The sequence below is a fragment of the Larimichthys crocea genome, chromosome I, assembly GCF_000972845.2.
Source record: "Larimichthys crocea isolate SSNF chromosome I, L_crocea_2.0, whole genome shotgun sequence".
Classification (NCBI taxonomy): Eukaryota; Metazoa; Chordata; class Actinopteri; family Sciaenidae; genus Larimichthys; species Larimichthys crocea.
This window is the reverse complement of record NC_040011.1, coordinates 41,321,106-41,390,990: the sequence shown is the minus strand read 5'-3', so window position 1 is coordinate 41,390,990 and position 69,885 is coordinate 41,321,106. Positions and strand designations below refer to the sequence as shown.

Below are 69,885 nucleotides of genomic sequence, written 5' to 3'. Positions count from 1 at the left end.
GACTGGAGCAATGGTCCATTGTTTGCTTCTGAATGAGGTCTCTCTGTCTTAATCTGGCCTTAGACTGCAGATCTGCTCAAAGTCTCTTACACACAGCAAAGTGCACACACTCCGTGAACACTGAGCGAACACTGTTGACTAAATACCCTGAATCATCGTGTTACACTGCACGGAGCACAAACTGTCGTCAGACAGCAGATGCAGGAGTTTGGGTGTATGAATTAATGATTCATTTGGTGAATACTTTAATCTACTTTAGACTCCAGGAGTTTGCAGTCAGTACATAAACTTTACCACACAGGACCGCAGTGGGACTTAGGGCCCAGTTACACCAACGTTTGAACTGGCAAAAACTCAATGAAATCAAACCTTAACGGTCAATGTAAATCTGTCTTTGCTTTCGCATTTAGTTCGACTTTGACTTGCAAATTTGCATCGCTGACCAAACTGTCTTGACTGTGCTTGGTAGGAATGGAGAACCAGAGATCCCAAAATAGAGGATGCTTTTATAGCTTATTTGTTGTGCTGCACCATCCACTTTCCCCCCCGTGCGGGAGTATAACCCACGCCACAAAAGAGCAATTGTTTGCAGACAGTTGTGAGACAGGAGTCGATGGTAAAGCACTTGAACTTTCGCGTTATGAACCGAGCTAACAAGCCTGCAAACTCAGAATTGTGCATCTACTTTTTAAAATATTTATTGAAGAGCGAGCACAGTAAAGAGACGGTAGAAAGAAGCTCAGAGAGCCATTATGATTATGACTGTCTAGTGCTGGCATGTTCCAGGCTTGCTCGTGTGTTTAGCCTCTAACAGTCACAGTGCATTTTGGTGAGGACCAGCAGCGGGGTCATCTGTTTCTGTATGCATACAACAAACTCCATCTCGACAGGGGATATTGCATGTTGGACGTCATACGAGATGTTAGTACAAGTTGTTTATTCATTCTTTCATAGAGCCATGCACAGCGAGAGACTAATGGCCCATACTTAGGAATGTACAAGGTTTCTATACCTGCAGCAGCAGCATGCATAGAGAGTGTGTGTGAGTAATCCTAGTAGGCCTGTCTGGTAGTGTGAGTGATGTGACCATGTGCATCCAGCAGCAGAGACAGAGACAACAGAAGAAGGATTCTGGGATTTTGGGTATACTGGGGAGTGTAGAAAAATATGCAAGAGCCACCCTTTATCATTTGTGTCATGTCAAGATGTGACGAAATATTGCAATCGCACAATCCCTCGAATGCCTCTTTTAAAGAATCTGCCCCTCTGAGCGGTAGAATAAAAGATAAAACAGCGTAGCCTGCTGGTGCTCAGTGAGAATTGGCCTTTTCTGACCTCTAGTGGCTCAAAGTTGGAGGAAACATTTAATGAAAGCAGCAGAAAAGGCACAACTGTCCATTAACTGTAATGTGTTTCTTTGTGTTCGACATGTTTACCGCTCATCGACCTGTGACGTGTGTGTGTGTTAAGGTGAAACCGCACAACAGTAGCACAGGAAGCTTCGCACAGGCCACGTAGCTACCTGGCACACCCTGGGAACCTGGCAGTTCTCAGCTTCCCTGGGCTCTTCTTCACCCAATAGTGTGAAACCAAAAGGGTGTATAAAACTGCTGCCTTTTTGCTGAACTCTGGTTTTGCATATTAGAGGGGTGAGAGCACGTGAAAAATTTTTCTTTTAACTGAAACCACGAACATGTTGCAAATGACATCCACCTCACTTACCACAGAAGATTGCGAGAATAGGACTAAAGTTTCACAATTAAAAAGTCGACACGCAAATCTACCTATTATTAAATAATGGTTTGATATACAACTGCATTAAAACAGGAAGTGTTGCATCTGATAGGGGAAGTGGATAAACTCTTGCAATTTGTTCACAGCTCCAAACGCTGCAGGTTACAAACTGAGACATTCACAGTACGGTATAGTAGTGGAGATGTGCGCACACAAACTGCATGAAAAGACTTTCTCCTGTGTCCACTGACCAGATCACCTACTTCAAACATCTTCAACATTTCAGAGGTAAGAGGACTCTTCCTCTACATCTGTCTTTTTTTTTAGATAAATGTCTTTACCTGTCAATGTTGTCATTTTGTTTTCTTAATCACTCTCTCTCTCTCTCTCTCTCTGTCCAATACTGTGTGTGTTTTAGGCTTTGGCGCTGTTTGCTTGTGATGTCACAAATGCAAGACACGTACATACACGAGGGCAGAGCTTCCTCCTCCTCCCCCTCATCACCTAAAACACGGACAGACGGTCGCGTCTGAGAACAGCCCACACCAGAAAAGCACCATCACCTCGTGCAGCATTCAAATAGAAACCACATCATTGGCGGGTGAATGCTGACTTCACACTGCACACACACACACACACAGGCTGTTCACTCTGCTGCTGCTGAAGTGCAACATCGCTGTTGACCCTGTTTGTTACTGTATAGTTGGAGGAGGGCGGCATGCCTGTGCGTCAGCCTGCTGTTTACAGAGAAGTGTGAAGCTGCTCGAGCATGTGGTTGCTGCTGGTCACCCCTGGCACTGACCTCTCACCTCCGTCCTGATCACATAAAGAGATACACAAGGTAATGACACAATTTATCCTAAGAGATATAACGTCTGTGAGGCTGTCTCTTTGCTTTTGTGGTCTAGTGTCTAGCGGCTTTGTTGCGAAATCCTCTTTGACTGAGGATTTCATGTCGCATTAGAATGTATCAACATTTATTGTGAGTTTCATCTTAGACGCTTTATTAAAGTCAAATTAGGTGTAACGCCAAGGAATGTTTTGGATTTTTATGTCTCTGTTGTTGTCATGCAGGTTAAAATTGTGTCACTGTAGCACAGTCTGTCTGTTTTTAAAAATGTCATCAGTGGTTCTAAAACCAAAACAGAAGTCAGATCTTAGGAAATTGTTCAGATGTCCTACAGACGTAATCACCGTTCTGAGAAAGCCACCAATTAACTCATATGTTTGCACCAAAGTTAACTTGCGCATGACTTCCCTTAAACTCAAGTCTCAGGGCGTTCAGTGTTGCTGACTGATAACCCCAACAGCCAACAGCAGTGAGAAGTGGTCAAAGAAATTACAGTAAACTGTCGCTTCTCTTTCTTCCCTCTGAGGCTTGGCAGAGGAAAGGGTGTAGTCTCATCTTAAAGGAAAAAGAAAGAGTTATCCTTGAGTTGAGCTGCGCTGTCTGTCTTTCTTACACATTTCCTGATACAATCTTTGGAAACACAGAGTCATCTCTGATTTATTAGCCTTTTTTTTGCCAGTATGTTCATAAACCTTCATTTAGTTTGGCATCCATCAAATACACATATACAAATATTTTTAAAATCTTTGCATTAGCTAAATTGTACATAGAATAAGTAAATAAGTAAAATAATTCTGTTATTGCTGCAGATTATTGCGCATTTCCTGCTGAAGTATTTCATATTTCATTTCATTTATTGTTATATATTTCATGCAATACATGCACCAGTTTCTAATAAGGCAGTGAGCTATTAGTAAAAACTTTTTGGGGGGTTAACGAGTTGTGAAACATCTCACTGGTTGCTGTTTATCCTCCATCAGAGTTTTTTTAGTTCAACAGGAAGAGCCCTCATTAACTGTCATAACACTTAACCCATGAAAAAAAGATAAAGATAGAAGCTGCATCTGGGCCAAACATTAATATTTACACCTGCAGACTGAACGGATTGCTGCAAAAGAGTGATCCTTTAATGACTTATTAACATTAATTACTGTATTTTATAGCTAATTTCAAGAGAACACACATGTCTGATTGCTTACATGATATAATTTCTGCAGCCTTTCTATATATGTTGAGTAGGATTGTAATTGTATCTCCAACTAAAGACTTGATGGACTACTGCAAAAGAGGAAACACCGAAACAACCCATCGTGTCTGCAGCTGTAAATGTTCAGAAGTTGTTAAAAATAGAGTGAGCTCGAGATGCCCTGTCGACTTTTTCCAGAAGTTAAGTGATGCAGTTTTCCTTTGGAGAAATAACAGGAGGATAAACAGCCAAAGATGAGATTTAAAGTTTATTTTTGAATGGTGGCAGTTGGCAAAACAACTGCAACGTCTGAATGAATAAGTGACTAAACGTCAACACTAGGCAAGGGCAAGGCAAGTTTATTTGTATAGCACAATTCGTAAACAAGGCAATTCATAGTGCTTTACAGAGGCAAGGAAACACATTTGACATTAAGACAAGCAATAGCAATAGAAATAAAAAACAAAAAAAAGAAGAAAATCTAATTAAAAACATCAGAATGTCATTTAAAATCATTAAAATAGCAAATTTGAAAACAATTGAAAACAATAAACGAACACTAACAGGCACTGATAATGATGAGATAAACAGAAATCTTAGTGTGAAGATAGCCGGGCTGATTTAATCTGAAGATTGTGTCGACGATTAAAAGCTCAGGAAAAACTACTAATAGACTTTGAGGTGAGATTGTTTTGCCAACAACCAGTCAAAAACATTTTTCATAACTTGGCAACCAAAGTGTTGTTCTTATGAATAACATATCAGATCTACGAAGCATCAATCAATCATTTATTCATGTTAGAATGCAGCTTCAACCTATAAGCTCTTATAAAGACTGCCTCATTGCAGTAAAAGCCAATAAAAACAATACTTTTATGTCGAAACCTTTCTCCTCCTTCAGCTGTTATGGGTGTCTGAGTCAATTCAAATGAGTCTGAATATGTCTGGAACGGGAGGGGAGGACTCCTCCTCACGATGTGGCTTCAATATGAGCGAGTGGGAAAAGAGCATGGAGAAGATGTACACCTACTTCTACCTGCTGCTCTTCATCCCGGGGCTGCTGCTCAACACCACGGCTCTCTGGGTCCTCTGCAGACATATCAGGTGCACACACAAACACACACACACACATACGTGAAGTCTCAAACACATTGTGGATGCGGCTAACTCTCTTGTCTGAATGTTGCTCCTGCAGTAAGAAGACCAAGGCGGTGATCTTCATGATAAACCTGGCGTTCGCAGACCTGGCACACATCCTCTCTCTGCCGCTCAGGATTTATTATTACTTCACGCACACTTGGCCCTTTGGAAAAAGCGTCTGCTTGCTCTGCTTCTACCTCAAATATCTCAACATGTACGCCGCCATAGTGTTTCTGGTAAGCGCGCAGTAAACTGGGATATTGTGAAGATACTACAATAAAAACATGACCTTAGCAATTTCTTTTATTTAAAATGAAAACAGGAAGTTATTCCAGTCTGCAACCGTGACACCCTTCCCTGTTCTAGGAACAAACGTACTTCCTGTGGCTCTAAATCTGGTCACTATTTTTCTGTTTCCAGGTGTGCATCAGTGTGCAAAGGTGTGTCTTCCTGCTTGACCCGTTCGCTGCTCGCCGGTGGAGGCGGCGCTTCGACTTGTTGATCAGCCTCATAGTGTGGCTGGTGGTCGGCCTGGGCTGCTCGCCTTTCATTCTGATGCGGAGCAGCAGTCCGACCAACACGTCGAATCCTCTGGATGCTGCTTCTGCCCACTCACCTTTGAGTTCAAGCACCAGGCAGACAAGCATGTCCGGTCTAAATTCTACCAACGGTAGCTGCTTTAAGGACTTGCCCATGCGTCGTCTGCCTGTCTATCTGGCGGTCACCATGATGGCTCTCGCTGAGCTCTTCGGTTTCCTGATTCCTCTGGCCTGCATCAGTTACAGCTCCGTCCGCATCGCCCAGTCCCTCAAGCAAAGACAGATCCAGGATCAGCAAACCTCACTCAACTCTTCAGCACGCAGCCGACTCCAGTCAGTCGCCTCCAGCAGCCAGACAGATAAATGTCATGAGAGGCAGACAAACAGTGAGAAGCGGCGCGCTCTACAGATGGTACTGAGTTGCTTCAGCCTCTTCTTGTTCTGCTTTGCGCCCTACCACCTCAACTTTCTGCTCTATCTGATGGTGTCACAGGGCATCGTGTCTAACTGTGTGACCGAGCAGGTGGTGCGTCGTTTCCACCCGGTGTCTCTGTGCATGGCGAGCCTGAGCTGCTGCCTCAACCCTCTGCTGTATTACTTTCTAACAGCCGAGTTCAGGTCGCACCTCACCAGGCGCAGCTCCTCCTTCACCGCCTCGCTCCTCTCCTCCCCGATCAGCTCCCCAACCCAGCGTCCCGCACAGTCCAGAATGGTCAGCTTGGAGAGTAACTGCTCAGACAGGGAATAGCATTATTCAGATGTGTGTTTAGAGAATGGCAGCTAACCGTGACAAACAGATGAGTCACCATGATGCTTTCTGATTGAATCAGACAGCAGATGCATGAGTTTGCAGAGTTTGGGTGAATTAATGATTCATTTGGTGAATACTTTGATCTACTTTAGACTCCAGGAGTTTGCAGTCAGTACATAAACTTTACCACACAGGACCGCAGTGGGACTTAGGGCCCAGTTACACCAACGTTTGAACTGGCAAAAACTCAATGAAATCAAATTCCCCTAACACTAACGGTCAATGTAAATCTGTCTTTGCTTTCGCATTTAGTTCGACTTTGACTTGCAAATTTGCATCTTGACTGTGCTTGGTAGGAATGGAGAACCGGAGAGCCCAAAATAGAGGATGCTTTTATAGCTTATTTGTTGTGCTGCACCATCCACTTTTCCCCCCCATGCGGGAGTATAACCCACGCCACAAAAGAGCAATTGTTTGCAGACAGTTGTGAGACAGGAGTCGATGGTAAAGCACTTGAACTTTCCCAATATGAACCGAGCTAACAAGCCTGCAAACTCAGAGTTGTTGTTGTTGCATGTGGGACGTCATACAAGATATTAGTACAAATTGTTTCATTTTTTCATAGAGCCATGCACGGTGAGAGACTAATGGCCCATACTTAGGAATATACAAGGTTTCTATACCTGCAGCAGCAGCATGCATAGAGATGGACTCAGCGTCCCGCACAGTCCAGAATGGTCAGCATGGAGAGTAACTGCTCAGACAGGGAACAGCATTATTCAGATGTGTGTTTAGGAAATGACAGCTAACCATGACAAACAGATGAGTCACCATGATGCTTTCTGATTGAATCAGACTGATGTTGGACAGTGAGATGATTGCACACGTTACAGCTGTCTGAATGAAAACTGACCCAAAGACTCTCCCAGGAGAGGACATCGCTTTGAAACAATTAAATCTTCAATCAGCGGTTGAAATGATGTCTCTGTTTGAAAAATGAGTGAGCACACGATATTTATATAACCCAGCTTGTAGTTTAACTCCAGTGAACATGCTACAATTTTTAAATAAGCTACATCATAAATGTGAAAGCTGTAAATGTGAATGCGTTTGAATGTAACCTGTAAATAAAGCATGTGTGCGCTTTCTGATATCTCTGTGTCTCTGCTTGTTTTCTAAAATTGGTTTAAAGAGGTTTCCTCTCTGCACAACAAAATATGAAAACAGGTGCCAGCTCATTCCTGTTGTACTTCCTCTCACAATGCAAAGTGGTGAAGGCAGTTGCCGCAGCGCTAAAAAAAAGGTAACTGCCAGACTCTGAGCTCGGCTTGCAAACTGACAGCCGTTGTCCCCACGCCCACCTCCTCTTGCATCTGCTAAACCCAAATCTGGGTCTATGAGCCAACTCTGTGGCTACTCCCACCCGCAGGCAGATGCGATGCAGCCCACCATAGGAAAAAACTGTCTTATTCACCCACCTAAATGCACCCACTTCTTATCTCTTTCTCTAATGAAACGGTCATGTTGTGAAATATGCAAAAGAGAGAAACTAAAAGCAGCCCAAAACCATGTCTGTTCCTCGTTTTAGTATTGATTATCTGTCCTTATGTATTAAAATGTTTTCACAATGTTCACAAAAAGGACACGCATGGCAGACAAACGTCGTCCACAAAGAGAAAACTAACCATAATAGCAGAAGTTGTGGTGTCAAACATTCTTGTAAACCACTCCCCCTCAGTCACAGGAAGCAATATGTGTGCTAAAACCCCACAGTGCAGCAGAGACACAAAGAGAGAAAGACAGATAGAGAGACCACAGTGAGATATTACTACCAAAAACAATCGCATTTAATAAGAGAAGAAAGAAGCACGAGGGGCTGGAAACAAAACAAGAGTTTGAGAAAGAGAGAGAGCGGGATAGAGAGTGTGACAAGTATTACAGGGAGGGGAGGGCATGTGTTGGCTGATGCTTCACCTTTCTCCCTTTTGATTCGACGCAGCTTCAAGTTTCAAGACAGAGGTGAGATGCTGTTAATGTTATAGATTATTTGAAAACAGTTTGGTGTGTAGAGTCCGTTAACAGCTGGATGCCTTCAGTGTGAAGTCATGCCTCATGGGGGATCTCGCATGTTTCTCCAATGTGAGGAATGTGTGTTATGTTGAGGGTGTGAATGTGTGCCTGTAGGCCAGAGTGTCAGTGTGTGTGCCCTCATCTGTCCGTGGAAGTGTATCATTCATATCTGAGATTAAGGGGTTCGTGTGTGTTGTGAAGCAGCACACGTGGAGGGACCTGGGACCAACATTTTAAGGTGCTGATACACGAGGCCAGATGTGCTGTCTGAGTGGAAAGGCTGTAACGCTCCAACAACCCACAGAGAGATGAATCACGGTGGATGAAATAATGCGTGCCCGTCGGCGAGATCGGACTAAAACTGCTTAATCCTGAGGTAGGAGTGCAGAAATTTAACTTTAAATCTTCATATACCCCAAAGGCTGACACAGTTTTCCTTAATGTACTCAATTACCAACACAGTAAGATGATGTGTAGCTCCAGGACACAAAATATGGACTTCCTTGTACACAGATCTGTTGCTATAGGCCACAAGAAGGAAGTGAATAGTAATTGGTCATAATGAAAAAGTCCTTTGACATCATATCTGACAAGAGGCATACTGTACGTGCAAAAGTGAGAGCAATGAGAGACAAATCACACCAAAACAGTCGCTCGTAGGTCAAAGGTCAGGGTTACTAAAAGGAACACTGGAGTCTGCGAGTCCACTGGGAGATGTGGGAGATGTGGGATAAAAGGCAGCTGGAGATCAGAAGCCAGAAGAGTTCACATCTCTAAAAGCTGTCTTCATTAAACCAAAACTCTTCTACTCACTAATGCCCTCCATGGGAAACAGTGGTGGAAAGTACTGTACAGCACTGTGCATCCATGAGTGATTGTACTTGAGTATTTGCATTTTATGCTTTTTTTAAGCTCCACTTTTTACTTCAGTGCATGTAATGTGACGGCTGCAGCTACGGGTTTCTTTTCAGATTTGACATTAAAAACATAAAACACACCACATTGTTGAAGATTAACCCAGTGGCCTCCTTATATATACATTTGTGTAGAAGAATGTATTCTTTTCTGTCCTATTAATCATTTTATGACCCCTCAGACTTATCTTGTGACCCTATGGAGGGGCTCTGACCCCTCGTTTGTGAACCACTGGGTTAAGTATGAGGTAGATAGGTCACCAGCTACAACTTTTGCTGTGATATTCTAAATACTTCTTGTACTCTTATTTGTAATTGAGTGTTTCTACACTGTGTTACTTAAGCGAAGGATCTGCAGACTAAGTGCACCACAGCTGAGAAGCCCATAAATCATACTGTTTGAAAAGACATCCTCCAAAGGTTAAGACAGATGTTAAACAGATGTGCATCATCACTTGTTACTTTGTCACATTGTTTCCTTGCTACTTGTCAAGCTTCACTCACTAATTATGCTGAAACACTTTCACATGTCCTGCAGGGTGTGAAAGTCTTAGATAAGATACTAGAAATGTCTCGGACAGAACAATGGCAGGAAGCCTCGTTTTCTAATCTTCACATTTCAAAGGTCTGATCTGTACAGACATTTCATGTATTAAAGATCAACATCAGGTTCCCATGTTCTGTTCAGTCAAGTTTAAAGCATCTTCACAGCTCATTGTGCATTCTTGTTAAAGCACACACTAATGAAACCCAACCAGTAACCAATATTACTGTACATTTCCACTTGAGTTAAAACTTATTATCTGACGTCCATGAGGGTTTAAAATGGCCTAAAAGTTTCTAGAATATTCTGAGGAAGCACTTTCATTTTGTGCTGATGCATGATGTATTTTAAAATGGTGTACCCACAAGAGAGACACTTGTTTCTCTTTGTGTTAAGGGCAGGTTAGTCACGGTCTGACCTGTTAACCAGGCGGCTGGTCTGACTTCTGCAGTAAACATGCTAGTTTCACTTACGCTTCGCTCACTCTGTTTCACATCAGCCCTTTGTTGGCTACTTCGCAGGTGGAGATGCACTGTGTGGGAAATGTCTGCATCCTCAGTGGGTTTGCAGCTTTACTGTAAACGGGGCTGCAAAAGCTGTGATCGTGCACACATCGTACATTATTTTTTATTACATGGCTGAGTACATGCTGTGAGTGTCACTGGGGATTTGTGTCTAGACAAAAGGTTCTTTCACAACTGTGTGTGCAACATGCAAAACATGATGCCATCAAAAGCCGATTTATTGTAACACGAATATCATCCTGTTTTACAGATACCTGTGTTCACTCTATCTCAGCATGCACTGGGCAAAAGATTAAGAAGAAGCATGAACTCCTCCTCGTCATAACGGACAGCATGGATGCTCAAACACCTCCATCAACAGACTACGAGCAGCTTTCCTGATACAAGCTTCCTGAATTCAGCTGCTGGTCTGAACAGTAAAAACAGCCCTTGGCTTAAGATGAGCTTTGCCAACTGTACGGACAGTGAATCTTTACGCACGTACCAGCACGATATGTATTCAGTTGTGTACAGCGTGATCTTAGTGCCAGGCCTGCTGGGTAATGTGCTCGCACTCTGGGTGTTCAGGGTGTACGTGAGAGAAACGAAGAAGGCAGTGGTGTTCATGATGAACCTGGCTGTGGCCGACCTGCTGCAGGTAAAAAATCCCTCCGTCTCTTTGATACTTCATATTTGATTATTTTATCAGGTTTATATTCATGTACTTCCTCGTGCATGAACATTATGTAGATTCATGTTTTTTTAATCTGTTTCACCTTGTCTGATCTAATTTGACTAACTTTTTTATCAGTTCTCACTTGTGTGGATGGTAGTCGATCTTTAAACAGAGACGCTTCACTTAAAGCCCAAGTTCAATGTTCAAACTAATCTCGTTGTATCAGCTATGAAGAGGAGGAGGAACGTTTTTATGAATAAGTGAATGCTAAATTTAAAAATATGATACATCCAGAAATAATGAGATTAGATTAATTAGTTATAATTAGAAATAAGCAGGCCTATATGTCATACTCATATTACAGCTTTGGACTCTAAATTGGCTGTAGGTGAGAATGTGAGTGGTTTTCGACCTGTGACGAACTGGTGACTTGCCCAGGGTGTACCGCGCCCGTCACCTTGAGTCAGCTGGGATAGGCTCCAGCTGACTCAAGGCAGTGACAGATAGATAGATGATGAGCAAATTATTTAAAATCTCCCATATAAGGACGATGAAGTGTGCTAGAAACCAGCTATTGAACAGTTATGAAAGAAATGATGTCAAACTTGTTTTGTGTGACCAACAGGTCAAACTTCTCTTTACACGCCGGCCTCTGTCGCATGATTAGAATGAGACAAACACCCTGAATCAGTTTTTCTGATTGACTGACTGTCTTGTCTTATTTATTTAAAGTTCTTCTTTACAACCATCCTGACACTCTCTGTGCTCTCCTCAGGTGCTCTCTCTGCCTCTGCGGATCTACTATTACCTGTTTAACACCTGGCCCTTTGGTCAGTCCCTCTGCATGATCTGCTTCTACCTTAAATACGTCAACATGTACGCCTCCATCTACTTCCTCGTGTGCGTCAGCATGCGTCGCTGTGAGCTCATCATGCGCCCGCTGAGGTGCAACTCATCCAGGCGGAAAAGAGACATGTATATCTGTGCCTTTGGCTGGCTGTTAGTCTTCCTGGGCTGTTTGCCCTTCCCTCTGCTGAGGAACCCCAACAGTGACTCAAACTCTAATTCCAGTAACGGGGACACCCAAAAGGATTACTGTTTCTCAGAGCTGCCCATGAAGCCTGTCGGTATTTCAGGAGCCTGGGCTCTCCTGATCTTAGCTGAGCTGTTTGGCTTCATCATCCCCTTCATCCTGGTGTTATCCTGCACATGTCTGACCGCTGGCAGCCTTCGGCAACGGACAGAGGGGGCGATTCCTGACCGAGGGGAGAAGCGCAGGGCGTTAAGGATGGTGCTGAGCTGTGCTGTGGTCTTCCTCTTGTGCTTTGCACCTTACCATATCACTATGCCACTGGACTTCCTGGTTAAAGCCAACGCCGTGAAAAGCTGCACCCTAAGGAAACTGATTCTGCGATCTCACCCAGTCACGCTCTGCCTTGCCAGCCTAAACTGCAGCCTAGATCCAGTCATGTACTATTTCACAACTGATGAATTTCGGAGGCGATTCAGCAAGCCGGAGATACCAGAGGGCATGGCTTTCAGCAGGCGTCTGTCCTGTATAAGTGGAGGAGAGGACTTAGAGAACTAAACTCCGTGGAATAACAACTAAACCTTGAGACGAAGTGTAAAAAGTGTATGCATTCCTGAAAACTGAGGAAATACAATTAACATGCAAGAAGTGTGTGAAAACCTAGGAGCAAGTTTTTCTATTTATATTTCAATAAAAGGTGCGCCTGTTCTTTCTAAATTTGTACGACTCCGGTGAAGAGTGAGCTGTTCCTGTTATGAAGGATGACTTTGCCATCTGTGCCAACATCTCCAATATTCATCAGGGAATAGAGAATACAGGAAAAACTCGTGAACCAGCATCCTGATCCAATTTCATAAGTGAGCAGCTTGCAGAGGAGGATGATGACGGGGGTTAGTGTCGGCTTTACAAAGCGTTCAGTGGTGCTTTAATAATAACGAGCAAACAAGCCAAAAATATTCAGTAGGTAAAGAAATGCAACTTTATTTAGCAACAAAGTGAAGTTCATTTCAGTAGCTGCACACGACATTGGTTTTTATCTAATCTTCTAGTATTGTTAAAAAGCCGAGACAGAAGAAACACAGTTTTACAAGCACACTTCCTGTCTGATTGTCTTTCTGTGCAGCCATCGAGTGGAAAACCACTTAAAAATGACTCAAAGTTTGTTTTTTTGCCTTCAGTCTTTTCTCTGAGTGTTTAATGCAGATTCACTGCAAAACATGTAGCCACTTATAGTGAGCTATTCATTATAGCTATCATCTCAGGTCACGGGACTACAAATTCACAAATAAGGATTGAAAATCTCACAGAAAGTGTTTTTAAATTTTTTTGAAATTTCTCTTTCTAGCTTATTCACTCCTTTCACCTTCCGGGTTTATCGTCACACACAAAAAGAAGTCTCTACACAAACACAAACACTGCTCACATAGGGTGCTGGACTGTTCACCATCAGGTATGACACCATCGATTACATAAAGGTCATCGCACGGCGGGACAGCAGAGGGCTCTGGGAGCAGCAGGGCACTCTGGGAAATATCTACAAAAGTGGCGACTGAGAGCTCTCGTCTCGAGCATCTCTGGTCCATATCCTTAAAAAGACGCTGACGACCGTGTTACATGTGTACTGTAACTGTAACACATCTGCAGGGGGACTTGTGCTATATCACACTATAACATATAGTAGATCTTGTCAAAGGCTGCTCTAGTGGGAACAGTAAGCTGACACACACAGGCAGGTCCGATATGAATGACTTCTCAGTAACACGAGGATATTCAGTAGAAGGATTAACAACTCTCGTCTGGAGGCGGTTGAATGTTGTAATACAGTTATAACTAGAATTCTGCAGCAACAGAACAAACAGAAAAATACAACAAATGAAACTTAGTATATTCTTAGTAAGCAGGCCGACGCTGGTTATCAGTACAAGAATAACTACTGAATATTTGCGCAAGAGAGCTAAGACTTCTACAGGTTCAGGGAAATACAGCAGAGGAGTGGGGTGGCTTGAGCTATATAATGCCGTAACTTAAATTCACTTATCACTGGTTAAAGCAGGGGGAGGCAAAAAAAGAGTTAAGAGTTTTATACAAAAGTAACTTTCTGCTAAAAGTTGTTCCTTCCCACTCGCCTACTCCCTCCCACTCTCTCTCTCTGTCACTTTCTTCCATTCTCACACTTTCATGACCACGCTCTCCCATCAAGCCTTGCAGATCCTGGTCTCCGTCACGAACTTGTTCTCAAAGTGGTGGATGGTGAAACAATCGTCGGCAGAGCGCTTCTGGATGCCTCCACCTGACGGACACAAGAGACAAAATATGATAAAATGTTGAAGGGACTGCAGGTTTGACGCGTTTTCTACGAGGCAGAAACGACATCAGTGTTCTCCATGAATTATCAGTATTTGTTATTTTATTATTATTATTAGTTTTATCATTTAAAAAAGGGAGAACCAAGCTGAGGGACTGGCGTTGGTAGCCAAAGCTGCATATTTCCAGCGTGACTTGGACTGCCTGCTGCTGCCTGTGGGTTTTGACAACCATCATCACCACAACTGGGCCCCTGAATGACAGCTAATGTTGGCTAGTTAGACATCCCTCCTTTGTATATTTTTATTTATTTATTTATTTTAAAGATATTTTTGGGTTGTTTTCAAGCTTTATTTGACAGAGACAGCTGAATAGTGACTTTGTCCATGGGGCGGATGCTCTACCAACACGTCCCTCCTTTAAATTACGTGTGTAGGACCTGCTGAGGACTGATGGTGTTGAAATAACGACAGCATTAGTGCCTACTGTGGCAAGCTAAGCTTATTAGCTTCCAGTTTCACAGTGAAACACAAACATAATAGCTGAATGGGTTCTATTTAAGAGTTAATGTCAAAAAAGGGACAGACAAATGATCTTACATAACACATCCTATATTGGCTGACATTTTAAAGAGCTACAGCTTGAGAAGACTTGAAGGTGGGACAGCTATTCGATCCCCTCCAGTCTGCATGTCAAAGTGTCCTTGGGCAAGATACTGAACCCCAGATTGCTCCCGAAAGCTGCGCCATCGGTGTGTGAATGTGTATGAATGGTTAGCTCCTCAAACTGATGAGCAGTTGGCACCTTACATGGCCATAGCCAATGCCATCAGTGTGTAACCTCCCCATGTAAAACTAGGTACAAACAGTCTGTGTATAGCTGCTTTTAAACCAGCTAAATTTAGAGTGTTATTAATAGATTTTATGTAAATGAAACCCAGCAATGTCTGATGATATGAGTCAACGCCCAAAGAGGTTTGAAGTTTAGACACTTCTGTCATTTTAAATGTGCATCGACTTGCATAAAATTAAAATGTATGCTAATAAAATGTGAGTGAAGCTCAACAAACATGACAAAATGTCAGTTTCAGCCGTGCTGTGTGAATCCAGACCTGGCAGGCTGGAGCGACGCTGCATTCTGTAAGTTTCCTTTCCATCGCACAGCCGACGGATGTAGAAGCCCAGAGGCTTAATGTCATCGATACGCTCCGTCACCACCAGGTCCTCGTGCACCAAGTAGCTGCGATATGAGCCAGACTGAGACGAAAACAAAAGATTATGAATCATTATCAGACCATATTTAGTTTTTGTAACCAGCTCAGTAAACACGACTGCAGCATGGTGTGAAAACAGATAGGATGTCTGTCAAATTAATGAGTCATAATCAGACTTCTGCATTTTGTACATTTTCACAACTGGTAATGAAACTCGCTCATTGCACCACCACCCACCAAACGCCAAATGCTGTGCAACCTGTCACGGGCGAGAACTCGAGAGTGAAGGCAACTTAAAGTCTCAGTGCCTACGTACAGTTTTGGGTCGGACTGTTCTGAAACTAAAAAATAAAACAAATCTGAACCAGCACAACATTGTTAGAATTAAAAATCAAGTGGCTGTGAGGTGAAATGACAAAAACTGCAGTTCCTCAAACGTCCATTCAAGCTGGCTACAGAACGAGTCAGTCTCCATAAGTCCCCATGTTCAGATCTTCACAGCAGAAATAAACATGTTTACAGCCTGGTACAAAAAACAGTTTTAGTCTCTATAGCTAATTTCCCCATTCATGACAACTGTACTGAGGGTGAATTTATATACAACTCACCTGTTCAAATTATATTAAGGCTTAAAGTTATGCTTAATCAACAGTGTGGCCGCTTCAATTGACAGGTAAGTGCCATTACTGGTTGCTTATTTGAGCAACCAGGCTTCATTTAGCCGCCTCAGGTCCACCTACACTCCAGCCGAGCCGGTGCTAGCATCATTTCTCTAAGGGTAATCCCTGAATTTTGGATTACTCAGTCTGATTCATAGAGTTAATAATATCGCAGACTGTCTACGATGGGGGAAGGTGATGCACGCTGGAATTTTTTACTTTACAAGTAACAGAAATGTCAGATTTTCAGAGGATTGAAGCACTCTGTTTTTATTATAAATCCCTGGATTTCCCCAGATTATATTCACGGCTTATACGTGATCTTGAGCAAGAGTGGCATGTCAGTGTAGTGTTTCCTCTATCATCCAACAAAGTCTCTTCTACTGGCAGCTGTATCCTGACATCACAAGGACACAAAAATAACTGCTCACTGCTCACCATCAGCTGCGAGAAGAGGTCGATGAGGTCCTGAGGGGGGAGCACCACCGAGGTATTAAGAGGAATCACGAAGCAGGTTCTCAGAGTCAGGTCCAGATATGCGGTCAGCTTCTGCTCACACACAAACACACAAAAAGTCATCAGGAAAGAATTTAAACCACATTACTGGGAGCGCGAATATGCCGGGCATTCAATGTGTCGGTGTTACCCTGTTGAAGTCATGGAGGATGTAAGCGGGGTCTCCAGGTCTGAAGCGAGGAGGTGGGACGCTGATGACAGCCATGCTGTCAGAGATCTCCATCTCCTCCTCCACCCGTGGCAGGTAGTATGGCTGGCTCTCACCTCCAGCTCCGCCCGACACATCACTGAACTGCATCGCGCCGTGATACAGCCTCTGCAGGAACGTGCACACAAACACAAAAATAATGTTTGGTGTCCAAGTTTAGTTGTTCAGCTGAAGATATTTTGCATTTTTAGATTATCTGGAGTTTGATTAACAAAAGCAATATGGTCATTTGAGATGAAAATGTTTTAATTGACCTCCATGATGTCTCCACTTTATCTATTTGTATTTCAGATCTTAGAGAATCAGAGTGAACCGGCTGCATTAGAAGTATTGATGTGAAGGGTCACGTTGCAACATGTTTTTGTTTTTTAGGCAAAAGTGACGCACTACAGCCACTAATGGCGCAACTCTGTGTTACATGTACGGAAACTGTGGTTTGCATGCGGTTTCTAGTTTGCACAACAGTCGCAACAGGCCAGTGCGTTGATCAAAGAAGTGTAGATGAAGTTTAAACCACTGTAAGCACACACCTGGTCATTTAGTGCCTTTTTTTTTCTGTCTTTATTATCTTCTACATTGCAGAAGACATCAGAACCATGAAAATACACACAGTGAATTATATGGGGAACAAAACAAGCGCAAAAAAAGGAGAGTTTATTTTATATCTGAGGTTCTAGATGCATTTTTGCTTTGATGACAGTGTTATTTCATAAATATTGCTATTTTTACAATGCAAAAAATAATAAATGAGAACGTGTGACCAACATTTGACTTGCACTGCACCTGCACAAAGATAGAAGACAGTAATACCTAAGAAAAAAGACAATCCAACAGAGTACCGGGTGTGTTGTCTAGTTACATTTTCATACATGCTCACATGATACGAAACAACCGCCTAATTTCACTTGCACATCCTGCTGAAACTGAGCAACAGCACCACCCTGCCGTAGTTATCTTTCTCACAACGTGCTAGACGTGCACCTAATAATAACTTCGCCTGTGTGCTACCAATTTAACCCACAAACTGAAAAGAAAATGAAAAGTGGATTGATATAATTATATAGATATGCTTTTTCGGCCCGGCTACGTGCTCATTCATGATGTTGCTTCACCACTTGGGGCGTGTCGAGTGTTACCTAACAGTGTGAGCTTGAGCGGGAAAACAATGAAAAAAAAAGTGCTATAACACATTCTCTGGACTCACGGGACTAATGTGATATTTAAGAAGAAATGTTGTTTAAAAGGGAACTTGTTGCAAGATAAATAAACCAGAATCCCATATTTGCTTCTTTAATGTCGCAGTTTGTAAGCAGGATGCTGAATTTCACTTGAACTAAGGTGTTTATGTGTGGTATTAATAGCTTAATAAGACATTTTAGGCTTTGCTTCGTTTGCATAAGAAAAGAATCCCTGTGGGCACAGAGATGTTGCACTGAACGGGAGCCCATCCCACTGACAACACAGCAAAAATTATAAAAAGGGTGAAGTCTGCACTTTTTCCAGAGACGGAAGTCAGCGAGAGTCAGCGTTCTAGTTTCCCCATTGAGGCATCAGTGTTTAATAATGTGGCCTTAATAATTCTTCCTCAATTTAAATAACACACTCATCTCCTCTTCAAATGGGTGAACAGAGTGACTTGAGAATTACAGGATAACATCTGATACAGATCGAGCTACGATGAACACATGTTAATGCATATCCTGTATACGAATGTCCTCTGAAACCTGCAAACTGCTTCTGCTGCGACTGCACTACATTCACTTATTTATATCTTTACTTGTCTATTCATCTCATCTGTGTATTACAGCAACTTGTTTGTATGTGGTTTCATAGTTTATATCGCCTCATGTGTAGTGTGAATGTTGCTTCATTCACTGATCCTGTTCTGCACAGGAGACTAAGAGAAATACAGTCTTTCTGGTAAATTTCCAGAAATGTTACATGGGAAGTTAAGCTGGTAGATTTTGGAAATATTCCAAATCTTAAAATTGCCATAGAAATGATGGAAATTTATGGGAATTAACTGAAAATTGGGGCAATATAGTGAAAAGCTAGATCATGTTAAGATATCAGCAAGCTATCTGTGATTTGGTTATGTGATTGAGGAACGACATATATTTAACTTGCATGAGGTCTGCTTGTTTTAGTCAAGATTATGCTAAAATATATTTCCCTTAAACTATATTTCAAGTTCCCTGTTATGGGCTGAAGTTCAATTTTGTAAATTCCTGGATTATTCCTATAAATTCCTATGGAAAGTTTGCAACTATGAAAATTCAAATTTTCAAAGTTGGAAACTTCCGATTTGAATTTTGCAACCCTAGTCTCTCTTATCTCAAAGAGAGTGGGATGGATGACTCATGGAAGCAACTAGTTTGCTTTCATATCTTAATAATAATAATGGTAACAGTATTTTTGACATTTTGACGTTATTAGACTGTGGAAACAGAGAGACTGTAGTCACTGCAGTGACTTTATATGACATGTTATTGTCCATCCTGGTGTATTGGAGTGGCATTAAAAGGTCCAGTGTGTAAGCATTAAGTGTATAAGTCTTAAAATGAGCCTTTTATAACTACAATGTCCACAAAGTCCGTCATTTTGAACCACCGCTTTTATACAGACAGACTTAACACTGATCTAGATATGACCTTTCTGCTTTTTTGTGTGAATTTGGCACGACATGCTTGGAAGGACAGGGTGAGACGTGTGATCATTTGGTTGCAATCTGCAACCTCACTGCTGGGTGCCATCAAATCCTACACACTGGACCTTTGAAGGTCAAATGTGTTGGATTTAGGGGGAGCTCTATTTACAGGACAGAATATTCAGAACTCAGTTTTCATTAGTGCAAGATCTTTATGTTTTTCTCATCTCAGAATCAGCCTTTGACGCAGCAGGTCCACCATCATGAACCAGCAAGTTTCTACAGCAGCCAAGAATGGACAAACTAAACACTGGCTCTAGATATTTCGTAGCCACCGTTGTTTTTCCTTCATGCCTACAAGGTGAGGATGAGGTGACAGGGTTTAAATCACAGCGCTTGATGACACCAAATCCTTACACACTGCACCTTTAACACATGCACATGATTAAATATTGTGTAATAAAGCAAGTTTAAACCACAACACAGGTCGCTTGTTTAAATTTAGTATATTACACCATAACACACCCAATGTGTCACATGGTAATGGTGGCTAAATACCACTTGTAGGGAGACATACATATTTAAGTGTCATGAGATAAATTTTGTCATGATATGGCGCTATATAAATAAAACTGAATTGAATTGAATTTACCTTCGGGGTGAAATATCGATAGAGACATGCTCCCCCCACGATGAGCCCACTGAGGATGAAGGCGATGCCCAGCAGGGTGAGCAGACAGCGACCTGTGGAGCCCTCGTTACCCGCTGGAGCAGAGGCCAGCTCAGGATCCTAAATAAAAACAAACACACACATGGACACAAATGCTGTCAACAAGTTAATCGTAACATTGCATTAATTCTGCCTCAGCTTTGCCTCATTGTAATCCCGGTGGATGTTTGGCCTCTGCAGAACAGCTGTCCAAAGAAGATGGGCGGTCCCATCCTGTGCCGCATCAGGTGCAACATGGCTCTCGATGCATTAAGATTTCAATGTAAGCCTCTTTTGCACAACACAAAACAATACATAACAGGTGAGATAAAGCACAGGTCAGAGCTGACCGCTTGAGGCCGGTGCAGGCCTTGCAACCACACTAAAAATCAGACACCGGGCTCAGAAACCGCACTGAAGCCGCGTTTTGCTCACCGTCACTGCGGATGGCACCTCTTTGCCCAGCGCCTTCTGGGCCAGAGCCGAGTTAAAAGCGATCTTCACCATGCTTGAAGAGAGGAGACACGTCCGCTTAGGGTTTTTTTCTTCTTTGTGCAAACAGAAGACTTGTCGATGCTGGACTGCAGACTCGGCTTTCAGCAGCAGCTCTCAGCGCTGTGACGCACTTTGCAACCTCGGCTTTATCTAGCGCTTCCGGTGGCTGCAGGGGGATTAAGATGACATCCTGAGCGGAAGCTGGAGAAAGAAAAAAGTCCTTCAAACTTCAAGGTGACATAACAAATAAAAACAGCTGATCATTTAAAGGACTCTTACAGCTGGTTTGACCGCGACCACTAAAACCATTTATTGCCCCCGTGTGTGTGTGTGGCTCCTCTCCTGAGGGTTAATTTGTGCAGCTCTGCCACCATCTAGCGGCCACATGCTGGAACTGCAGCTTCCTCTAATTAAAACGCTAAAAAAACAAAACAGCTTCCATTCATTTTTAAACTTAATTTACTTTTAACTATTTACACTTTCACTTAAACCTGTCTCCTATATTCTGACACAAATATAACTCAATTTTGTAATAGAATAAAAGTCATATTTTGAGTTGTATAAAGTAGGCCATTCATGTCTGTGAATATTCCACTGTTCCTCCTACAGGCCCCGGGTACTACCTGCCAGTGTGTCTGCCCCACTCACAGTGCACAGCCTTCACTGCACTGTGTGGAAACACACGCCTGTGCCAAGGCTATACTGTATGTCTGACACATATCCTCAATCCTCTGGTCTGTGGTGGTCCTCTGCTTCCTCTGCTTTCACTCTCCTGACTCAGTTAAGGTCGAACGTATGAGTAAATAAACACTTACTGCCGCACCAGCGCTCTAATTCCACGCAACTCTGTGGCATCTCTCCAGCCCTCTGCACTGTAACTGTATCACACGCATCTCCCCGAGTCCCCACAAACACACACATAAGCACACACACGCACTCTGCGAGGCTATGATATTTCCTCTGTTAAACAGACAGATTGGACCGGTAATCACCACTGAAAGGTACATAAACAGAGCAGCTGATTTCTGTACCCAACTCCCCCTGCGTGTACCCCCCTAAACTGACTCTCCCTGAAAACCCTAAGTGGTCCTGAAGGCTTGTTTATGGGCTCGTCTTACGCTGTGTTTGATCTGAGAGCTTGCCCACACATGTATGCATGGACACACACACACACACGCACATATATACATGCAGCAAAAGAGAGAGAGGGAGAGCCAGCATTAGCAGTAATAGCTGGCATGATAAACAAAAGACTTAGATTTAATCCTGAGGGCTTCTCAGCATCACACACAACAGAGGAAGAGTTTTGAGGGGGGAAAAAAAAGCAAAGGAGGGAGCGCCACGCTCTCATTACAGAGGGATGATTGAGGGGTGAAGCGTGGGGGTGAAATGGAGTGATTCAGGGGGAGAGTAAAGTGATGACTGGGAAAAGAGTTTGCAGGGAGAGGCAGAGCAATCTGCAGTGTCTGATGCTTGAGTGAGTTTTCCGAGGAGCTGATTAACAGCAGATTAAACTCGCCGTCCACCCAGTTTACATCTCAAACTTTCTAACACGCCTGCTAGGTAGAATTTCTCTGCCTCCAAGAGCAAAACATACACAAATGCACACCCATGTTTGGTGCACAGGCACACGGAGGCAGCAGGCGTCATAATGGTGGATGGCAGGCGTGGATGATGGGAGTTTGAATGCCAATGTTTCCCTGTGGTCTGCAGCAATCGTCCAATAAAAGCAATAAAATTACACACACACACACACACACACACATGCCCATGTATACACAAACACACACACAGACTTTGCCTGCAATGTCAGCAAACTGTGAAAGTCTGCAGGGGCATAAGCTGGCTTCATGAAGTGTGAGAAAAAGAAGCTCTCATGCATGACATCACCCGCACGCCAAGCCAACAAATATGAACACACACACAGACACACACTTCATAGATTTGTCATCAATTTCAATACCAGACATGCGAAGCCGCAAGTGACAAATGACTTTGTCCCTTTGACTGTTCTCGAGCTGTACATGCAGTACACACACACACACACACACACACACACACACAAAGACCAAAAACTGCTATGGTAACAGCTGGCCGCAGAGTTGCATTGAACCAAAAAGTTAGACACTGCTCAGTGCTTCATAACGTCACTGACATGTCTTCATGTGGACCCACCATAATCACCATGTGTCTCGAGTGGGAGAACATTTAGTGGTCACAAAAAAAGAGAGAGAGAGAGTATATAGGAGAGAAACAGTGGAGCGGATCTCATGGGTAGACATGTGTTGGAGGGCAGTGATGCTTCTTCAAAGACCCCCACCCCTCAAAAAAGAAAATCTGCATGCATCACACTCTCATGATCCTTTGCCCCACCACACACACACTTTTGGCAATCGCATGTGGCTTTCAGACAAGGGTGACAAATGAGTCTTTCCTGTGAGTATCAGCTTCTAAAGCTACCTTCGCTCTCCCATAGCACTGCCTGTCTGCCTGTCTTCATCCTCTCAGCTTGGCTCACCTCAGGGAAATGTAATAATTTCATGCTGAAGGAGCTCTGGTGGGGTGGTTTGAGGGGGGAGTAACGTCACAGTGAAGATCAGGATTGGGTTGCACCGGCTATTCATAAGTTTGTGTTTAAAGTCTTAGCTACATAAGTTCTTAGTAACCACTGGCTAGTTTTTACGCTCTAGCATAGCTTACAAAAATTATAGTTTAGAGATATTTTAGGTAACAGTCAGTAGAAATACAGTCAGACTACATGTGTGCACTCTGCTGAGTCTAAACTTTCAATTAACTCACCTGTTTGAATTATATTAACATAATTAAGAGCGTGGCTGCTTTGATTAACAGGTAAGTGTCGTTACAGGTGGCTTGTTTTCACCTCAGGTCCACCGATGATCTACGGCCAGAGCCACCATAGCAATTTAGAAACTTGTCACGTCACGTATACGGCGTCCGTGCTTTATATTGTCAGTGTATGCACCAGTAAAAACAGAAGAAATGTCGTAGCAAATCGGTCAGTGATGTAAACGTAACAATGTAACAATGTTACTAGTATCTCATGGTGAAGCAAAGCTTAAAAAGAATCCAGTTTAAAGATAGATAAAACTTACTTAACAGTACAACAGTACAGTCAGGCAGCAATGTGCGTTATGTTTGTTTGATATGTGTTATTCTTGGTATTCCAGTTTATTTAATTATTAAACTACATTTTATCAAATGTTGGTTCAACCATATTTCATATTAGCTTACCTCATCCTCTCTGCACTGTTAAAGGTAACGTTAGCTTGTGGATTCAGTTATCTGCATAAAATAACTAGGAACAACTGATCTACCTGAAAAAGTGTACGTGGTGAAACCTAAATTTAATTTAGTGATGTTAAAACACTTCGCTCTCTTGACTCGCCTAACACATTCGATTTGAACGCTTTTGTCAGAGTTGTTGGAGTCGTTTATTGAGGCTAAAATAACATGATGTAACTTGGAATACAAGTTTTTATATGACTGAGTTCAAGAGGAATGGGTGTTTTTCTCTAAATATGTGACCTAATGTAGCTGTCTGTTCGGTCAAAAGACAAGACGAAGAAGAACAAGAGGGATTTTTGAAGGAGAGGACCAAAGCTATGATTGCAAGAGTGAAAGAAAGGTGGGTCACACATGTATGTGATGAAAGACAGCTCAAGGTAAGCAAGCTGGCACAGGTAGAAAGGGAAGAGTGGAAGAATGAAATAGGATGAAAGGGTACAGAGACGAACGGAGGGATGGAAATGGACGCATGTCTGTTATGTTCCTGAGGGTTAAACTCTGGGGAAATTACCTCATCATCATGAGACTGCTCCAGAGAGCTACGTTCAGCCATGTTGACTTTGCATGGTAGAGCACACACACACACACACACACACACACACCCTCTTCTGAATCGTGGCCAATAGCATCATTGCCTGGTCGAATCACTTCCAGATTCAGTGACGTCACCTCTGTCAGGTTCACAGGAGGAGCAGAGAGCACACACACACACACACACTGAGCACCTTTCCATCGGAGGACGATGCACTGATCTGTATTTTTCTCCAATTATGACACATAGGTCATTTCAAGGCTTTTTATTCCAGTGTTTTTATTGAACTCAGAGAGAAACTATCCTCACATCAGACGGTGGGCACAGCAGAGAACTGACAGACTGGAGCTCTCGTGGCTGAACGCCATGAGGCTACAGTCCCACCTGGACTCTGAAAGGCCCCTAATAAGGATTTAGCAGCCTGCAGAGGTTCGGGAAGGAGGCCTTTGTAAGGCTGTTGGTTCATATCCCAACCTGCGATAATGCAGGAAAGCTGACTCTCTACTTTCCTTCAGCAACTACTGTTGATGTACCAATGAGCGATACACTTTACCACCAACTCCTCCTTGTGACTGAGGTGTGAGTGCACTGAAAGGTACAAATAATGATGAAGCAGTGAACAGTTATGATTGTGTGGATTAAAGTTCGAACAGACAGAGAGTAAACATTTATTACAGTAATGCAGAGACAATCTTTATTGTGTAGTTATAGATACTTCTGTCTGTTTAATTTCTGTCTGTTTATCGTGTTTTTTGTGCTTTTACTTTTGTTTTTCTGTTACAAGTGAATTTCCCCATGGTGAGATGAATAAAGTATATATCTAATCTAATCTATCTAATCTAATATGAATAAAGTATATATCTAATCTAATCTATCTAATCTAATCTTTACTCCTCTCATGTAAACTTGATCACAATGATCATGATCAATAAGATGATCCTCATCCTACCGACATATTTAAGATACAGTGGCTGTTGTTTAGGGGGGTAGAGCGGGGTCATCCACTAATCAGATGAATGCACCCCCTGCTCCTCTAGACAGCATCCTAGGGCTGAACCCCAAATTGCTCCTGAAGGCTCTGCCATCAGTGAATGTTTGTGAATGATTGGCTCCTGAACTGATGAGCAGTTAGCAGCTTGTGTATGGATGGGTGAATGAGATATGTATATGTAAAAGCGCTTTTAATGGTCGGAAGACTAGAAAAGTGGAAAGGTCTCTTGAAAACAGAAACAGAAAACAATGACATGAAGTAATAAAAAACAAACTTGACAAAGTCATGAAAAAAATTGAATTATAGAGTAAAAGCACCTGTGACGTGACATGACAGAAAGTATACCTGCAGGTAGTCTGTGGATTAAGTTTAAACACAGGCTAGTAATGGTTGAGGAGGATATACACCAGCCGAAGAGACTTTTTCACAACCTGGAAATCAAAAAGTCGACATGGCTTATTAAATAAAATAAAAATAAAAAGTATAAAAGAATATAGATATTAGTTGGAACTTTAATTCTGTGCCAAAGGATGTCTTAGTAGTAAATGTTATTTTTTTAATGTGCTTTCTGTGTTTGTGTTTTGCTGTTTGTTTACACACTTTCACTTTATAAATTATGATTTTATTCATGCTGTTCTGTAAATTGCATATTTCCTTTTTGAGAAACACTTTGTTAAACTTGAAATAAATAAACATCATTATTCATACTTGAAAATAAAGTAACTTGACGCTGTTGAAGCAGAGAGGTGTGGATTGTAAAATGTGTGTTTGGTTTCTATGATGAATGTGTGGTCCTTTATGGGGCGGATGATATCATATGAACCATAATATCTTAAGGCATCATTGACTATTGGTGTATGCCCTTTGTGAGGCGAGTGTGTGTGTGTGTGAGCGACGTGTGAGTGTGTGTTTAACGGAGGGGGAGGGTTGGAGGATATAAGAGTAAGCTGCTAAAATTGATGACATCCCCGACACCACCCCTGATTCTCACCATGTCAAAGTTCACCATGGTAGAAAGAAGACAAATGTGAATGTGATATGCTGTGGATGAAAGTGATAGCCTACGCGCGTGTGTGTGTGTGTGTGTGTGTGTGTCTGATTGTCTGGAAGGACTTTCCTGCGCTTCAAAAGTTTAATCCCTGGTCAGGATGTAGTTATGGAGCGCTAATTTGAGAGCCGTCTGATTGCGGGCTTTCTGTGGGCCCCTACCAAACACACACACACACACATGGATACACACACACACACACTCTTTATCAGTCATTAATCTATCAGGTGTCATTAACAGGGGGAGGATGGGCTGATTGGAACCAGAGGGAGACAGAATGATGTCACACAAACACACTTCACTGCCAGAGTGCTCATGTGTCTCCATGTCTCCCTTTCATCCTCATCATCGTCATGACACACACACACACACACACACACACACACACACACACACTTTTGCATGTGACTGACATATAGACAGATAAAAGTGCAAAAGTAGGCCTATGAGGGAAACACTTATTCATGCCGCTTCGATCTCCTCCAACATCTGAGCCACAGCAAAACGAGGACCGGCTACTGCCAACAGCAGCTTCTATAAAAACGGATGAATGGAGAGCCTGAAGAATGAGACGCTTTGACTTGAAACGTTTGGATACAATAAGGGCAGAGTTTGTGTGAAGATAAATGTGGATATTTAATGAAAGAGCCTGTGTTAACACGGACAGAGGGATTGTTTCTCTCGCTGCGGCCTGTCACTAATTCAACCCCCTCTCCTTCAACATACATGAACACACTGCTCAAAACGCACGCTATACAAGGCTATCTTTGGAGGACCGGCTATTGTTTAGCAGTGACAGTAATCCCTTAAAGAGGTGCTGTGTTTCCAGGCTGAGAATGGATCTCTTTATTAACACTGACGGAGGTTCATTATCTATAAATACAGGCGGGAGCCACTAATAAATCATTTCTCATGGCTCTGATAGAGCACTAACCACAAGGCATTAAGGCATCATGAATGCAAACCACACGTTGGCAGGCGAGTCCCCTGCGTGTGTGTGTGTGTGTGTATGTTTATGTGTGTGAGTTACACCACGCTTTGGCAGGCGGGATGATGGGGCTCGAACTGGGCTTTTGATTGAAATAGCATGTTGTCTTTTGAGTTCCCATTTCGGGCAGCGTTTAAATTATAGTGTCTCTACGGGGCTGCAGAAAGTCTCTCGGGGTGGGAATAAAGTCAGAAAAAGAGAAAATGCTTTTCTATACATGTGAGGACAATGTGAATACGACTGAAGAGATGCTGAATGATTTTTTTTCTTTCTTCTGAAGAGTGATTTCAGCTGCGCAGTAGCACGATTAATTAGTTTCTCCAGTTTACATATCAGTGTCAAAACCACTGACGGGAACAGTGTGTGTTATTTTCATGTCCACAGGTGTTGTGTCAGAGTGTATCACTGGTGATGGCAGTGGAAATGCAAGTGGGCCCTGCACCAGATACTAGTATGTGTGCTAGAAAACATTTTTAGTAATGTGTAAATTGCTTTGCTGTATTTGTGCATGCATAGATGGAGAAATATATGTGTTTAGCGGTGCAGTGGTTAGGGTTTAGCCAGGGACAGTATAAAGAATGGACAAAGTATGCCACAGGTTTCTCAACAGCGGTTTTGAAGCTCAGAATGTGGAAGACATGGATCATCAGTGGATCTGGGGTGGGCCGAATGAAGCCTGGGCGCTAAAACAAGGCATCTGTAACAGAACCTGTCAATCAAAGAGGCCTTGCTGTTAATTTTGCATAACTTTAAGCCTTAATATATATTTTTTAGAGATTTTCTGTAGCCAGCCTCAAGTGGATGTTTGAGAAACTGCAGTTTTTTTTGCACAAGTATGTTGTGTTATTATGTGAAATGTAACTTGGGTTAGACATTACACAACTTTACACAGGCCAGTTTCCATGTGGTATTAATGTTTGTGCTGCACAGTGGAGCGCCGTGAAGTAACGATCAACACCACTTCGGAAATATAAGAGAGAGATGTTCACAGTGGAGGTAAATTGAGATCGTCACAATTTTATATTGAATTTGAGGACAGGCAGCAGCTGTTATAATGATGTGCACAGTAATGACACAATTTGAATATTATTGTTGCTTCTATCAAACAAGTAACTACAGCAGGGGTTGGAACATTAACAGAAGAAGACATTAGGAGATAAAATGTTTCGTCAAGCTTTTATTTTCTTGGAAAATGTGTGTGGTAGCAGACAGAATTACACAGTGATAACAAGGTTTATAGGGAACAAATCTAAACGTGGGTGGTGGATTATTTTATAGTCAACACACTGTGCAATCATAATGAGCAGTCAGAGCAAAAACGTTTCCAGTTTAATTCATGTTACAGCTGCCAAATCAAGCAGCAGCTTAAATGACTGAAGTGAAGCTAATGCTCAAGTGCCAAAACCTGCAGTTCCTCAAACGTCCACTTGAGGCTGGCTCCAGAAGTGAGTCAGTCTCCATAAGTCCCCATGTTCAAATGTCCAACTTCACAGCAGAAATCAACATGTTTACAGCCTGCTACAAAAAACTATTTGAATTTTTATAGAACTCACCTGTTCAGATTATATTAAGACTTAAAGTTATGCAGAATTAACAGTGTGGCCGCTTTGGTTGACAGGTGTGTGGCTTGTTTGAGCAACCAGGCCTCAGGTCCGCAGATGATCCACGTCTTCGTTGATTTTTAGATCAACCAGCTGAGCTTCATAACAGCTCTTCAGAAACCTGCGGGTGATGTCACGGATACGACATCCATGATACGACATCCAGCCCGGAGTGGGTCACATTAGAATAAAAGGACAGTTCTCATACCAGAGCATTTCAGGTAGACACACAGTCTTTTGTCTTTAAACTCTGCACTCTGTTCTTCACCCATAACAGACATTTTCATCTTTGTGACTGTTGGCTTAGAAATGTAAAATTCTTGCTCGTTTAACACTGTTTCCTCTATTCTCATTCTTTGCTCGGTTTCATCCTGTCTACCCGAGCAGTCTAACTCGAGCCAGGCCAGACCGGCCAAACTCTGACAGTTTAACCTTCCTCAGAGGTCACTCCTATTCTTACAGCAGCCAGTCCGGCACAGTCTCCTGCTTCAGTTCAGGCCAGCCCTGTATAACCAATCATACCCCTATCCAGGCCCATTTTGGAGAGATGAGGGATGAAAGGTCCGATTAGAGCCTGCTGGAAGTATTCAGCGGGTAGCCCCCCGGCCCGCCCGGCCCATCACCCCAGTTGGCGGCCCCTTTCTAACCAGCCCCTCTCCCCTCAGCTCTGCACTGCTCTGAGCTGTGATTGACATGTGAATTACAGTGTGTGGTGATGATAATAAGAGTGCTACCCGGGGCCAGGCCTGCGCCTTCCAGCCAGCAGCCAATCCCAGCTGGCACTGCCTGAAAGACAACCGCTGCCACCATCTGAAGAGGCAAATAAAAATGACAAGCTAACTGTTAAAGAACTGCAGATTTTTCACATGTTGTTTTAAAAGCTTTTGTGGCTCTGCCAGGTTTTTTTTTTTTCCAACTCTTTCTCCGTTTCTCCAACATTTTCACTCGATCTTCTTCACCCCCCTCCCCTCCCCTCCTCTTCCCCCGACCACATCCAGATATATGAAACCCCTCATCTATCAGAGCAATCTAAAAATAATTCCCCTCCACTGTGGCGAGGCTTTGATAAAAAATATTTGTGTTCAGTGTGATTGCACTCGGCGGGACAAAAACAGATAAAGACATGTGTGACTGTGAGGTTTCTCAACAACCTCCCACCGCATACACGCACAAAACGATGGTTACCCCCTAAATAATTACTACTTCCCCTCACCATGCATGTTAACAACACCGAAAAGGAGCCCTCAACACGTTTCAAACCCTCGCTCGGCTAAGTCAGCTAACTATCTGAAAGTGTGTTTTTGTTTGAGCCCTGGCATTGTTCACATTTCGGCATTATTTTTATCCAAACAGTACAACATAATGTGCTAGTTACACATTATGGCATTAGGAAATTACACTCTAACACCCTGCGGATTCGTTTTCCATCCCTTGACATCCTTCTGGGAAGAGTCCTGCTTTGGCAGAGCTGCCCGTCTGAGCCGTCAGTCCGAGGAGCTGATGAGATGGAGAGGAGAGAAAAGGCGGCTCGACTGAGATCCTCACATGCCAAGTCTGACTCTCATTATCAATTACGGCTGTTTTTGTTTCTTTTTACCACAACCATTAACCACACGGTTACTGGCAGTCATGGAGAGAGAGCGAAGGGAGAGTGAGAATGGAAGAGAGTGCGAGAGAGAGAAGAAAAGGCAATTTTCATCAAAAAGAATTAGCTATCCAAACAAGTGAGACGAATGCACCGTGGAGCCGGATTCACAGCAGGGCCTCATGAAAGCGTTGTGGACAGATGAAGATCTATATGTGTTTAATAGGAAGAGGGTGAGTAGCAAGGGATAACTAAAGGCTTAGAGAGAAAAGAAGGGGGGGGGGAGGGAGAAGATAATTCACAACACACTTGCGGTGAGAGGAGGAGGCTGCGTCTTGGCAGAGATGTTACTCTCCTCTCCTCTTTTCTTTTCTTGCCCTCATCCCTTGTTACCCGCCCGATGCCTGGCTGAGGCAGAAGGAGCCAGTAAAGGCTGGATGCCGTGGCACATGAGCCATTAAATCTTCCTACACTGTGGGCAGGGGGGGGAAGGCGGTGGTACCAGGCCTCATGCCCAGGCTGCTCAAACGCTGCCAGCCCAGAGACCCAGAGAGCAGAGGTGCTGCACGGGGAGATGGAGAAAAGAAAGGTGTTGGACGGCAACAGAAAAACATTTTTATCTCTTCCATGCTTGACTTTTATAATACGGATCAAACCATAAATTGGCTGCATGTGATTCGGTGCTGTCTGAGTGCTGAGAAGAGAGAGAAAAAGAGTGCACATTACACCCAATTTACACTGGAAAGGCCTGTTGGAGCATGCAACATTATTCATTCTTCACACAGCCAACAAATCAGAAAAGACTGAAACCAACAGACCCTTAGTCTGTCTCTCTGTGCCAATTCCAAACCCATTGGTTCCTACAAAAGATGGAAATGTAGCTATTCTTTAAACCAGTGTTACTCAAAGAAGAGTAAATAGTACTTTTGTTGGTTAACTGGGTCTGGTGCTTTTGTATTTCTGGCAGCAGGACGCTGTGCGTGGGATTGAATCAGAAAAAAAACTACAATGCCCATGTGAGGAATATGTCGGCCAGCGCAACAGTGTGACTCACTGATGTGTTTTTAAAAGTTTTTGGACAACACAGAGGAACAGGATATGTCCAAGCATAGAAAATACTTGAGAGCGGGGTCAATTTAGTGTTGGTTGGTTTTGATATTTTCAATCGGAAAACCATAAAATATCAACGTCATTTTCCTTGAATGTAAGCTTTTAAAAATATTCTATCTTTTAAGGATTTGATTTTTGGCGTTAAAGTGTTTTTTAATCCATGTTTTAATCTTTTATCTCTACGTCCTTGGTGTTTTCCCGTCCTTATTTTGTAAAACCTGCATGCAAGATGCTGTATAAATAGTTTGATTGCTTGTTTGGTAGAGGAGGGTGGTGATAAAGTAACATATTTTTGTGAAACAGAGTATAGTCCCTGGTCTCTCGTGTAGTTCAGGTGAGTTTTTCTGCACCACCAGAAGCCAAACTAAATCAAACAAACATTTCTCGGAGGAGAGAATTTAGATGCTTTTCATCTGCAAATCAAGGGCCAAGATGCAACTGTGTTGGCAAACCCAATCAATTAAGTCGTATGAGCGGTGAAGGAGGTGATCAGCGTCACACTGACTCTTCATTTAGAGCTGCTGCAGAAACAGAAGCCATGGAGAGAGGATCCCTGCAGGGACTCGACACTCTGAGAGACACTCTGGACCTCAGACAGCTGAACCCCCGGAGAGGGGGGACAAGAAAGAGGTTATGAGTAGCAGATGTGACTGCAAACACACACACCATGGAGCTGATGACATGTCGGGGTCGTAGGATTTTGTCACTTTGTAATAGGTCGTGTTGTAAAAAGCTTTACTTGCCAATTCTTCTTCTTCATCTTCCTGGTCTCTCTTTCATGGCAGCTCAGGGATGTTTTGCCACTGTCTACAATAGAAGAAGAAGAAGAAGCCAGCAACAGCATGTGTAAATAACAAACAGCTTGAAACCCTGACTCTTCTCAAGATCAAATTTATGTAACCCACGTTGGAAACAATTAGCACGTCATTGTCTCGGTCTGTAGTGTGTTTTCCAGGTGAGCCTTCGTTCATGTCCAACGTGGAGAACTCACATCCCATTAGTGCCACAACACACTAAGTGTGTACAGCGTTCTATATTCAAACACTCCACATATGTCACGGCGGACGGATGGTGGAAGTTTGACGTTTGGCAACGAGTGGGCATCCGCTTCAGCAAACCATGCCCAGAATAACCCTCTCACACACACACACACACACACACACACACACACACACACACTTGCACACACACACTAGCTGCTCAGCATCAGGATCCAACTTAAAACAAACCATCAGGGGGCCCCGTCACATCCACTCAGCACTGAGAAACAGACAGACAGGCCTGTTTATAAACACACACACACACACACACACACACACATGCACTAATCTGTGAGTATGTGCACATATACAGTACAGAAAGAAGCCTACCATGAGTGTATGACTGGTCGTGATTACTCTTTGGACACTAGCCTTCAGCTTCACACACACACGCACACACACACACACACACACACACACACACACACACCATGAATGTCATAAAACAAATAAAATAAATTGAGAATAAAATGACTTCATAAACAGCTAAACGTTCCTCTAAACCAGCTCAAACTGAAGCCCCCCCTTCAGGATCTAGTGTTCCACGAGCCTACAAAAGGCCTAACGCTAAATTTCAACCAATTATTCACCAATGATCATTAATTAGGCCGCAAATCAACAGCGTGCGAGCGAGCCCGAAGGCGCAAAATGATCGGAAAACCTAATTGCAGCATGGTCATCAAACTTCCGCATTAATGGAAACCTGAGGCCGCGTGCCAAATTGGATTTGGAGTCCCTTGTTTCCGCCTGGCGTGCGTATTGCGCTTAATAAGAGGAAACACGTGTGCCAAACATCCCTGAATGAGAATAATGCAGATTCGCACTGGATTAAAAGAATCATAAAACAACTGGGAGCAGCCTTCCTGTCGCGTTCAGCAGAGACAGACATCACTCGGCGGCACGGCCGTCAACACTCGGCTGACATCCCATAATCCCACGACGAAGATTTATGAGCTGACCGCTGAAGACAACATGGAAAAATAATCTCTCAGAGACAACTGGAGGGGAAACTGCGCATGCTATTTCTGTCGCTTTTATTTCAATAAGCACAAGGCCTGTGCGCGCACACGCACACACGCACACGGTTATTTCTGTTGCACTTTTCCCTCCGCGTGTTTGGGATGCACTTTTTTCTGCAATAGTATTGAAAGAAAACGACAAGTTGGGAAAGAATAAACAGAAATCCAGGCCGCAGCCCTGAAACAGGTTATGATGACAGAGAGCATGTGATTCCGGTTGGTCATAGTTCTCCATTTCCCGGCTGTTGTCAGAGATTTCCATCACCAACCAAACCAACCGTGCCGTAAACACAGCCCTCATTTGTTTTCTCCTCACAGCAATTATATCATGTGATTAAAAAACATTTTAAATAGAGCCTTCGCTGACTTTTATTTGTGTAAAGCGGATCTATTTCATGTCGAGCAGTAATGTAATAATCCCGAGCTGTCATTACGGCCCAGTTTTTCCCAGTGCGCCGAACTCCATCTGATCTCCGCACTTATGAGAACCAGACTGGCGCACACCCTCACCGGGCACGGCAAAGACAAGCAAAAAAAAAAAAAAAAAAAAAAAATCTAGCTTCTCTACCGGAGAGACGGGAGACAAGAGACCTCTTTAAGGAAAGCCTTCAAATTAATATAGGAAATGTTAGCTTCAACAGAAATGCAGTGAGTTTCATGGAGATATTTTACCCTCCAGATGGTCTGAATTAAAAGACTTAAATATTTGTACCTAGGCTCTCTCTCCCCCTCTGTGCTCTAAAAATGTTCATTCTATTTATCTATCGGATGTTTAAATGGGGAGGGAGCAACCTGGAAAACACGCAGGTCAGATCAAAATGTGCGCTCGTTCTCCAAAAAGACACAAGAGAAGAAAGCTTTACGAATTTAGATTTTAATCCTGTCTATGTTTCTTCAGCAGGTTTATGACGTTTCATTGTAATTTTGCGGAATTAATTCTCATTTTATTTTTGAATCCACTCAACCTGCATTGTGTTACAAAATGCCACAAAACTAAATAAATAAAAATAAAATTAATCCATCTTTTGCCGCTCAGCCTGAACAGTATCATCACCTTACGGTGGCACCGCGCGTAAAGATGATGCTGGTTGTCCTGGATGCCACTGGGACCAGGTGAACACTGCAAAAAGTATCTGTTATTTACCGAGTCTCATTAGTTTTCTACTTCAAGTGAGAAAATTGCAACTGATTTACTTAATTTGACTTGTTTCTTTGGATCTGGCCTGAATTTAAGAGCTGTCCTGAATCGAATTACACCTGTTGATACTAAAGTAATCTGCCTCATTTTTGCATCGTTTCGAAGAAGTGACAGTTCCAAAAGCAAAGAGTGTGATTGCTTCAGAGAGAGAGAGGTTTATATTTCACCTTTGCAGTAACATATATTTGTCATTTGGCTCTGGAAGTTAACATTTAAGGCCGGGGTGTGTATGAGCGTGGATATTTTTTACAGCGCAGGCCCATGTGGAGGAATGCACGCGGCACTCCTCCCTCCCTCTGTGTGACGCGCAGAGGGGAACAAGAGGAACAAGACCTCTGTGAGAGAGAGAAAGAAAAGGGGAGACACAGGAAAGGATAAAGGGGGGAGAGAGGAAGATATTGTAGTGAGGTGAAGAGGCGTGCCAGTAATCAAGGATTTTGGATGAGGGCGCGCGTCTCGGAGAACACATGGGGACTCACCGGATCAATTACGCAGCGTCACGGAGCGGCCGTGAGAGAAGAGGGGCTTCCTGAGGTGCTGCTCCTGCTGCTTCTGTTGCCTGTTCTACGCCGTCCTGTCCTGAATGAGCTCGGACACTGAATCTTGTGCGGGACAAAGTCAAAGTTCAGACGGATATACAACTCGCAGAAAGACGGGATCTTTCGCTAAGATGCAGGGTCTGAGTTCCCGGGCTCACGCGTTTTCGGTGGAGGCGCTGGTCGGGAAACCGTGCAAGAGGATGAAAGTGTCGGAGGGACACGAGTCAAGTTCAGCTGCAGGCACCGGCAGCGACACGAGCATCATCACCGGTGAGAGGACTGTTGGATATTAGAGAACACATCATTGCTTTAATATACGCGCAATTTTACGCACGAGATGGAGCAACAAAACATATGACACAAGTTATTGTGCTTCATCAGATCTATATTTCATAAATTTATTACACTTTGACAATTTAACTTGTCTCTACATTCCAGTAATTAAAAACAAAATGATCAAATAAAATTATTTTTGAGGGGGGAAAAGTTTGCAAATATTCTAAATGTTGCCCACCTGGAGCAACTTTCTGCCCGTTCCTTTTTGTAATATTATAAAGTCATAACATCCATATCAGCTTCTTTAAATACTGAAGTTAAAGTTACAGCTAACTCCTGTAAAAACAAAAATGTTGCACATATTATAGGCTTCTTTTCTCATCCCAGTATTTGCCTCTTCATAGGCCTCAACGAATATCCGGTCAGCCAGATGAAGAAAGCAGGTTCAACGCCGAGGAGGACGGAGGTCACTTCCTGTGACCCGGAGAGACAGACTGTCAGATCCAGGGCTGAAGAGGCTGACACCAGCGGAGAGGAGAGCAAGCCGAAGGAGAGCGACTGCCGCCCGGATAGAGAAGTCCGAGTGGAGCTGCAGGGCTCAGAGCTGTGGAAGAGATTCTATGAGATCGGCACCGAGATGATCATCACTAAAGCCGGCAGGTACAAACTGTGAGATCTGTGGCAATTATGGAGAGTTATTGTTCTAGAAAACATACAAACTCTGAATTTAATTGGCCTACATATGCGGGGAACAATAAGTTTTGACAAGCTGGATCTATTTGTAATAATATTTATAATTTTGTCTGTATGCTGAATTATTTTGAAGTTTAAAACAAACAAAAAAACGCAACAAAATTCCTGTAGAATTTGATTTAGGGTTTGGTCCTTGATTCTGTAAAAAACATCTCGATACTTTGTCTCAATATAATAAAGAAAAACTTCTTAAAAGCCAGTTTAATGTCACAGAAATATGGGCAGGCCTCCACACGCTGCAGCTCGGCATCAACACGGATGATGTTTCAAAATAAAATCCCCAACCCGTTTATAATTCCACGTTAGTTTCCTCGTTTGAGTGTCTGTTATACATGAAATACAACCTGGAGTGGTGATTATCATTGATATGATACATGATATAACATTTATATGAACCGTTCTGCGGCCACAGGTGCGCGTTTATCAGCTGCAGTCAATCCCAAATCAGCAGCAGAAGTGTCAGTTTAACACTTAGTAAACAAATGAGCTGAACTCAGCGGCGTTAATGGTTAATGTGCAGACCACACAGCAGTGTTATATATTTACCTATCTTTATATAAATGGGCTAACATGTAGAAATGCAGTATAATGTTAATTTCATTGTTGTTTAGTTGATATTTTGGAATTTTAAAATAAGAAACAGAAACTTTCTAAATGAGGTAGACAGGATTTAACTGAAATTTAGAAAATTATGGAAACAGATTTAATTATTTTATATGACATTATATGACCGGCAGCACAGAGATCATATTGGGTCAATTAAATTAACTTTAAGTTTAAAGAATTCATGATAGGCGGTCATGTGCATCTTCTTCTCTTGTTTTTTTTCCCCCGTCCATGAAATGAGTTATTGGGACATAACTACTTGCTGAAATCTAGCTTCCGTTTATTCAATTACGGAGAGAACACACGCTATAAATCTCGGTAGTGAAGATGCCCTCATGGCCCCTCGGGGTCTCTGAACTTTCCTGTGAACTTGGCCGCTAGCAGGAAGGAAAGTTTCTGCCTCCAGTTGTTGTTCCTGATCTCGTTCTGTGTGTGGTGGTTTTATGATGTGAAATCCACAACGAGTAAACACGCTTTGACCCCTTTTAAGAAATAAATAAAAGTCCTTTCTTATCGATGTGCCGCGCTTCTTCTCTCTCCTCTCCCCAGGAGGATGTTTCCTTCTGTACGCGTAAAAGTGCGCAATCTGGATCCGTGCCAGCAGTACTACATCGCGATGGACGTCATGCCCGTGGACTCAAAACGCTACAGGTGTGTGTATGTGTATTAAATTACCAAACTCACTATCTACCTATTGGTTTATTCACCTCCACGTGTACACACCCGGCAGGTATGTGTACCACAGCTCGCAGTGGATGGTGGCTGGAAACACGGATCACTCCTGCATCTCTCCCAGGCTCTACGTGCACCCGGACTCGCCGTGCGCTGGAGAGACGTGGATGCGTCAGGTCATCAGCTTTGATCGAGTCAAACTCACCAACAACGAGATGGACGATAAGGGACATGTAGGTAACCCATCTGAGCATGCGCTGCTTCCTCTTTCTCTGTCCAGCTGTGACCATTTGAGCAGAGAGGCCTTCAGGTGAGGCGCTTTTTATAGGGGGAAAAGTTGGGAGGTAAATTAGTTGTTTCTTGATCTGGTTTACTCTGGTTTTGTTTTGACTCATGGAGAGGAAAGAAGTCAGTCAGTCTTTAACTGCTCTGGCAGCTTCCATCCTGCTCAGATTGCTGTCTTGAACCACATATTTAAGATGAAAAGTCTGTATGTCTTTTAGGGATAGAGGAAGTGGAAATCCTTCTTAGCTCCAGAACTTCCTGTAAAAGGTTCATTCATGAATAGCTGTGACAGATGTGGTGACTGGGGAGGCTACAGGAGGCTTTTCACTTGATCCTGGTGTTTATAAACCCATCTTGGAATCTTCATGTTTGGAGGATTCATTATTCCGGTACACGATGAAGTCATGTAGAAACTGTTTCTGCAGTCTGATCATCTCTGATGTTGTGCTCAGTTTATCACCTTATATGGCCTCTTTGGGAATCTGTGGGAGCGCTCGTTTTGGTTTGAAACTTCAGTGATGAAGTGTTGATTGTTACCTTTTTTGAAGTTTATGCATATATATATTATATCACATAAATATATTTTTATTTGAGTTTTTCCTTTACTGGTAAAAGGAAAACTTTAATATTAATTTGGCTGTTTGTTTCACAAAATACTTTAATAAACATGCAATTTGGCTGTTTGTTTCACAAAATACTTTAATAAACATGCAAAATGAGATTAATAATTATGATCACAAAACCTACACTAAAAACTGCAAAATTAAAATTTAATTAATTACTCAGATGAACTTCTTTTTGCAGAATTAAAGGACTTCAAACTAGACTTTACATGATCGCTTCTTTTTTTGGGGGAGATGTCAAATCAAAATAATTAAAATTTCCATGAATTAGTAATTTAATTAATATTTATATGACAAACTTATAAGATAATATCTGATGTTTTGTTAGTTAAGTGTGTTGCACAGTAAAACAACAGCGATCTAATACTGTTTTCTAATGTATTGTTGTGTTTTCATGCTTATAACATTGTTGTAAATCATATTTTGTTTTATTATCCTGACTTTCATATATCAGTGATTGAAGTTAATCTGCGTAACTAATTAATTTACATGTTTTAAAAAAAGTTTCAGTAAGATCCACAAAATAACTGTACACTGTAACGCTTAAATAAATACTTGTTTACGCAACAAGAAAAAAAAGCATATTATTTTATTTTTATAGTTTAGTTTATAGTTAAATGTTGTTACATTTATTAAGGTTCTGATTCCATCTTCTTCTGCTGCTTCTTGTCTCGTGTCACAGTAAATTGGATCTCTTTGGGTTCAAAAATTTGATGTTTTGACGTAAGCTTAAGGAAATTGTGATTATTTTTCACTTTTATCTTATGATTCTTACAGCAAACAATTAATTTGTCAATTTTAAAAAGAATCCTCAGATTAGTTGGGGCTCTATATGTTTGTTTCGGCAGTTCGCCATAGAGACGAAAAAGACATAATTGAGGCTCGACTTCTAAAACTGAACTCTTCGTGTCTTCATCTCTTCGTACAGATCATCCTTCAGTCGATGCACAAATACAAGCCACGTGTGCACATCATCCGGCACGACCCTCGCATGGACTTGTCACAGATCCAGTCGCTGCCTGCTGAAGGAGTGCACAGCTTCTCCTTCCCAGAAACGGAGTTCACCACGGTCACAGCATATCAGAATCAGCAGGTAAAAACCTTTAACTCATCCTACAGGGCAGTAAAATACTTTGCACGGTGATCACAAACAGTGGATGTGTCCAACAGGGTTTTAGAAAAGATTGTATTTTCTATTGAAATGTGGGTTACTTGCTGTTTTCCAGAAATAGTCAGAAAGCAAATATCACAGTTAAAATTTTCCTCGATGATCTAGTCAACAGCTCAGGCCTGCTTGAACTCACATAAAAATACTTTAATCTGAACATCATGAAGATGATGAGGCACACTTCTCTGTGGTCTCAGCAAAGTTATAAATTTCAGTGTCCTGATTTTCTGGCCAGTTGCTCAGAGCTGGTGTGTGTTCTCCTGTGCAGAAGAGCTGACCCCACTGTTGGCTACCATTCCTCCAGTAACAGAGCCGTCCGCGGGGACTGCCAGCTCTTTTCATCAGGGCTCATTTTACGATCAGCGAACGTATTATTACAGAAACTCAATAACGAGCTGTGACTGGGACGACTGCTGGAGTCCACAGCCCATTAAAGCACCAAATAAAACTGTACGACCTCCAAGAACCCTGTTTGACATGGCTGGTCGCCCTGGGTGCTGCTGGGAGATGCAGTCCCTCAGGGAGAGCTCTGCCGCTTTCCGTGCTGTTGTAAAGATGAGCTCATTGTTAGCTTAACACATCAGCGGTTGACACGTCCACCCTAACCCATGTCTGCTCTTCTCTCTCCTGGACAAGATCACCAAACTAAAGATTGACAGGAACCCGTTCGCCAAGGGCTTCAGAGATCCAGGAAGGAATAGGTACAGAAAACCTCACCAAACGTCGACACTTGTTTGAGCTCAGAAAGTACTCCACTAAAGTGCCCAAGAGGGATTTAAGGTTCAACCACTGACATTTGACACCACATAAAACCTTCAAATGAAGCTGAACTGTGTAGTGCAGAATTTCACACCTCTCAGAACCAATATTTAAATACGTGGAATAACATTTTTTAGTGCTTTTACAGTGTGTGTGTGTTTGTGTCTATAGGGGAGTGTTGGATGGTTTGTTGGAGTCATATCCCTGGAGAGGCCCTCTCAGCTTAGACTTCAAGCCATTTGCCATACAGCTCCAAGGTACTGTGCCCCAGCTCTGATTACTTCACAGTCCAAGCTCTTTTCTTTTTTTATCTTTGTGATTTAAGTTTTTCGACATCTTTTTCCACAGGGAGCTCAGGGTCGCCGACCAGCAGTGTGAAGAGCCTCCTCCCTCTCTCCTCTTCCTCATCCCTTCACCCGTTTTCCACGTTCGCCTGCCAGGACGCTGCTCTCCACACCCTCGCTCTTCCTCTCTACGGCAAAGCCTCCTCCAGCTCGTCCAGCTCGCCGCTGTCCAGCAGAGGCATCTCCTCCCTGGGGGCAGACAGACTGCGAGGGCTGCCTCCGCTCTCTCCGCTGACAGACCTTCCACTTCTCTCAGCGCTGCAGGCAAAGAAAACTCCCCATTGTAGGGATCCATGTCTTCACGGGTCTCCGGGGAGCTCCCGCTGCCTCTTCCCCTTCCACAGCCCCCTCAGCCCTCAGGGGCCTTCTCTCCTCCCTAATCTCTCTGACACTGCAGGCCCCTACTGTCTTTACCGCTACAGCTTCCCCCTCAACCCCCAACTCACAGCTATTTCCCGTCACACCAAACTAGCCGAAGACACCACAGACTGTCTACTGCGTCAGTCTCCGTGGTACCCGACCACCAACCACTGCCTCTGACAGCTGGACCGCACTTTCAGGCTCCGGCCCATTGAGTGTAATAAGCCAAAGTTTATTGCAACAAAACAGAGAGGGCTCAAAGGAGCAATAAAGACTGAGAACTATGGCTGGAGGAGACGTTTTTGTATTTAAAAACTGTTTTGTACACTGTGTTGGATTTACCAGCACACAAACTGATCCAGAAAAAGATCACAAGACGCTCCTCTTCACCGTGCACACTCAACTAGAGCCAAAAAGTACCAGCATTGGAGTGAACAGACATGTAGACAGGATGTAGATCTTTATTTGGGACAGTTTACGCCTTAACTACTACTTAACTACGGTGTTACCACCAAAGAGCATCAGCAATAGGACCTGAGGTATGTAATATAAATATTAATGAACATGAGAATGACTGTTAAACTGACCTTAAGTGCCCATTAAAGTATTTTTCATATTTTTGTGCCGCTCATACACCAGCAAAATGTTCTTTTTCCACACACACACACACACACACACACATGCACACACACACACAGTGTGTATAAACAAGATGAAAGAGGAAACTTTTTCCAGTCGTGTTCGCATGAATTTACAGCGCATTTGAAACAGAAACACATATGTGCTGTTGTGCAACAGGAGATGATTTTGAATAAGAAATTAAACAAAAGCGTGTTTTGTGCTTTTTCGAGCTCTAAACTCGGCTGAATCTCAGTGTCAGGCTTGGCCACCCCTGACTAATAATATGAGCTCATCAGGTCTCTCTGTGATTTTAGAGGAAGAACAACAGCTGCCAGGATCCGAGCGGCCAGTTTCCATTCCTGTACTTTATTACCAATAACAGGACTAATCAGAGACGCATGGGGTTGAAATGATTATTCTATACAGACGTTTATTAGACGCAGTTTATAACGAGATTGGAATGAGGCTCATTGCCCTCTAAAATGTGCTAAAGCGGCCGTGTCATCGTTCTTGTAACATTGTTCCAGGATCAACAGTAAATCAATACTGCTGTCTAAAGACTTGACTTTTGGAGACGGGTGGACGGTTTTTCATAAAAATATATTCTAGTGTGCCGAATGAAAACCTCCCACTGCTGTGGGCCAACATAATGCTGTGTTTTTTTGTCCATACCAAAAGGGGGCACGCCCGTTCAGCCACTGATGTGATAATTCCTGCCTTCAGCTTCAGACTCAAACCCCAGCACCATCCCTCCTCCCTCCTTCTCAGCAGAGCTAGGAACGGCGGTTTAGGCAAAGCGGGGGGAAATGGCCTGTTTCCCGACAAACGGTCATAACCAAACAGCAATTTACTTGTCATGGCCATGCATGGCAGTGAGCTAATGCGTGCTGGACGTGGAAATAGCAGGAAGGAGTTAATTGAGGAACTCAAGTCAGGGGGATGGCCCCGTGTTTCAGAGCGCGGTCAGGTGCGCTGCTATCAAACAGCCTGCCCTTTGTCTGCAGACAGACATAATCTGTGCTGGTTATTTGATACTGTCTGTCATTTCCATGTTTGGCGTTGTAGGACAATCATTTTCAAACCTCCAGCTAATTCCTGATCTTTCAATTAGACAAATTGCTTTCATACCAGGAGAGCTGAACTCTGCACCTGCCGCTCTGCAACAGACCAAGACAGAAACACACATTAGATGGAATAAGACACAAGCACCTCCAATTATTGAGTGTCTTGTACTACTATGGGTGGTTATGTGTATATAGAACATGTAGAAACAGTAATCCTAACTCAATGTATGAGGCATTCAACTTCTAAATTAGTAAAATAAATAGTCTGATAATCTTATTTAACTATTTTTTTTGCTTACTTGCTGAATAAGATGTGTAACCTTTGTGAGCTAAATATGCAGCTACTACCACCAGTTAGTTAGTTTTTAGCATAGATTGTAAACTAGGGGAAAAGCCCGACTTCATCCCAAGCCAAGATAAACAAAAGAAAATCCACCTACCAGCACCTTGTGTTGTATCACATTTGTTTAATTCATACAAAAAAATGCAAAAATGACAGGTTGTGGTTTTACGTTACGTGGCGTGATAGTCTTCGGTTTTTGTACAGATTAAATTAGGTATATTAGGTAGTTTGTGGTTTTGTTGAAGGCTAGCTGTGTCCAATTTGAGTTAACGAACTTCACTAACTCACTTGAAGTTTTTCTTTCTTATCTTATCAAACTTAACAAACATTTTTGGTTTAAGAAGTTGCCGGCTAAAGCTGAGTTAACCTTTTATCAGCCTGCCGATGATTAACCACGCTGTACGCCCCCTTTGCGTTGTTAATTGGCTTGATAATGTGTCAACATAATCCTCTTGAAGGCAGTGGCTGAAATAACATGGAAACTGTGCTGATTCGACTTTGTAATAACACGGCGAGGGAACTTTCTGGGCCTTTCCAGAGTGATTGACAGGCAGTAAAGGGAGAGAAACTTGACCCTGAAGTCATTTGTTTCCAATCATGTGAAATGGCATCCTGAAACAGGAGAGACGCCCCAGCCGAGAGTCGGGATGTGTAAATATACTCAGCCTTCATTAGATTAACATACACACTGCACAAACACGCATACGTCAGTTATCTCCTAATAATAGTCGCCATACACTCACAAGCAGATGTACACACACCTACATACACACAGTCTTTTGCCCAGTCAGCTTTGTGCCCTCCAGCCTTCACTTGTGTTTGGCTCTGGCTTGGAGTCTCTTGTGAAGGTTTATACTGGATGCTATTTTCTCTGCAAACTCAATAAAAGCTGGTTATTTATCAGGTCAGATTATGGGACGTGACTTAGCTCAGCTGTAAAGTTGAAAGTGAAACCAGCTGTGGCTGAAATTGAATTACAATGAGTGAGTAATGTGAAAAGCAAGGGCAGTTTAACAGTTATTAAGCGCTCTTCTACTGCACTATCAAGCAAGCGTACGTTGCTCCAAACTACATTTTGCCTCCTGAGCAGAAGAATTTCTCTCCTCACGTACCCACCAATGTCTCCTTTTCTATCTCAGGGACATCCTCTGGAAACATGGACGAGCACACGTCAAACAAGATCCTCCACAGTGCGCCTATATGCTCGCAGTATGGCCACTAGTGTGTGTAGACGCGGGTCAGTGGGGCATTGCAGAGGCATGTGCTCCCTGACAGGCCTCTGTCTTACAGGAGCAGAGGTTAGATGAGTGGAGGACAAACTGCTTTAACATGTGTCCTGGCACCTGGCCTGCATGTTTGTGTGCGTGTGCGCTTCGTTTTTTGGGGAGTTTCCTCTGGGCCTCACGCTCATGCCATTATCAAAGAAAGTGTTAATGACACAAACAGCTCTCAACAGCACTCACACCTCACCTCTCTGGTTTCCAGTCGGTGATACTGCGTGTTCATTATTTAACTGATTTGTGCAACAAAGTGATGCTCCACTACAGTTTGGAGGGAAATATTACACTTTTACTCCACTACATTTACATCACAACTATAGTTAGTTTTCAGATTAAGATAAAAAAAACGTGCACTGATTTAAGATTAAACTTCCAAAACATATATAAATTAATAGCAATGAGATCCACTTAAACTAACTACAATATCAAAGCACTGCTTACATGTTAGTGCATTAAAATAATAACACTAATTAATTACACTGACAGTGAGTACTTTTAACACTTTTAATTATAGCTGTGTGGATTTCAGATAATCAAGTGAGAATTGAGAACAGTAAGATTTCTTTTCTCAAACCTTAAATTTACTCCAAATAATATAATTTATTTTGGTAGCAAGGTTTTGATAATTAAAGTACATTATAGTGCAAATACTGCTGTACTTTTAACTTTTACTGTTTTAGTATTTCTATGTGGTAATGCTACTTTTACTTTAAATGACCAAAACACTACAGCTAAATACAGTTATAGTTACTATTATTTTACAGAAAACACATGATGAACAGCATAAAATTGTTAAAGAAAAACAAAATAAAATATTTTAAAATTGGCTCCTCTTTTACTAGCCACATTAAAATTTGAATTGCATGTTAATATAACAATGAGAGAGAACATTTTAGCTGCGTAGTTTTACTTTCTGTTGTTAATATTTACACACCTGTATTGTCCATCAGTTTAACGTGCTAAAAGTCACGTGAATGATCGTGTTTTACCTCGGCCTCTTAATGTAATTCACTTACTTTTCTTTTGTCATCAATGAGCTGTGTGTGTTGGACTTCAGGGAGGCTGGAAGAGGGCTGTCAGCACTCAGTTCATGACCAACAAACACAACGCACACTCTGACCCTAGCTGTCCATCACACGGGGCCACCCCTCCCCCTAAAGGAGTGTGTGTGTGTGTGTGCTAATTCCTTCCTCTGTCTGATGGACCTGAAGAGGGTTGTACAGGTGCATGTGTGTGTGTGTGTGTGTGAGAGGCGCTCTCTGGCTTTAGTTTTATTTAATACACACCTATAAATCAACCCTTTTGGAACAAGAGATGTGAGATATTCTTTTTCTCTTTGCCCCTATCTCTGACACAGGGATTGATCGTTCTTACCTCTTTTTGCTTCCTGTGTATGACAGGTTATCACTCCTGGGACAGATACAGCAGAGAGAGAGAGAGAGAGAGAGAGGAGGGGGGGAATAAGGAAAGAGATGGAGAGTGATTGAGTGAGAATGATGCTCCGTGGCTGATGTATCGGATGGCAGATGAGGGGGCTGGGGTGAGGGTATGGCGTTGGAGAGAAGAGAGTGATTTAACGCCGGCCTGTACTCTCCTCTCCTCTTATCCCTGCCCCGCTTCTTTCATGTCTCAACCCAGGGTCGACCTGCCTGCTGCCCCAGATGGTGCTGTCTGTCTGGGCTGCCCTCTACAGGATGTGCCCCCCGCGGCCCCCACAACTACAAACCTATACTCGCTTAATTGATTTCAGGGAGGGAAGGCCCTCTTTCTCTTCTGTTTCACACACACACACACACAAGACAGCTTGCCAACAGCTAGTGCCCCCAGTGCACACACACATACACGCGGCCGGCGCTGTGTGCTGTCAACGCTAATTCAATTTGAGACGCAGGAGTGTGACTAACAGCAGACCTGCAGAGTGTTTTACCATATGCACCACACACACACACACACATGCTCACACACACTCCCTGCAACCCTGTAATAATAATGTAATTCCAGAGGTAAAAATCCTATGAATAGATCCGCTCTCTACCTGTTTCTCTCATTATCAGGAGAAAGTCACCTTGTCAACAACTACAACAACACCTTATTAAACCCTTCAACTGTGTGCTGCCTAACCCAGAGTCAATTTACAGAACCAGCCAAGAGAGACACACATTCACAATTACAGTTGTAGCACGTTAAACCTGAAATAGAAAAGTTTGGTTACAACAAGAGAGAGAGAGTAAATACAACCACAAATGCTTTAACTCTTATTTCTTCTTGTTTCTTTTTCCAAGAAAAATAAATAAAGCTATCGCATGTTAAAGAGTTTTGAGGAAGCACAATATTCATAACATATATAAACAAATATTATATTGTAAACAAGAGTACAGCATTGCTTGAGGCTGGATTTTAATTCTTCAGTTACCAAACTAAGATTTGCCAATTAACACCAAACATAAAGTACAACTGAGGTTCTGTCAGCCCTGAGTGGTCATACATTAGTTTTATTTCCTCCGTTAATCCTCAAATTAATTTCACTTATTTTCTCGAGATTATCTCAAAATAACAAATGTGGCTTTGCTGAAATAATGGGATAATTTTCTTGAGATCTCAACATAACGAAACTTTTGTTTTTCCCTGAGATAATTCCATGATTAATTTGAGATCTTGAGGAAACAAAAGGATAGTTTAGTATATTCAATCATTGCAGGAAACTTTATTTAATGTAGTAATGTCAGAGGAGCACAGGAATGTTGCAACTTCAATGACTTAATAAATGTTTTCTTGAGAAGATAAATGAAATTAACTCATTATCACAAGAAAAAAGAGGGAATAAAATGTATGTTAATCAACATATTGGACAAATTTAACTGTGACCTGATGGTGCTAGATGATCACTAAACTTAGAGTTCATCCGATAGTTGTTTGGCCAAGCTGCTAGCATCCAAAGCAGGAAAAGAAGATAAGGCATGAAGTGTTTTTACAGTTTTGAAGCACATGGGGTAAACGAGAACTCGTAGTTTTGTTTGTTTTTGTCTGAGGCAACAGTTGCCTATGCAAAGCGATGAACTCTAATGTAATAATAAGGCGTGGCGCACATTCCATACTGCATCCATGTGTGCAGACCGGCAGACAGCCTCAATAAAAAAGTAAAAGACAAGGCTACATGTCCATGTTCACGGGTTGTTTGACTGTAAGAGATATGCGGGTGGGTGATGGGGTGAGGTGAAATCTTAATGAAGCGTGCTCTGGAGAGCAGGGATGGATAGGGCCAGCTGTATCTGCGTGTGTGTTGTGTGTGCGCGAGACAGTAAAACTGATTAAAAGCAGCATTAACACATCTGACAGGAAGCAATGGTCAAGAGGTGAGTGGAAACTGGGGAGAGCCTCGGGCTGGAACGATTAGACACACACTTATCAGCAGCAACAGCGGCAGCAACAGCAGATGGAGACTGGGGAAAGCCCTGGGCAGCAACGATTGGTCACACATGCCCATCGATATCCGAGTAGAACCAATCAGCTCGGCTTCCTGTGTTTGACCTGACCCTTTACGCACAGTAATAGAATATTTCAAATAGGAGACGAGAAGGAAAAAGAAGACAGGGAGAGGAAAAGAGGGGGGAAAAAGGAGCCTGTGTCTCCACATTGTATGAAACTTTTCTCCACCTTAAATAGATGTTACTGCCTATACACTCGCAACTGATGACGCACTAATAAAACTGTTGAATTGTGACCATAAAGCAACATAAAAAAGATTAAACAAACAAGATACACATATTCTTGTAAGTACTATTATAAGATACTTAATTTACACGTTTCAGTTTAAATCTGTATATTATAAATGGGCAGTATGCAGATTTTTGTGAACTGAATTCACATCATGAAATCTGATAACATTATATCTTGAGTTTTAGGTGAGTAATAATTTTCTAAAGGTATCTTTATAATTTCTTAGGAGGTTTTCTGGACAGCACTACGTCATTTACTAATTATAGGGAAGAACAGCTACATTTAAAAACAAGCAGGACTACAAGTAATGAATATTTACATTATTGAGTAATTTCACTTTTTGTTTGTGTGTGTGTGTGCGATTAAGAATTTAGTTTATGAAACGGCAGAAATATAATGAAATCCATCACAACTTTCTAGAGCCCTAGATGATGGACCAAAAGTCCAAAACGCAGAAGAAGACATCCAGGCTCGAGTTATTGATATATGACAAATAAAGACAGCACATCATCTCATGTCACAAGCTGAAACCAGAGACGTTTTTCTTGAAATTTTAAATTTTGCTTGAAAGATTTCAGTCAAAATGCCTTTTCTGTCAGCTAAAATGCAAATAAATATGAATTATTGGAATCTTTCTATTTTATATAACATACAGCATGTTTAATTGTGTGCTCGCACACACACAGAGAGAAAGATTTTACATTTTTCCATGTCCTGACTGAAATACTCTATTTTCCTGTAAGCCTTCAGTGAAGCAGTTGTTTCCAGAAAACCTCTTGGAACTGATGATGAAATAATGAAATAATTGCATACCTGTATAACAGTGTTTAAATTTTACTCTCAAGATAAAACATTGAGCTTTATCCCAGCTCATGACTAAATGTCTGGACTGTTACATATCCTGTGAGTGATTCATGTTATAGTCTAACCAGCCCCCCTTGATGTAATTAGAGCTCTTTCATCAAGCTGGTGTGTGTGTGTGTGGCTCTGAGCAGCTCTCCCCGAGCTCTCGCCAGAAGCAGACAGGTCGCCACGGGGATAGGACCACCGGCCCACCGGATCCCTGCCTGTCAGCAAGTACCACTCCTCGAGGAGTGGAGAAGAAAAGCTACTAGGTATCAACACCTGACACACAGATATACAAACATAAGATCCCTCTCTCCCCTCCAGAGCACTGCTCATACAGGAGCTGTCTCCAGCACATCTGGAAGAAGCATCCCTGCACATATGCTGAGATGGACAAAGTCAGAGAGAAAAATAGGCCTCTTTAAGACTCTCCCGGCTTTAATCATACTTAAAGAGATGGCCACTGAGGGTTAAAATAGATTTAAAACTAAACTTACCAAATAGATTTTGTGGCTCTGACAGCAGAGGGACATGGAATTTTAATTTCAGGTGATCTAACTCCTGGCAGAAATGACTGACAGCTGCTGGATCACTGGGGTCAGTGTTCTTTTGGACAACTCCGACGTCTGAGTGCTCGAAGACGTATGTGCGTAATAGGCAAAATAGAGACTTGTGTCAGTCTGGGGGTAGTGATGATGATTGTGAATGTAGTTAAGTGTGTGCTGATGATGATTAGGAAGGACACAAAAAGGGTCAGAGGTGGCCGCGTGTCACTCTGAAAGACTCCCATCAGCTTACGGGGCTGCGGGTGTGTTCACGTATAGATACTTGTGTGTGTTTGGACAGCACCTGTAATGGCTCCCAGCTGACTCTTGCCTGGCCCTCTGGGATATGGTGCGTTCTGTGTGTGTTTGTGTGTGTGTGTGTATGTAATGAGGCGCTGGCATGCGAGCGGCAGAAGGCCGCTTCCTCTACAGGTGACACCTTTGACCTCTCATCTGTTCCCTGTTGGAGGAGAGAAAGAGGAGGGGGTAAGATGGAAAACGGAGGTACATGGAGGTATGCAGGGATGCATACATTTCCCAAAACACAACGATGAAGTGACCAAAAATATGTGACAAATAAAACACGCTAAAAACTCTTTTAATGACTCGTCTTTGCATATAAAGTGCATGGCTGGTCACGAGCTTGGTTCCCGCTACGTGCAGAAAATCAAGAATATTCCAGCTTTCTTTAAAGCGTACTCAAATAAAACAGTTACAATTTAAAAAGTTAAATAAGTCTCAGCACAAAAAAACGGTCCGCACATCAGTCAGTCATGCGTAACAGCTTACAGGACAAGCATGCTCCTAGTAACAACAAATCATTGAAGTCAAGTCATTGAATAAATACATAAATATATAAATAAATAAATATATTGCTTTTTGCATTTTATACATACTACATATTGGAATGAGGTATTCGCTTTTCAGCATTCAATATGTCCAAGGTGTGCCACCTTAAATTTGAGTTAAATATGAGAGTGAAAATAAACATTAACATGGAAGTTAGAACAGTTAGTACCAGAATGTAAATATCCATATTGTTTCCTCTCCTTTAATAACAAACCTGGAACACAGAGGAGGGCACAGAGCTTGCAGGCACTTATACCTTTCTTTTTTGTTTATTTTTTCACTCCCTGTCTCTTCTTGCTTCTCTTGCTCTCGTCACTCCTCCTGACGTCATCTTTCTGCATCATTATGACACCTGGTCTCGCAGCCTGGCCAACCTCTGCGAGAGCTCGTCCTGATAACAACACAAAACAGATGAAAACAGTCGTGTTAATGTCCAGCCAACGATAAGATTGTGCAACAGTGAAACAATGTTTTCTTCTCAAAGTGGGCCGGTTTTAAAACCCTAAAACATCTTTACTTTATGACAGCATAAGTGGCTACGACCATGCAAAACATAGAAAAGCCTTCTAGATTTCGATGGAGCATCAAGTCAGGAAAAAAAACATCTGTCAGCGGGGCAGCTTGAGAAATTGCACTTAAAGTAAACCCTTGTAGGCTTGAAAGGTGAAGGCATAGAGTTTGTAGTTATGTCGGCGGCTGTGGTCAGTTTGAGTTCTGCTGGTTACATTGGATTCCACTGGTGAGTTGTCATAATGGAAAACCCTTCAAAACATCCCCGGGAACGACACAAACACTTCCTGCCACATAATCCACCTTTCCGATGCTCGACCCGTGTGAACGCAATGTTCCAAACAGGCATTGTTTAGGTGGAAAAGGATAAATACACTACTTCTGTGTCACGCTATCACTCTCCATGGCGTTCCACAGCTCCACCACAGGCTGTGCATTTTAGCTACGGAGAGCACTCGTGCAGATTTCAGATGTTTCTGTGGATATTTTAATACTTTGACCACAGCCACTGTTCCGAACAGCCAACTCTCAATTGTGTGTTACATTATACTTTCAATTTCCATTTAGGTGACACTAGTTCATGTGTACCAATGAGACAGCCAAAGACAATGAAGGATAATGTTTGGGTTCTTGTTCCTGGGATGTAAAACACAAAAATAGTGACAGCATAATGATAAGTGTGGATTTGTTACCTGCTCTGTTGATGCCACAGATGCAGCAAGCGATGAAGTCTGGCCCGAAGGAAGCTCCAGGTTAAGATCCAACCTAAAAAAAAAAGGAAAACACAGAAACAGTCTCACCACAAATTCTACTCGGCTTCTAAGCTCTTAATAAAATAAGATGTTAAAGTCGCTCTGACATGAAAACATAGCTTCTTTAAAATAGAAACATTAATCTTAATGGGCTTTTTGTATTCACAAGGAAGCCTTGTAAACGCTGAAAGAGGTTTTTATATGAAAGTCATTTAAATAAAGCTTTTAGTGTGATTTATTCAGTGTTTTCTTTGTATTAAAGATTAAACTGTCTATTTTAACAAGTAGGGTATGTTTTTTTTTAATACTCTGTGTTTTTATTCATTATTCATCCTTAATCAACACTTGAGCTTTTTTCATTAATGTTTTCAAATTGTTTGGAGATACTCACCCTGCTTCATCAGCCATCTCATGCAAGAGTGAATCCACTTCATTCTAGGCACCAAAATAGTAATCAAAAGATATGCAATGTTTTGAATTATTATTATTATTATAATTATTATCCACAGGAGCTCCCCTGGTTGTAAGATGACAGCGCTTATTACCTGAGGTGTTGTCAGAGTTGTGGTGTTGCCCATTGTGTCTTCCATCTGAGCTGTCTGCACATCAAGAGTTTCAAACTGGTTTTCAAACTTGTCCATTAATGCGGAGATCTGTAGAGAAAGATCAGACACAAAAAACAACCAAATGAAAGCTTCATTAACATATTTTGTTTCACTTGGTTTGTGCATGAGTCTGTGTGCAGCTTTTTACCTTCTCCAGGTTCATGCTTTTCAGTGTAGCATCCATCGACTTGACCACTCCAGACATAGATTTGGAAACCTGGGCAAAAAATACATAAAATGAAGTGCTGAAGTGCCTGTAGTCTTCTTTTTATTGATCCAATTTGTTGTAATACAAGACAAGATCAGGGACTCTTGACAGAGCAAAGCTTAATGTTGTATCCTTATACTTCCACTAGGTGTCACTTTTACCTTTTTAACCAGATTCTGTCCTGACTACCTCTCATCCTACAAGCAACCCTAATATTTCAAGGATGACGTTGATTGAGAATTAATCTTGTCGTGACCAACCTATCAGTAGTTGACTAAATTAGTATAAAAGGGTTCATTATTAATGCTATTGTGTTAATATTTTTTGAGACAGGCAGGATTATTACAACATACAGAGGCTCTGAGAGTTGTTTTCAGCATTACCATCCCACGCTGTGCCTCCATTTCTATAGACAGTATTGAGTTATATTCTATGCTATAATGCCTGCCCTACAGAGATCCTGAATTAGAGCAATTTAAAGAGGCTGTCACTCTAAAGTCTGAAGCACATCTAATGACATTACGTAATTGGTGGCTTTTTGTTTGCATGTCTGCTAGCCTCGTATGCTGACTTTCACTCCGTCTGCCTCCTTTGTGAAGACTTTTGACTGAATGAATCTGGAGGATATTTTTTTTAACCTTAAACTGAAATAAAAAGTGTTAAAAACGTACTAGATGCAAAGTGAAGTATCTGGTAAATATGCATGTCTACCATATGTGGTATAACCTATTCATATTTTATACCAACTGTCCTCATATATTCCTGTGAATACAGGGATTCATTCTTATGCTATCTAGCAAGGAGGCAGGAGGCGAGAGATTTAATATAGTGGATAAAATGTGGATGCTGGGGCGCACCTATGGGGGGGCTAAGATGCTGAACATGGACTGTAACATCCCCACTTCAACTATAGGTGGGGAAATACTTTAATAATCCCAGGGGGAAATTATTTTTGTTACATACTCCAGGTATACAAACAAACAAAAAGAACATATGTAAACAAGTAACCATCTATTAAGAACAATATACAAGGTATATAAATTATAATTAAATAATGTGCACAGAGCACAAACCTCTGCATATTTTCTCTAATTATCTGGCAATATCCTGAAAGGTGGGTGTGTGACTGCAGTATGAATGTGAGGTATGTATTTTTCACTTGTTGTCATTTACCTGTTACGCAGCATCAGAAAGCAAGGCAAGTCTTGTACAAACATTGCATTGCAAGTACAAACATTGACCTGCAGCCCCTGACCTTATTCATAGTGACAGCAGTCTGGACCCTCGAAGCCACGGCATCCACACGTGCGCTCATCCTCAAGAAGTTAATGGACTGATGCTTCTGACGGATGGCATTCTCGGCATGGATCTTTGCTGCCTCCATGTTACCCTTCTGGATAGCCTGGGAAACAAATGTAAGAGGAGGTCATGTATTAACATTAAGTAGCCCAGCATTTCTCTTTTTAAAACTCACAATTGAAGAAGCCAACCTGCTTCACTTTGGCCTTTTCTGCCCTCTCCTCTTTGTCACATTTCTTGGAGTTTCGCTGTAGCTCCTTGGCAGCAAACTTGAGGTTGAACAAGTGTTCTGTATGGCTGGTCAGGGCATTGTTTATTTCATAATAACAATAATAATAATAATAATATATGAATTGAAGCACACAAAGACATTGAGCTAGCTCACTGTAAGCAAGATAAGATAAGCAAGATTGTTGTGTAAGCTCTACCAAAGAGTAATCAAATTACTTAGGCGAGCTAGCTTTCCCAAACATTCATTTGCTTCATCAGTAAATGACGTTACAAGCTATCCCGCATCATAACTAGCTACTAAACCAGCTACTGTATCTGTATCTACCGTTTCTACATGTTGGACCACACCTGAAAGGATACTCTCCATGTTCGACGACATGATTAAGCTCTCAGGTGACTCAGCCTGGTTATTATACACAGATACAAAAGTAGCATCCAGCCACTCACAAACGTTTGTTTTGATTTCTCATCCAAGCTAGCGCACGTTCGTCACAAAAAAAAGCGAGAGGCTTAACGTCCGAGTACTTCCGGCTTTGCTTTAAATCAGTTAATCGGAGTTTGCAGTTTCGTGTTTGTCTCGGAGTGAAAACGACTTACTCGTAATTGTCGCTAAATCCTTATTCAGTGTTTTTTATTATCTATTCAAGTGACAAAACGTGTAAATCGCTTATAAAACGATGAAAATTAAGGCGGTGTTTGCCTTAACTAACACGCATGCGCAGCACTGTGACGTTAAAGCGCCGCTAACTTCACTCACTTTCCTTCCGTTTTTAGCTGTTTTGTAGCATATTCATAACATATGTGTAAATAATAACATAATATTAAACAAATGGGCCCGTGTGTGATATAATTTAGGGTTCCTGCTGGTTAAACACATCGATACGTAGCTACAAGACTATGATATATGAACTATCTTGACTTGTCTTCTTCCCTCTTTGACTGTGTCTGCCTCTCACCGTCGTCGTCGTAGTCGTCGTCACGCGGTCACGATTTTACATGGCGTGCTCGCGCTCTCTTACGTCACACACGACCGTTAGAGAGAGGAGTGGATATGTGGCGCGCGAGCAGCAGCAGCAGCAGCAGACAAGTTCCACACCGAGGCTATAAATAGTCTGTACCCGGTACCTGTTAGGTTTGTGGTACACGTCTAGTGACGTCATTTGTGCTTTTTTTTTTTTTACTTGACGTTTTCTACTTTGCCACTCCGCCGTTAGCTGTTTTTCATTATTATTGTTATTTATTTATTTATTATTTTTTTTGATGAATCAACGTATTACATCTGTAACCGTTGAGAGAATGGTAGTCTGGGGCCGGTTTGTGACCTGACTACCGTTTGTGACCTCAACAGTTACCGTTGAGCGGTTACAGCTGTAACCGTTAACCGTTGAACGGTAGTCTCTGCTTTGTGACCTGATGATGGGGGACATTAGGGTTTTTTTTGTTTGTTTTTTGTCTTGGTATTAATAAAAAAACGACAAAGAAAAATGCAACAATAAGGTCAAAAACACTTCGGTTGTCCGGAGAGAACCAAAAAAGGACTCCGGTGTGTGTGTGCGTGCACCGGCCAGCCGAAAGGGGGCTGGGGCTGGGGGGAGATTAACGGTTGGGTCAGGGGGAGGGAGCAGCATGGATGACTCATACTGTATCTACTGATAGTCTGTATGGACACAGCACTGGATATAGCTAATGATGAAGTTTAAAAAAAATGTGTGTATATATATATATATATTGCCCCCAAAAATCTAAGATAGCCACTTAACCCAAACGCACTTCTGGCCTTAACTTTAGTGCAGCCATGGTAACATCTGATATTTAATCAAGTTTATACGACTAAACACATCACAGAGTGCCTCCTCACCCAGCTGCCTCCTGGCTCTGAATTTAGCTCGTAAACTTATTTTTAAGACGGACACACATGGTGGCACGTATTTATTATAATACACCTGTTACACCCCCACCAACCACCACAACAACACACAGCTCTAATATCATTGTGACCGTACACACACACACAAAGCATACACACACACACACACACACTCCCTAGTCATAACTGAATGACGGCAGGTCGCTATGGAAACTGCGTTACGCTCCGGGCGGCCGGAGGAGAAAACAAGAGCGCGAGGACTCGTTTCAGTCTTCATTTCAGCACCACGCGAGCTCCTGGACAGCGCCCGGATGAACTCGCGCACAGACTCGAGCCTCGTATGCCTTATAAGGGACAGACCAGCCTAACGGGAGCCGGTAGGGACCTGAAAAGCGAAAGAAAAACACATATAAGACACGCAGACACTCCGGACCTGAAACTCGGTGGATACTCGAGGTTTGATTCAACCGACAAGCCAGGAGCCAGTCGCTCCCTCAAATGTCACAGCAACAGGTAAGAACCTTCAGCTTTGTGAAGTTTGATAATTTACTTTTTTTTCCCTCACACCTATATACAATGTGCCTTTTTTTAAATCCAGGCACTCTACATGTGCCTCTTATCCTGCCAGGCACTTAATTGCGGTTAATTGCCCTCACCTTGTAGCCGAGAAGTAAGTAAGTGCGTGATTAGGTGATTGGACTGAAGATCAGCAGGGCAGAGAGTAATTCAGCAGGGATTTGGATCGGTTCCAGTACATTTTTAGGTACTAATAGACTGTGAAATAGTACAAAAGGTAAACTATAACCTCTAGTTAGTTGCTATTTAAAAAGTATTGTTAGGGCAAGTTTAGCTGTGAGATATATTTTGCAGGGTAATACAAGAAATACTGAGTTGTTTAACCATTGTTTATGGGATCTTAAGTGCTGAAGCTAATTAAATAGAAAAAATTATAATAAGTCTGGGACATATAGGGCTAAACTGAGTTTTATATCCACAAGACATACTTGTTCTTTTCCCTTGTATACTACTTTATAAAGCAGCCTAAGTTTACAAAGCATTATTGTGTGCGTGTTTTACTCCAGTGTATATGAGACCCTCTGTTTTGCTGCGTTTTCAATGGCCATAGATTATAATGTGAGCTGAGCCGATACGCCTGGATGAGTCACTCAGGCTGCAAGTTTGCAGAAGAGTGCGAAAGGGGAGGGGGAGATAACAGGGGCTAGCTGGGAAAACAGTCCTGCATTGCCTCTCTGCTACCTCAACACATTGTTTGATTCTATATATGATCAGTGTCACCATCTGGATCTGTATTTATCACCTTTTGGATGTATGATTGTGATTTTATTTTTGCAACTTGAGGCTCGGACAGATTCTGACTCAACTTATTTGTCCTCTGGTAGGCATAATCTATTTCTTTTTGAATGAGCTGAAGTGTTTTTGTAGCTTTACAGATGCTAAGAAGCAAGTGTTTGCTGAAAAGTGTGCAACATGAATTAGATTTACAATAAAAACTCCCTGTAATAGATTGTTTGTGGTTGTGGCAGACTATAGACCTCTGATGTCTGACAAACTGCCACCAGAAAGCATCCCATTACTGCTCATTAGTATCCCCATGTTTACCCTGCTAGTATTGACAAATCATAGCAATCAGTTGCATTCAGCTGTAATACTGAGTGACATCTATTGATGAAACCAAACAATAGATCTTAATGGGCTGCTATAAACCACACTCAAACCCAAGCACTCCCTGAAACACTTATGTGCACCCACAATCACATACTCAGTCACATAACAGAGACTCTTCTGGCTGACTCGGTTAGGCAAATATTTGTTTGGTTTATTGAAAAATATGTCTAGTTTGTACAGATTGATTGATGGGCATCTGGAGGCAGGGGCGACGTGCCTAACAACCAGGAGGATTACACATGTGAAAGTCAAACAGGAAAAAAAAAAAATTGGCTCCTATTAAATCCCACTTTGTTCCAATTTGTGTTCCAATTTGCAAAGGTGCTACATAAAAGCCTGCATGCGTGCACACACACAATGTCATTGTTTGTAATGTATACACATCATGTGCTGCACACACGGACACAAAAACAGATGCATGTCTTTAATTAGTGACGTTGCTGTGATTAATGCAGTCTGCTGGTGATGACTCATTCAGCTTAACCCTTGCTCCTCTGGTGAAAACAATCAAACAAAGATTTACTCTGCCTTTGCATGTCATTATTATAATTATAATTACTGCTATTACTATTGAGTATATGTATATTTTATTATTATTTTGTGCAGTGTTTTTAAAAGAACTGAACCAGATATTGTGTCTGACTGAGGTGGAGTGTAAATAAAAAGACTAATTGCTATGATAGTAGTCATGGCTGGTAAATATTATGTGTGATTCCAGTCAAACACGTCCTTTTTAATTTGTTGTGATCTGGTTGAGCAGTGGAAGGATATTTATGCAAAGCATATCTATGTGGATCGCTCCATGTGTCAGCTTGTCAACACAGCAGTTACATTAGCATTGTGGAAAAGCTGTCAGCCAAGCTGTGACTTGCAGACAGCAGACTGGCAGTGAGTGTGCATATGAGTGTGAGTGCTAAGTATGTGTGCGTGTGACAGAGAGAGAGAGTGAGAGAGACAGAAAGTGAGAGAGTTAAACACAGCACATTTGTTAGGGAGTTGTAATAAACTCTCATTGTCATCCTCCATCCCTCTCTTTCAGGGCAGCAGCAGCATGTCTAAAACCAAATCCAGTCAACGGTTCCACAGCCTGAATGCAGAGCAGGTAGAAGTCCTCCATCAGGTTTTGTCAGAGGTCGTTCCAATCCACGGCCGTGGGAACTTTCCCACACTGGAGCTGCGTCCTCGAGACATCATCATAGCCGTGCGGGCCAGGCTGCAGAAGCAAGGAATCGCAGTGAGAGATGTTCGTCTGAACGGCTCCACGGCTAGCCACGTCCTCGTCCGAGACAACGGGACAAGCTACAAGGACCTGGACATCATCTTTGGAGTGGAGTTGCCCAGTCAGGAGGAGTTCCAGGTATGGTTACTGTACTGCTTGGTTAGGAAAAGGAAGAAGGTTAATGTAATAAGAGTTGAGAATTAAAAGCTATAATTCTGCTGTATTATCCTTCAGTGCGACACTGAATCGCTATGGTCTCTAGGGTTTATTTTTTAAATGCTAGAATGATAATTGTGTTATTGTAATTATACCCATAATTATAATAAGTCTGAATTAAGGTACTGGTTTCAGTATTTTTAATTGCATTATATAGTAAACTAAACCACCAGAGAATATGAACAAAATTGCAGTCATTAGTTGTAGTTGTCATGTTGTTGACCTCTTCTCCTCCCAGGTGATCAAGGAGTCCGTGCTGGGCTGCTTGCTGGACTGCCTACCTGCTGGGGTCAACAGGGAGCGGATCAGCAGTGCTACAATGAAGGAGGCCTATGTCCAGAAAATGGTGAAGGTTTTCAATGAGCATGACCGCTGGAGCCTCATCTCACTCTCAAACAACAGTGGCAAAAACCTGGAGCTCAAATTTGTGAGCGTCCTGAGGCGGCAGTTTGAGTTCAGCGTTGACTCCTTTCAGATCATTCTGGATCGTCTCCTGGAGTCCTACATGCAGCAAGAATCACAGCACAAAAATAACACCGTTGATCTTAAGGACCAGTCTGCAGAGAATCAGAATAAAGACCCTAACTCTCTGCCCAAACAGGCCACTGCTCCAGAAACTGAGAACTCTACCACCAAGGACTTATCCAGCAAAGAGGAGGCACAGATCAGTGAGACACAACAGAGAGATGAGGTGCATGAAAAAGACTCCCAGACAGAGCTCTCACAGCAAACTGAACATTCAGACCAGACAAAGCACTCCAAAGTTGAAAAAGACGACAAAGAGAAAACACCTGTAGAGTTGAAAGACGTGTCAGAACAAAGAGACAACTTCAATGAGGAAGACTTCTCTGACCAGACATCCCTAAACATTTTGTCAGAAAAGAAACAAACCTCTGAGGAAACAAAACCACCAACTCATCTTGAACTCAGACACGAACCAGAGCCCTCAGACAAAACCAAATGCTTAACGGAGGTAGAACAGTCAGAGCAAACCCAGCCCACTGACGGCCAACAACCAGCACATACAAATCAGAAAGACCTTTCTGCCGAAAAAGAACAATCTGACCACACAAAACCCCCTGATGAACAGAAAGAAATCACGGAGCAGATGGGAGAATCCAAGCCACCTCAAACCTCAAACAAAACCCAGACGGAGTCTCTAAACCCGGTGGAAGAAGAGCACAGTACAGATGTCTGTAAGTGTTTCAGTGAGGATCAGAGAGGCAATGAGAAAGATGAAACACAGCATGTCTCTGCTCCAGACTCCAGCACATCTTCACATGTAGAGATACAGACGCAGTTATCAGATGAAAGAAAAGAAGAGATTGAGACAGGAGAGCAAGCAGATCAGGAAAATGATACTGAAATAAGTGAAGTGGCAGAAGATATTTTAGCATCAGAAGCAAAAAACATAAAAGACACACAGGGTATTGATTATACCTGCTCCACCTCTTTCATATCTTTTACACTTCAGAACACAAAGTCTACTGGCCCACAGGATACACCAGAGATTCACAGCACACTACAGACAGATTGCTCAGAAAAAACACCTAATACACTTGATGCCGTCAGCCCTCCAGATACTCAGGATATTTTACCTGCACCACCCAGCCTTGTTGCCGACAAAAAGACCTCCTCTTCTCCCTCTTGTAAGGCCTCAGAGAGACTATCTCACATGGTGGTGCTCAAACATTCCTCTCCCAAGCCTCCTCGGAGGATGTGTAGGAAGGTTGCCCCCAATCCTTCCCCCAGTCCAGTCTCTGAAAACGAATCTGTTATAGTGCCCTGTCTAGATCCAAACCCCAGCCCTAGCCCTGAACCTGAGTTAGCCTTTGACCCAAAGTCAACAGCTCCTAGTTCAGACCCTACAACTGTCCCAACAACCAGTATCTCTACTGAAACAAACCCAGGGCCTGAACCCAACCCTTCCAGTAACCTAGTTTCAAATCTAGACCTTACCTCAGCTCCTGATCCAGCCCCTGATATAATCTCCACCTCTGTTGTGGACCCTATGTCTGATTTACCAGAGCCATCATCGCCTCAGCTTATCACAGAGAGTTTAGGTGAGACAGATATTCAAAGTCTAGAAGAGACTCCATCTACACATGTGGCTTCTGATGAGCAAAGCCAGTCCTCCACTGAAGAAACTGTCCCCACACCCAGTCCCCCACAATCAGAGCCTCTCGACTCAGTGGACATGTTAGCTTCACACACTGATACGTCCAGCTCAAACACCCAAGAACCTGTACATACCTCACAAGTGGAGCTCAGCGATGAAGATGAAAACAGAGATTTACGGACCAAAAAGACAGACTTGAATCAGCCAAACTGCAGCCCACAAGAGACCACACTTAGTTCACCCTTCTCGTCCCAGTGTGTCGAAACTAATGTTTCCTGTCTCACCCCTCCCATACTCAGTCTTTCCCCTCCCTGCTTCACTCCCTCACCACCCAGCCTCAGTCCTCCCCCATGTCTGACCCCTCCGTCTCACTGCCTCTCATCTCCGATGCTGAGCACCGTCAGCCCTGCTACAAGCTTTAGCTCTCCACCCCTGAGTTTTAGTCCTACCTCATCCTGCCTCAGTACACCTCCTTACCTTACCCCTCCTATGCTTAGCCTCAGCCCTCCTCCACTCTGTCTAAGCCCCCCTTCCCCCTGCCTCAGCCCTCCCCTCCTCTGCCTCACTCCACCGATGGAGTCAGAGGACCTTGTACCTCAGGTATCTTCAGACATGGAGCCTTTGATACTAAACACAGACAGCGAGGAAGAGATTAAAGAGTCCTCCCCTCAGACAGGAATTCCTCTCCTACAGTTGGAGGATAAAAAAGAACAAGATAATATCTCATCATTGCCTCGGGTTGCAGAGCCTGTTTCTTTTCCAATCACAATCCCAAGCTCCACCTCACATGTGCTGCCTCCGTCTCAGTGTGGAGGCCCAGGGGAATCTGGCCCTCCAAAGGCAGATGAGGCATCCAGCTCTGTGCCTGAGAACAAAGGAGAGCTCCCTAAGGTACCCGTAGACATGCCTGAACAGAGCAACGGTCCTCAGGCATCTGGCTCGGTCCCTGCTGTCGAGGTCTTGGCAGAGAGCATGTATGGTGACTTTGAGGCAGCCATGGACCATCTACGCTACCGCCTAATAGCGACCAGGAACCCCGAGGAGATTCGAGGTGGTGGCTTGTTGAAATACAGCAACCTGTTGGTCAGGGACTACCGACCGGCCAGCGAGACTCAGATAAAGACACTGGAGCGCTACATGTGCTCGCGCTTTTTCATCGATTTCCCCGACGTGCAGGAGCAGCAGAGGAAGATCCTATCCTACTTGAAGAACCACTTTATCGGCGAGGAGAGAAGCAAGTACCAGTACCTGATGACGCTGCGTCGTGTGGTAGATGACAGCACAGTGTGTCTGATGGGACATGAGAGGCGTCTGACACTGAACATGATCACAGTGCTGGCACTGAAGGTTCTAGGAGAGCAGAACATTATCCCCAACACAGACCACGTGACGTGCTTCTACCAGCCTGCCCCATACCTTGCCGAGCACAGTGCCCCCTATTTAGCAGAACCCAGCTACTGCAGCTACTACATACCCCAAGGGGGATCAACTCTGCTTTACCAACCGTACCCCTTACACCTGCACTCACAGACTGGACTAGTATAAAATACACAAACACACACACACACACACACACACACACAATTACACAAAACACACAGTTGAGCAAGGGTGCTCGTCCTGAAGAAAGAGCCGGAGAATGGAAATATAATCCAGGGATAAACTGTTTGGTCTATAATAGACCTATGGGGGCGGGATTGAGTGGGTTTTTACAGTAAACTCCCAGAATACTCAGTAAGGTTCTAACATGATTATATATAATTATCTGGGCTTTGTGGGAAAATAATAATTCTTCAGATATTGTTAAAATTCCAGAAAATGCTGTATGCACTGCATGAGTCATAGCCCTTTGGTCTCCCTAGGAAACCAACCGTGCTGTTGACATTCACAGACATGCGCAGACACACACACAAACATGTACACACACACTCTCACTAACTCACTCACTCACTCACATACACAAAACACACTTCCAGGTTCTTGAATTCTTGTACACTCTTTTCATGTTCTTACTGTGTTGTTCTTAAATGGGTTTGTTCAGAATGTGGACCTTGCCTGTGGTTGATATTGTGCATGGATAAATTAGGACTGTTCTCTCACTGCCAAATACTGTGTGACTACTATGCTTCTTAAACAGTTTAATGTAACTTTGTTAATCCTTTACTAAAGGGGTGTATTCTGAAAAAAAATATATATATATATACAGAGGGACAAGTCTACCAGTGTGTACAGTACTTTGATTAGAACACACACATGCATGCACAACACATACACACAGATACATACACGCAAACAAACATACGTATCCTGTATGCACACAAAGTTAGACATGCATGAGTAGCTAAATATATATTACATCTTGAAGTCAAAGGCTTTTAATTTAATAAAAATTGATCTATTTTTGCAAGACTTTCCAAGATAATACTCAGTGGTACACAGACTGGTTAGTTCCTACAGAAAATGCCAACAATAATGCCTTTGCAATAGACTGTACAGTGTATTGATTACAGTATATCGTGTGCGGATACACTGCATTGTTTTCAGGTAAATTGTGTTAAGATGTAGTGCTTGATTCCTTTCCCTCGTGGAGTCTTTTCTGTAATCATGTGAAGTACTGTACCATCTAGTGTTGATTTATTTAATGTTAAAGTTTACTCTATGGAGGTGGTCAGGTTATAACCATCTTTGGGTCATCTCTAAACATGGCAAATCTGTCGAAACCGAAAGGAATTACATGTAAACTTTGTGTGATTCTTCTGAGCATGATTCCTCTAATTCCCGCAGTCAGAATCAACATGAAACAAGTTGGAATCCACCTCAAACCTGTTTTGAATCTAAGTTCAAAGCTGTGCAACAGCAACTATGACCAAAGATGGTTCGGTAGGGAAAATCAAGTGCCTAAATGTGAGACATCATTGGCATGTCTTTATCTCACTGCACTGGGGGTGTTAAACGGGGTGGGCCTGGGGCTGGGTTGGGTGTGTGTTCAGTTGTTGACCCCTGTTATTGCTGCCCGTTTTGATGTCTTCTTTAATGTAGTCCTTTGTTGTAGTTTATTCATGTACATTTTGATAAAAAAATAAAGGGGAAACTCAACAAACTTTCCGATGTCAGAGAAACTGAATTCTTTCAGCAGCAAACTTTCTTTTTTTTGCTCCATTTTCATTCACCCGCCTTCCACTTTTCCCCTGAACGACGTGTTGTGCAGCTTACGTATCCTCCCCATGATTGCGCTCTGCAATGATCCACTTAAGCGTGACTGTCAAATCACGATGGTGCCCGGGAGAGCGACCCAAAGCTGTGAAATTCTATCTGTGTGAGGCCTCTTATCACAAATCACCTGTCCTTTTTAGATGCGTTTGGACCCGAATGACGCACTCTCTACGCAACTAACCAGGCTCAACAATGTGTAAATGTGAGGAGAATATGGTTTGTGAGGTGTGAGACTGAAAGGGGAGACAGGAGAGGAGGGGGCCAGAGAGGAGTGTGTGTCTGTTCTGATGGGGATATATGTGCAGAGGCGGCATCAGGTGGTCACCTTCTCCAGCTAGTAATTGAAGAGACCTACAGTATAATGAAACAATAGGACTCCCTCCTTACTCCCTCATTGCCTCCGTCCTTTCCTCCCACTTTACACCACTGATAAGTCGTGGGCACAGAGGGAGGTGGGGCGTGTGATGACATATAGTGACACTGTCACACCATCTATTTACACATAGTATAAGCTTGTTCTCCGGGTTGAAAGCATGCAGCTCTCGGGGAGAGAAAGTGAGGAGCATGTGATCTAATGGGGTCTGTATCAGCGTCTTGCAGACCTCTGAGGCACTCTTGTCCACTCTGGGTTTCCATAGAGACAGAGACAGACAGCACAGTGGGCGCAGAGAGCATGACGAAAGACAGGGAAGACCCACACACCAATGAGGGGGCGAGAGATGAAAACAAAGAAAAAGGGAAAAAAAGAAGGTGGGTGAAATGAAACAGAAAGGTAGTGGACAGAGAGATGGATGATAAAATAGAGATGAGGGGGAGATGGAGAGTGAGAGTTATAGATAAAGCAAGGAGAAGAGGAGCAGGGGAGTTGTTGGGGGGGCAGAGCGTGGGAGGTTGTCAGGCCTTCAGTCACAGGGGAGTCACTGTGAGGTGGCTGCAGTGACGACAGCAGTGATGTTAGAGCAGGGGCATATACACACACACACATATGCAAGAGCGTGGACGCGCATACACGCACATCAATTTTCCTAATGGCCTGCCCACCCATCCGCCCTGAACAAACAGCTTCAAATTCACAGAGACCAAAAAGAGAATATCACCCACATATCTGTCTTTCTGTGGTGATACATTTGATTTGACTATCTCCTCAGTGTCATTTTATAATGTCTCATACAGGTTTGGCAGCTTGAACAAGCAAGTAAAAGGCTTTTTGTTCATATTTCTTCCAGTTAAAATAGATTAGTTTGTGGGCATATACAGCCTCTGCAGTATAGATGAAAATAAATGCATCAGTTTGAGACTTAAGGCATGAAACATGTTGCTGTTAATTGATATAATCATGGCTGACAGCCAGTTTATTTGATTCGTCCAAATGAATTCCTCTGTAAGCTTCTGTCAGACACTACCAGTCCCTTTAAAGTCTCATGTGGGAGCTGTGTTTCTTCTGAATGCCATGACAGTCACCACCGAACCTGCTATTAAAAAAAACACTTAACTCACTCACTAACAGCACCCATAATCATTTGTGAGGGTTTGCAGACAGACTTCTGAACAACAGGTAAGAAAACAGATCCATAGTATTCACCATTCATAAATTTTCATTCACTACAACCTCCCCCTCACCCCCCCTTAACCCGTACCACCCACGTCCTTTATCGCCCTCCTCCCCCCCCCTCCCTCCCTTTTTCACTGTGTGCCTCCCACCCACCTGCTTCCTTGACTGCTATGACTCAGTCCTCTTCCAGCTGAGGGTACAAGAGGATAAAAACCTTGATGTAAAAACAGCCAAGAAAACCATTTAACTCAAAGAAATAGAGCAATTGGCAAGGCGAGTGGCTGCTGCATCTTTAGTTCTAATGCCAAACACACATACCTCCAGTCCCCCCCCTCCTTCACACACACTCATTAGAAATATATACAAGCACACACACACACGTCACCCCCACACTGAAATTGAGGCGCTCTTACTTTATCTGCTAATTCATCCTTAACAGCAAAAAAAAAATGGGAAGGCAGTGAAGGAGTGTTTCAAAAATAGTTTTTCATTTCTCTAGATAGAAGTCTGTGTCGTCACGACTCTGTGACATGGATGAATGATTTCTTAAAGGTGAACCTGCCCAATACATACCATACATGGAGCGTGAATCAGAAAACCTTGAGGAATTGAACCTGTCCATCATTTTACTCTGGGGCAATTTCAACCCCTCTGTGTTCATTTTTGGCACAGACTGTACCATTATAACTCCTTTTTACATCAATCCAAATTGTGCAGCAATGCAGAATATAGTGGGAGACGATCCTGTTTGCTGTCTGCTTCTCTCTATTCAGGAACCTGTGGATCACCGAGACCTTACTTTATTAATTATGCAAAAACAAATGCAGCATAATGGATCATTATATTAGCCATGTGACAAAGACACACGCTTACATAACAGATAATCAATCAGGCAGACGGGAAGACAGATTGAGTTCTATTATTGTTTTTTATTATTTTCCATTACATAGTGCCACTGTGTGATAAGTTATCAATATCATTATTATTTCAATGAATATTCATAAACAAAGTGCCAGGTTAGTTAATTATTGTAAATTAAATTAATTCCACTGAGTATGCACATTAATCTTCTGCAGTCTATTAGCTTGAGCTTGAGTCTTTCATTTTTTGACAGAAAGCCTGTGTTAAAACTGAAGGTGTTGACTTTAAAAAATGTTATCCAGTTGCATAATGAAATCTGTTTTGTCTAATGTATTTGTTATCAGTGATTAGTCACTTTTAAGATAAAAAAAGATGTTTAAAAGATCTGTGATTTATTTTTCTTTCTCACATGAATCACCTCAGAATCAGAAAGTAGCTCTGTGTCATCATCTATAACAACTATGACAATAAAATAAGATTTACAGTGTTATATCAGTGTATATAGTTATACCAGTGTCTAATAACATCATATATAATAGTAATAAACTAGCATTTTTCTTTTTCATACTTAAAGTTTGTTTAGATTGTCGTTTTTTATTATACTTTTACTTGTAATTATGTGTTTTCGGTACTTTAGTAGTACAATGATCCGTGTACTACTAAAGTGATTCATCTGACTCTTATGCCTTTAACCTTATGACTGATGCTACAGTGTTTTTTTTATTCTCTGATTACTAATCCTGCCTGTGGAACATAATTGTTTGTCTTTTTTTTCTTTTATTGTATGAATAAGAGATAATGAAAGCTTGACATCATCAGCAGGTGAGAGCTGAGAGTCAGATCTGCGTGTCTGTGTGTTTGTTTTTCGGTCGCGGTGGGTGGGTGGGGGGGAGGAGTAGGGAGGTGGACTGTTTGTGTGTGCTGATGTTTATGCCTGTGATCCGTGGTGCTGCTGCTGTTTGCAGTGAAGCATGTATTAGCATGGGACTGGATGGAAGAAGGAGGGGAGTGTCTCTCACTCTCACTGTGTGTGTGTGTGTGTGTGTGTGTGTGTATGTCTACACTGATTGACGTCACAGACGCCCACTCATTTCCATCTTGTCTGCGTGTGCAGAGAGAATAGATCCCCATCTGCATCCAGCTCTTTTCCTCTCTTCCCCCCCTCCTCACTTCTCTTCTTTTTTCCTCCCCTCCCGGTACTTTCTCCTCTTCCTCCCTCCCCCCCCCTCTCTCTCACCCTGCCTCTTCCCATTCACTCGCTCCTGTGCATTTGTACACCCCCGTGGAGTGCAGCCAGCCCCGCAGATAAACAAGATAGTCACAGTACACAAACAGTTTAAGACAGCCAGACAGCAACATCCTCTCAGAGTAACATATTAGAGAACCTTGCCACTAAACATCTGTTCATTTCAAGCATCACTAAGGTCCAGTCTGGAGGGAGAATATTTGACTCTGGCTTTTTTCACACAAAATGTCAATGTGTACTTGTTGGCAACATGTACGTGTGCCTCTTTCTATCATACAGTGTGTGTGTGTGTGTGTGTGTGTGTGTGTGTGTGTGTGTAAACATGTGCAAAAGCGTGACGTTCTTTCCACAACAAATGCTCATCCACATTCACACACTGGTATCCCTGGTGACGACAGGACATCATTTAAATCACTTACTCTTAAAAGGTCATCCTGATCCTTTACGCACACACACACACACACACCTTCTTTGTACTATACACACCACACACACATATTAACACACATATCCAACCCTGTGTGCAAGAGTGATGTGGACAGTGGCTGTGGAAGGATGAGTGTGGGGAGGAGACGTGCGGCTGGAAATGCGTGGGATGACAGAATAGGATATGCACATGTAAAAAAAAAAAAGGGAAATGGGGCTATTTTAGTCAACATATCATAACCCATCAGGGAGTTAAAGAGGACAGGCTGAGGACGGGAGGGGGGGTTGATGTGCTCCCTTGTGATTTCTAGACAGTTAAGAGAGACAGAAGAGGATGAATGAAGTGCAGGCAGACTGGCAGATGGTCAGACAGACAGTTAAGCGGGCAGACAAGCATTCAGATCAGGCAGGGCAGGCAGCAAGCATGCACAGATGAAGGAGAAAATGATATTGGAGTAATTAGCTCTTTGATGTCAGAATGCCTGAACAGTGTGTGTACGTGTGTGTGTGTGCATTTGTTAACGAGTCAGAGGCCTGATCACAGGAGACAGGATGAATGGACGAATCAATGAAGGTGTAGGAGCTGATGAATATCACAAGGCGGAAGATTAAAGAAGGTGGTGCAGAAAAGAGAGAGAGGCTGAGATCAGAAACTTTATGTCTGATCGATAAGCCTTAATGTATTTTCTTTAGTCTGATTCGTCTGGCGGAGGTGGAACACGGGTTAAATAGAAAAAGCATCAAAGAGATGATGCTGACAGAGGATTTTAGGAAAGTATGATTGGAGACGTGAATGAAAGAGAAAAGCCTGTAGGGATCCACAGTGATCTGTTTGAAGTGCTTTTTCGTGATCAAATCAATTCCTAGAAATATACCCCAGTATGACATAATAACGCTTTCAATACAAGAGTTATAAATTGTAGGATTAATCAGAGCCCCCCAGGCTGCTATAAGCAGAAAAGTCCTCTGTGTGTGTGTGTGTGTGTGTGTGTGTGTGTGTGTGTGTGTGTGTGTTTGCAGAAATAAAAAAAATAAGACAACGCTGCCATCTAGTGGTGGCACGGCGCAGTAACGCTTTGCACACAACAAAATATCGACAAAATGGAGCCCGGTACTCGG

The 69,885-nt window shown here is 42.6% G+C and overlaps 6 protein-coding genes across 11 annotated transcripts; 4 read left to right on the top strand and 2 right to left on the bottom strand.

The window, feature by feature from the left end:
- The first annotated feature begins 1,862 nt into the window (after positions 1 to 1,862).
- Positions 1,863 to 7,353, top strand: p2ry10 (P2Y receptor family member 10). 2 transcript variants are annotated; one of them, XM_019267099.2, is made up of 6 exons: positions 1,863 to 2,022; positions 2,153 to 2,335; positions 2,438 to 2,575; positions 4,672 to 4,874; positions 4,966 to 5,146; positions 5,331 to 7,353. In XM_019267099.2, exons 4-6 carry the CDS (start codon positions 4,699 to 4,701, stop codon positions 6,195 to 6,197), a joined length of 1,224 nt encoding a protein of 407 aa, XP_019122644.1. In that variant the 5' UTR covers positions 1,863 to 2,022; positions 2,153 to 2,335; positions 2,438 to 2,575; positions 4,672 to 4,698; the 3' UTR covers positions 6,198 to 7,353. The 2 variants fall into 2 exon arrangements, with proteins under 2 accessions (XP_019122644.1, XP_019122643.1); XM_019267098.2 differs by having other exon boundaries at positions 2,153 to 2,575.
- A 602-nt stretch (positions 7,354 to 7,955) lies between these two features.
- On the top strand, positions 7,956 to 13,598 carry gpr174 (G protein-coupled receptor 174). 3 transcript variants are annotated; one of them, XM_010732909.3, is made up of 4 exons: positions 7,956 to 8,219; positions 8,475 to 8,646; positions 10,503 to 10,889; positions 11,683 to 13,598. In XM_010732909.3, the coding sequence occupies exons 3-4, from the start codon at positions 10,590 to 10,592 to the stop codon at positions 12,493 to 12,495; spliced, it is 1,113 nt and encodes a 370-aa protein (XP_010731211.1). In that variant the 5' UTR covers positions 7,956 to 8,219; positions 8,475 to 8,646; positions 10,503 to 10,589; the 3' UTR covers positions 12,496 to 13,598. The 3 variants fall into 3 exon arrangements, with proteins under 3 accessions (XP_010731211.1, XP_010731212.1, XP_010731213.1); XM_010732910.3 differs by having other exon boundaries at positions 8,472 to 8,646; XM_010732911.3 differs by lacking the exon at positions 8,475 to 8,646.
- Positions 12,894 to 21,044, bottom strand: LOC104920598 (integral membrane protein 2A). Of its 2 annotated transcripts, XM_027281663.1 has the most exons (7): positions 20,968 to 21,044; positions 20,629 to 20,889; positions 20,137 to 20,274; positions 16,760 to 16,945; positions 16,552 to 16,662; positions 15,353 to 15,497; positions 12,894 to 14,227 (listed from the first exon to the last, which is right to left on the bottom strand). In XM_027281663.1, exons 2-7 carry the CDS (start codon positions 20,698 to 20,700, stop codon positions 14,133 to 14,135), a joined length of 747 nt encoding a protein of 248 aa, XP_027137464.1. In that variant the 5' UTR covers positions 20,701 to 20,889; positions 20,968 to 21,044; the 3' UTR covers positions 12,894 to 14,132. The 2 variants fall into 2 exon arrangements, with proteins under 2 accessions (XP_027137464.1, XP_027137457.1); XM_027281656.1 differs by having other exon boundaries at positions 20,629 to 21,008.
- Positions 21,045 to 35,388: 14,344 nt separating this feature from the next.
- Positions 35,389 to 42,211, top strand: tbx22 (T-box transcription factor 22). Its single transcript, XM_010732938.3, has 8 exons — positions 35,389 to 35,915; positions 36,326 to 36,581; positions 37,830 to 37,931; positions 38,011 to 38,185; positions 39,789 to 39,953; positions 40,665 to 40,729; positions 40,959 to 41,044; positions 41,136 to 42,211. The coding sequence occupies exons 1-8, from the start codon at positions 35,690 to 35,692 to the stop codon at positions 41,669 to 41,671; spliced, it is 1,611 nt and encodes a 536-aa protein (XP_010731240.3). The 5' UTR covers positions 35,389 to 35,689; the 3' UTR covers positions 41,672 to 42,211.
- Positions 42,212 to 49,252: 7,041 nt separating this feature from the next.
- Positions 49,253 to 55,075, bottom strand: LOC104920599 (charged multivesicular body protein 1b-2). Of its 2 annotated transcripts, XR_003463212.1 has the most exons (9): positions 54,722 to 55,075; positions 54,322 to 54,419; positions 54,087 to 54,233; positions 52,772 to 52,840; positions 52,564 to 52,671; positions 52,410 to 52,453; positions 51,959 to 52,031; positions 51,013 to 51,147; positions 49,253 to 50,367 (listed from the first exon to the last, which is right to left on the bottom strand). XR_003463212.1 is itself a non-coding variant. In XM_010732915.3 (8 exons), the coding sequence occupies exons 1-8, from the start codon at positions 54,738 to 54,740 to the stop codon at positions 51,100 to 51,102; spliced, it is 606 nt and encodes a 201-aa protein (XP_010731217.2). In that variant the 5' UTR covers positions 54,741 to 55,075; the 3' UTR covers positions 50,410 to 51,099. The 2 variants fall into 2 exon arrangements, 1 of the variants encoding a protein (XP_010731217.2); XM_010732915.3 differs by lacking the exon at positions 49,253 to 50,367 and having other exon boundaries at positions 50,410 to 51,147.
- Positions 55,076 to 56,079: 1,004 nt separating this feature from the next.
- tent5d (terminal nucleotidyltransferase 5D) lies at positions 56,080 to 63,663 on the top strand. The gene is made up of 3 exons (XM_019258477.2): positions 56,080 to 56,741; positions 58,954 to 59,271; positions 59,588 to 63,663. Exons 1-3 carry the CDS (start codon positions 56,727 to 56,729, stop codon positions 63,011 to 63,013), a joined length of 3,759 nt encoding a protein of 1,252 aa, XP_019114022.2. The 5' UTR covers positions 56,080 to 56,726; the 3' UTR covers positions 63,014 to 63,663.
- The last annotated feature ends 6,222 nt before the right edge of the window (positions 63,664 to 69,885 follow it).

Excerpts from the sequence above, each read along its gene's own strand:
- p2ry10 (XM_019267099.2), top strand. The coding sequence starts at position 4,699 with ATGAGTCTGAATATGTCTGGAACGGGAGGGGAGGACTCCTCCTCACGA. Across the intron at positions 4,875-4,965 it reads GTCCTCTGCAGACATATCAG|TAAGAAGACCAAGGCGGTGA; the intron begins GTGCACACACAA and ends TTGCTCCTGCAG. Across the intron at positions 5,147-5,330 it reads ACGCCGCCATAGTGTTTCTG|GTGTGCATCAGTGTGCAAAG; the intron begins GTAAGCGCGCAG and ends TTCTGTTTCCAG.
- gpr174 (XM_010732911.3), top strand. The coding sequence starts at position 10,590 with ATGCTCAAACACCTCCATCAACAGACTACGAGCAGCTTTCCTGATACA. Across the intron at positions 10,890-11,682 it reads CTGTGGCCGACCTGCTGCAG|GTGCTCTCTCTGCCTCTGCG; the intron begins GTAAAAAATCCC and ends TGCTCTCCTCAG.
- LOC104920598 (XM_027281663.1), bottom strand. The coding sequence starts at position 20,700 with ATGGTGAAGATCGCTTTTAACTCGGCTCTGGCCCAGAAGGCGCTGGGC. Across the intron at positions 20,275-20,628 it reads AGGTGCCATCCGCAGTGACG|GATCCTGAGCTGGCCTCTGC; the intron begins GTGAGCAAAACG and ends GTTTTTATTTAG. Across the intron at positions 16,663-16,759 it reads TCCTCCATGACTTCAACAGG|AAGCTGACCGCATATCTGGA; the intron begins GTAACACCGACA and ends GTGTGTGAGCAG.
- tbx22 (XM_010732938.3), top strand. The coding sequence starts at position 35,690 with ATGAGCTCGGACACTGAATCTTGTGCGGGACAAAGTCAAAGTTCAGAC. Across the intron at positions 38,186-39,788 it reads AGATGGACGATAAGGGACAT|ATCATCCTTCAGTCGATGCA; the intron begins GTAGGTAACCCA and ends CTCTTCGTACAG. Across the intron at positions 39,954-40,664 it reads CAGCATATCAGAATCAGCAG|ATCACCAAACTAAAGATTGA; the intron begins GTAAAAACCTTT and ends CTCCTGGACAAG.
- LOC104920599 (XM_010732915.3), bottom strand. Across the intron at positions 52,454-52,563 it reads CAACTCTGACAACACCTCAG|AATGAAGTGGATTCACTCTT; the intron begins GTAATAAGCGCT and ends TTTGGTGCCTAG. Across the intron at positions 51,148-51,958 it reads CTGTGGCATCAACAGAGCAG|GACGAGCTCTCGCAGAGGTT; the intron begins GTAACAAATCCA and ends TGTTGTTATCAG.
- tent5d (XM_019258477.2), top strand. Across the intron at positions 59,272-59,587 it reads CCAGTCAGGAGGAGTTCCAG|GTGATCAAGGAGTCCGTGCT; the intron begins GTATGGTTACTG and ends TTCTCCTCCCAG.